Genomic DNA, 71,591 nt, shown 5'->3' with positions numbered 1-71,591 from the left:
TTTTTTTTTTTTTTAATTGTCAAATTGCTGGTTTTTTAATTGTCTTTTTTTTTTTTTTTCTCTCCATTATTTCAGTCTGGTAGGAGTGGCACTTAACCAGGTACCACATCCAGATACTTCACTCAGCAAAATTCCTTTCCCTGACATATTTTGTTCTATTTCAGTGGTAAAATCATCATAGTAAATATGCTAGTCTGTCTCTTAACATCCTTCCATGTAGCTAGAAAGATGATCTACTTTAAGAATAGCTTTTAACATGTTTTCCAAACTTTAAACAACAGCAGTTTCCTTACCTATTAGTAAGGAGAAACAGAATGCTATGAGGCACTGGGAGCTGATTCTCTGACCACTTAAGAGTGCTTGTGACCTTACGTGCATGAACAGAAATCATACTGAAACTAATCATGGGGCTATAATTTTATATACGGTATGTAGGCTGTAATGTCCCCAGGGTGCCTGTTAACTTTTTTTTTTTTGGTGGAAAACAAGTGTCTTGTGTATGTTTAGCAACTGCAAAACCAATAAATAGCTTAGTGCTGCAAATAGGCTGCCACTTAATTAAAGTGGATGGACAATGGGGTGTGTAACTCAGCTCTGCAGTTAGCATGGTAGTAGGGAGCTCACAGAATAGCAATGACTTCTCCTGGGCTATTCCATGCTTGGCTTGCATGTGTAATATTATGTGAAATAAATGTAAGAAACCATCTATATACTTACCTGGGTGTAAATGGCTTTTGTAGAAGTTCAGAAGTATCTTCATTCGCTACTGGGAAATGTAGATCAATCCATGCTCTCCTAGCCTTCAGTAAGAGCTTTCAGCACTTTTCAGGATTAGGCCCTCTGCCTGTAAACAGAAAAATTGCCTAATTAGGTCTCATTTTGAATAGACAAGGCCAGAAAGTGAAAACAAGTTAAAAGTAGGTGGAATGTGATATGTGTGTAATGAATAATCAGTTGTGTAATTGATTCAACAGACCACTCAGGAGAGATGACGACTTTCATTAAAAATACACCAGAAGGGTCCCTCCTTTTGATGGTGACCTACGATGATGGAAGCACCAGGTAACCAAGCTATTCATGACAGGCTGAGGAACAGAGCAATGAATAGCTTGAAAATCACTATTGCATAATGGTGTGAAGGAACGGTAAATTTCACTCTATAGTCAGGGTTGCTCCCTCATTTCCTGCCCAAAACGTTTTGATTCTATGTCCATTTGGTGCTTGCCCATATCATGTATGTCGATGCTTCCAAAGATGAACAGATAGTGTTATATCTATATATGAAGGCTGTGCTGCCGTTCAGCGAGACCTAGACAGGTTGGAGAGCTGGGCGGGGAGAAATTTAATGAAATACAACAAGGGCAAGTGTAGGGTCCTGCACCTGGGAAAGAACAGCCCCATGTACCAGTATAGGTCGGGGACTGAGCTGTTAGACAGTAGCGTAGGGGAAAGGGACCTGGGGGTCCTGGTGGACAGCAGGATGGCCATGAGCCAGCAAGGTGCCCTCGTGGCCAAGAAGGCCAGTGGCATCCTGAGATGTGTTAGAAGGGGTGTGGTCAGTAGGTCGAGAGGGGTTCTCCTCCCCCTCTGCCCTGGTGAGACCCCATCTGGAATATTGTGTCCAGTTCTGGGCCCCTCAGTTCAAGAAGGACAGGGAACTGCTGGAAAGAGTCCAGCGCAGAGCCACACAGATGATGAAGAGGATGAAACATCTCCCTTCTGATGAAAGGCTGAGGGAGCTGGGTCTCTTTAGCTTAGAGAAGAGGAGACTGAGGGGTGACCTCATTGGTGTTTATAAATACATAAAGGGCGAGTGTCAGGAGGATGGAGCCGGGCTCTTCTGGGTGATGTCCAGTGACAGGACAGGGGGCAACGGGTGCAAGCTGGAGCACAGGAGGTTCCACATTAACATAAGGAAGAACTTTTTCACTGTGAGGGTGACAGAGCACTGAAACAGGCTGCCCAGAGCGGTTGTGGAGACATTCAAAACCCACCTGGACGCGTTCCTGTGTGACCTACTCTAGGTGGTCCTGCTGTAGCAGGGGGGTTGGACTAGATGATCTTTCGAGGTCCCTTCCAACCCGTAACATTCTGTGTGATTCTGTGATATTTGTTGAAAAAGCGCCAGATGTCCTCATAAAGGGCACTGCTGTTACCTCTGGGTCACAACCTTTTATTAAAAAGGTATCCACACCTCCAATTCTAACATATGTAGTTTGCATTCCTTCTTATATCTTAGCCTGATTCTTCCAGTGCTTTTGAATCTTAGGCGTTTTTTTAGTTGAATTCATGATGCTGTAATTATACAGGGAAAGATTTAATCATTTGGTTGATAAACATTTGGTGCCCTTTTCCTTATTTAAGAAGGATTGAAACATCAAATAGTATTTGAGATACCTTTTTCTTTCTGCTATGCTTTTACAAACAGGTTGTGTTAACATCAGGAATGTAGAAAGGAGGAAGAAAAGAATTTTGCTCCTTCAGTTTAATGGCATGCTACTAAGACAGCTCTCAGGCTTTTTTAAACTTACTGGTTTTGCTTCTGGTGACTTACTAATGTAAAGCATGAAGCAGCTGTGTCCTTTTTCAGCATTTTTCAAGTCCTGAATTTTTAACACTTTTTTTCACTATATTTTTCTAGGTTGAAAAATGACACCAAAAAACTAGTAGAAGAGCTGGGAAGTAAAGAAATATGGAATATGAAGTTCAGGTCAAGCTGGGCTTTTATAGCTGCCAAAGGCTTCAAGCTGCCGGATAATATCCAAAAAGAAAAGGTGAGGTTAATTTTATTTTCACTTTATATTTATCTGTATATCAGACATCACCTTCAGGTGCAGCTTTCATGTGTTAGCTATAATAACTGTAGTCTGCTCAGTAAGTCTCAGTCGCACAAAGCAAGTTCTCTAATTTGTTATCATTCTTTGCTTTGGATCTGGGCCGTGTACAGCACTGACTTCTACCGCACCAGCACTAAATCATCTGTAGACAAATTTCAGAAGTGACCAGTGATTCTAGAGAGTCTCACTTTTGAAATGTCCAACCTGACATGCTGTACAGAGACTTACATTTTCCTCTGGAAGGACAAATTCCAAGGACTTCCTAAAAATAAAGACTGTTTTCATATGAAAATTGGGCTGTCTCAAATTGGCCGTGCAAATGCAGCAAGGCTTGCATCACAAAACTTCTCTGAGTAACTTGCCCTCAGGCTTCAGGGGGACTAGAGGTACCATTTTATATCAGATTTCTGTTTGTATCTGTGACCTTGTTGTATTCGCTTTCTATAAGCCCGATAGTTTCCATCTATATGACAGAGGCAGACAGAAATAGGAAAACCCAACACAGCAGTCCATTCCCTTGATGATACTGACTCCTTCCAAAGGCATGTGAAACTTCCATAGGGTTTGGGGGTTTTTGCCCAGAATATTGTTGCAATCTTAATTACAGAGCTTCTGCAGGAAAAAAAAGGTATTCAATTTAGTGTAGATTATGACAGCCATCTGGGAAATAAATAAAGCGCTTTGTGTAAGAGAGAAACTGGTGGAATCTTCACCCATTTTGTCAAGCAAAATGTGCAATGTGCTACTTAGTTTCCCGGTCCTACCCCTTACCCCCTTCTGTTGTATGAGGTTTGTCAAACTAGTTTGTAAATGGAGAACCAAATATTGAGGGGTTTTTAATTCTTTTTTGTTTTTTAACAGATAAATCACTCTGATAAGAAGAAGAACAAATACGGTGGTTGGCCAGCTGAAATCCGAATAGAAGGCTGTATCCCAAGAAACCTGATCTGAACAAATACATACCTCGTTAATAAAGATAATTCTATATTTTTACATCTGTGACTCTACTGAGTTGCCTCCAGAACCCAATCAGCATCTGAACAGTAATTGTAAAATAAGTCATATGCACAGTTTTTAACCTTTCTTTCCTCTGTGAGGTTTTACTCTAATCTGAAAACAAATAGGTATTTTGATGACAAGTGGGAGTAAAGTGATCTGGTTTGAAATTACAATGTTCAGAAAGTCGGTCATGAAATACCAGTATTTTTCGAAGTGAGTGTACGTTGTCATTGGTAATTTTAGGTTCTGGGATTTTTTTGTTCGTTTGGTTTTAGTATGTGTTCTCTTTTGGTTCCCTTTAAAGACTAATACGCAAATAGAACTTAGTCTAAATTGTAATATAAAATCTCTAGCAATAAAGCAAATTATTTTGATGTTAGATTATTAGTAACGTTGCTTTTATTTAGAAAAAGTATATGGAAATAGCAGATACCTTTCTTGAGCTGGTTTTAGTGACATTGGCAACATGGAATAGCAATGTTAACATGTAAAGATGAAGCTACTTGAGTTATTTTACCAAATTGAAGCTGCAAATCTACATGGGTTTTTTTAATTATTTTTTTCTTCCTGTAAATTTAACTTACTTAAAAAAATGTAGTGACTTCATGTAGGCTTAAGTGTTATTCATGCTAATTGTAGAATCAAACACATGATTGTAAGGAAGCTGTAGAAGCCATTTATTCAGTTTCCCTTTTTCTGAAGCACATCAAGTGTGTCTGAAACTTTCTTAATTGGTGTTTGTCCCCCTGTTGTTCAGAAGCCTCCCATATGGCAGATTCCACAGCTTAAGTTGCTTCCTGTGGCATTTCCCTGTTATTCTAATTATTCCCCAAACATACTGAATTAGCCTAAAAGGACCAAGCCAATTACACAGACAGTAACTGATCACCGTTCTTGCCTACCTGGTATATTTTAATCTTTTTTTACATTTTTTTCACCATTAAAATGTTCATTTAGCAGCAACTGTCTTAACACGCTGTGCTTCAAATGGGTCTTAGCACTCCATGCAGCTACTTAGGAGTGTCCCACGCTCCAGTCTTTGACCAGGAGAAAGTGGCGATCTGAGAGGGTGGCTGCCGACAGCCAAATTCAGTCTGCTCTTGCTCTCCGTGTGCCTGGTTGAAGCCCTGTCAGCAGCGCTTCAAATCTCTACCCTTGTCGCAGCTGCCACTACCTACTTGCAGTCACTGCTGTGATCCCAGCAGCTTTCTGGTATCACATCCCAGACCAGTCCCTAAAGCTACATTTCCTGCTACCAGTTTGTGAACTGCTCCATAGACCTGGGGCGCTGCCAAAGGACACAGTTAAATTAGTTTTTACCCAGTTTGACTTCAGCAGCCTCAATGGTTGCTCCTTATCACCTTGCTACTGATGAGGTGCTTACAAATTGAGTACTTAAATAGCTGTTTCAATATTTTTCCACATGTAAGTCATTCTTCTTCTGTTCTTTTTGCCTGTTCGTCCTACAAGTTGAGTAGGTCAGGGGCCTCGTTTTGGTATTTTACACATCTAGCCGTAAACACATATGACCTGTTATAAGACATGCTGAACTTGGCCTTGTTCTTGAAACTAGGGATTTGGATGGGAGACCCAAGGTTTGCAGCAGTTGCAGGCTGTTTCACAGTTAAGAATGCTGCTGTTCCTTACACGTGTTTTTGCAAGAGAGAGGAGCTATCGTAGGCACCTGTCTCCTGTGTGAGCCTGCGGTGGGCCAGAGCTCCTCTGAAGATACTTCAGTGCTTATTCCTTGGAAGGTTTGAAGCAGTGGGTTCCAGGTGCCTTGTATGTGCTTCCTAGGGTTGTTATATCATTGCAGCACAATCAAACCTCTCATAAGCTTTGGATAGTGACCTAACTAATTGTACTTTAACGTTCCTGTCATCCGGATCAATGCCAAGACGTATGGCTTGGGTATGTTCATTGTCTTAAGTGTACAGCTTCATGTCACCGATAATTTATTCAGGCAGTGTTCATGTTACTGGCAGAACATTTATTCCTTTACATTGTAATCACCCTTTGTTACATGTCTGAATTATAAAAATAACATAATTACAGTACTAATGGTCAGCAGTCCTCAGAGTGCCAAGCTCTGACACAGCCCCCAAACTCTATGTGTCCGATGGTCATTGCCTTCTGTTCCAGGCCACAATTAACCTTACATCAATTACAAATAAATTTTACATCAATTTCTGGTTAGTGGTTACCATGAAGTGTGCAAGTACTCCATGTGCTCCATTCTCTGCACGTTCTCCATTCTTTACATTCTTTACATTTGCTCTGTTCTTCACACTCTGTATGAGTATTCTGTTCTTTACAAATGGTCAACAGGAAAAGGTGCATACCCATAATCTGAATCAAATGTCAAACCACCCGAGAACCTTTCGCAGCACAAGTCTCTGCAAAATGTTCTTTAACTCCATCGTGTTTTCACTTTTGCAGTTGAGTCATCTAGACAAAAGTGCTACTAATCTGCAGTGCTGAATACCTGTCATCAGCTTCGTTTTTCTTCATTCATGCCCACAGTGTTTAAATAGGGTAGGCAGAGAAGCCTTGAGTATTATGATAACTCTGATCTCAAGAAGTCATGGAAAAGTGGTCACTTGAGCAAAAAGGTGCCACTTTTTTAATCACCTTTCAGATTAGAACCAATATTACAGGGAGCTGGTTTGAAAGTGGGATTTTGACTTTGCACACACAACTTTTAAATGAGCTGCCTTCTAAGGAGGAGTGAAAAGCTTTTTCATGGAACTGTAATTCTGAAAAAATAACCTGGGAAAATGTTTAATAGCTTTGGATTTAAAAATAATCAAAAGATCATGAAGTTAAACATTTCATTTTATTTGGGGGTGAGGCCAGAGGGTGTAGGATCCATAATGGTGATCTCCTTCCTTACCTTCTGGATCATCTCTACAACTACCTGAGAGGACATTGTAGGGAGCTAGGTGCTGGTCTCTTCTCACAGGTAATTAATGATAGAACAAGAGGGAATGGACTCAAGCTGCACCAGGGTATGTTTAGGCTAGACAGTAGGGAAAATTTTTTCACTTAAAGGGTTGTCAGACATTGGAATAAGTTGCCCAGGGAGCTGGTTGAGTCACCGTCCCGTAATGTGTTTAAAGGTCGTTTAGATGTGGTGCTTGGACATATGGTTTAGGGGTGTACTTGGTAGAGTGGGGTTGGTGGTTGGACTCTATGAACTCAAAGGTTTTTTCCAACCTGAACAATTCTATGTGCTCTAGAACACAGGCAGACTCCAGCGGTGGAGGTCAGTGCTGTCGATGCCAGGTGACACTGCCAGCCACAAGCAGTGGGTAGGAAGAAATTTGCTGTGCTCTCCTGGGCTGAGTAGGTGCTGTGGTCTTCACCACATCTTGTGAAATAATTCTGGGTGTTTAGTACGGCATGCGGGTTCACCACCACGAAATAAAGTGAAAACCTGCAAAGCAATTAATCTTTTTCTTGCCCTAGTAGGCAAGCCCAATGGGAAAACATGGGCTTTAAGCAGTAGCATTACCCAGGGCTTCGGTTTGTGTATCTAAAAGCAAAATGGCACAGCAGGTGGCAGCAGTGTCTTTCCAGATCCTCCGCATGTGTCGGTAGAAGAACCCGACCTCCCTGTGGTTACGTGTCCTGGACAGACACTGGAAGCCCCAGACACGGGCTGGAGGTCGCCCTGCCTTTTGCTTGCGGCTGGGAGGGAAGCCATCAGCTTTGCCTCTAACGCGCCAGACCTTCCTTTCCTGAGCTGTGCCAGTGGCAGGCTCCCATTTCAAATATCCAGCCCCGCCAGCACCAGCCTGCTGTTCAGCATTCCTCACAAGAAGGTCCCTCATAGCCCCTGACCATTTAGGTAGGCATTTTTGATAGAAGCGGTTAGAAAAAGTAGCTATAGTTCCCGTTTTTCCCTCCACTGTGAACATGACAACCAATCCCACAAAGAACGAAGTACCTGGACAGAGGCCCTTTTTCATCTCTCCACTTAAGAGAATGAGAAGCTTTTCAGGGTCTTGACATATCTCTTAAAAATCCCTGGATCCCTGACAGTCCAATTTGGTGGCAGTGGTAGGAAATATTGATCAAATAATAGGTAACATTTTCAGTTTCTCAGTGGTAACTGTTTCTTTAGGTTCTTTGTGTAACGTTATCTACCTCAAAGTGGGAAGTTTCCACTATATTTAAAAGAAAAATACAAGAAAGGAAAAGTTCTTCAGTGAAAGATGCCCTTTCGCAGGCAGGCTGTGCTTAAAGCAAAACTCCCACTGACTGCAGTCCGCTCAGAAGAGCAAAGAGAAGCTGATGCTTTTACTTACGCATGGTGCCTGGTGGGAAGTAATGTGAGTGTCCTATCTCTGATCTCTTCTCAGCTGCAGGTGAAATGCTGAATGATGACTGGAATTCAGGGGATTAAGATGGGCGTTTTTAATAATGTTTGAGAAACAGCAATTCCTCATTTCCTGGGACTCTGAAGTTTTGATTTTGCTTCTCTGCTGGGTTTTTTAAGTTGTTTTTTTTTTTTTTCTTTCCAGGGGAGATTTTCAGCAGCATAGGAAATGTAGATTCTCCCCCTTCAAATACAAACTTTACACTAGCAAGTCTAACATGACTTTTTCCTTCTTCTGAAGATGAGAGCATACAGATAGATGCTTTAGCCTGTCTCAGTCTCCATTGCAGGTCTCATTAAAAATAAAAAAAATACTTTTTAATAGTTATGTTTCAGCCAAAATCAATGCACATTTCAAACCTTGTACTTCTCATATAAATCTTACGTGGTTAGGCTTTATATAGCTGCCTTCTATCTCCTGGGCATTCCCTACCAGTGTTCTTGGTAATGAGACTGCACTTCCACCAGGGCTAGAAGGTCTGTGACAACCTGGGCTTGGACAAGAAGAGTGAAGTTTTGAAGTGAGACTTTCCAAAGTGTTATTAGTGCTTTGAGGTCACATCTGACAATAAATTCTGGGTTTGCTCCCATCCTGGTTTACTGAATAGCATTGTGCTATCTGATCAGATTTTATTGCCTGCAAGGACTGGAAGTGGAGGAGTTAGATCTTGAGTATCTCTCAATTTTGCAGCCAGAACAGAAAGCGCAAGTTTCTGATTTTTCCTTCTGATAACTTACAGGATAGACTTGGAGCCCAGTAGCAAAGCTCTGCTTTCTGTAAGACTTGTGTCCATCACAGTGATCCACATCTCGGAATGTTTAGTTAATTGCTGAACTCTCTACTTGCTACATTTCCACTCACCAGCTAAGCAGGCATTCCTTATGGCAGATAAGCAGGAGCTCACCAGTCCCAAATCAGCAGTCTTTTGACTGGTGATTGTCAAAAATGCCCATTGTAACAAAAATGGGAAAGAAAGAACACTCCTCCTCCATCCTCACCTCCTCCACATTCATGAGGGAGATTTTTGTGCAACGATATGAGGTATTCCTGCCTGCTACAGGCACAAGGTGGCTTGAATGGATTTGGTCCTTCCACAAGAAACCTTCAACCCTAAAGATAAGTCCCTTCTGAAGTAAACTATTGCCTGCTCTGCTGGAGCATCAGTAATTTCCTTGAGAAGGAGATCTAGAAACACAATCAATGATTTTCAAGTAGAAGGAAAGGGACATATAAGAAAAAGGATTCTACAATTCACAAACTAATTTCCACTTTAAAACTTTTCAAGCCATATTGGACATATAAAAGCATAGTGAATGAAAATTAACTACTGCTATCCATTTGTTTTTAGCACTAAGCTAGCTGATTTGGGTAGGTCGCAGAAACTAGCTGTAGCAATATGGAGCTCGACAGACTAATGTAAGCAATGCCGCACTTCACGCCGCTCCAGTTCAACTGCTGCCAAAGTTGTTTTCAAGTGAGGCCCTGAACTTGCTCATCTGCTAGTGGCTTTCTGGCATTGCAGCACAGAAATGCTCCCAGCAATAGCACTTACCACAGCACCATGCAATTAGCTTTGCATTTGACTGAAGAACTTGAGCCTTAATCAGTCCAGGAGAAGTATGGTTCTTGAAAACATAAAAAATAACAGGCTTTTCTCGCATTTGCTTTACTAGTTCTTGGTAAGCATTGCCCTAGCAGTAGATAATCTCTTCTAGTTTGAATTGGTCATTGGTCATCATTTTAGTCCTTTCTTTTTGTTTTCTTTTTATGCCTAAAATTATGCTTTGTAATTTGAAAAAAAAAAAAAAAAAAAAAAAAAGGAAAAATTGGAAATACACCAGCCCTAATATTACTCCATCTGGAAAAACATTTAAGCATAGAGAAGCACTGCTGCCCCAGCTGATACATGTGTTAGCCCTGATTATCATCTGCTCCAGGAAATGGTATAGTGATATAAATGGTAAGATTTATCCAGATCCTCTGAGGTCTGAATTGTGCTATTTACTAAAGGCTATAACATTTTATTATATGTCTTCAGCTTTCCCATTTCTTCCTATAGCTCTCCACATGTTTCACTGTGCTGTGATTAACATAGTAACTATTTTTTTCTGGGTTACTCACAAGCAGTCAAGGTTTTAACAAAAAGTGCTAAGAAACTCGCTATTTACAACCACTGCCACCACCAGCTGTACCCTCTGCTGAGCATGCCTGGCTCCATAGCAAAGGTGGCAAACAGGAACTTGTTCCCCAGCCAACTCACTAATGGTCAGTTAAAACACACAAACAAAGAAAAAAAAAAACCCAAGCTGCAGACATGGAGCTGGACAGAACTGGTTTTAGGGGGAGCAAAGAGAGCAAGGAAATAATATCTTAAGTGTAAATGGCACTGTATATTGTAAATTCAGCTGTAACCTGGAGCTGCAGACCGATGAAGAAAGAGAAAAGTGTAAATATGTGTTAGCAAACATACATGTGTGACCCTAAGTTGGAGGCGGAAGATGGGGGGGGTGGGGGTGCGAAGAAAAGAAAGAAGAGAGGAATTAAAAAAACACCGACATGAACATCATATTCCTTCCTGTGAAGGATTCCAGGTACTTACAACTCACTGTAATATCCCACCACCAACACCACCAGCATGAAACCACTGACCTTAGGATCCAGAGAAGTGGTGGAAGAGTGAACTAAGATGCTTGTGTTACAATTTTAATTGTGTTATTGCTATTATTGTGACTTTTTCTGTATATAAGCACACTACCTGCATTACTGGTCTTTGTTCCTCTGTAATAATTAGATTATGTAATAATGATTCTTGAGGTAGTCTGTTAAGATTTCCATTATACTAACAATTAGTAATGGCTTTATATATAAATATATACATATAAGGTCTGCTTCTTTTTTGCCTGTAAACAACAGTTGGAAGGTAAGAGTGCTCAGCCTCTGCCTGCAGTGCACTTTCTCCCTGGTGACCCAGCAGGAATGGAAATTTGTGCATCTTCTGCTACCAGCTGAGAGCTGCAAGAGACAACTTCTCAGACCCTTTTATCGTGTCTCGCTTTCCACTTCCCAATTGAGGTATTCCCCCTGCTCTTTCAGCGAAGCAAGCATCTAGCCTACAACAAAATCTTGCCTGTTCTGCAGGTAAGCTATAGGAGCAGAACATGAGGATGTATAAACGGGCCATATAGGTATTTGCCTTCCTTCAAAGCTGGAGCTGTAGAAACTGATTTTTTAGAGACTCGGAACCACTCTATTTTATATAGGGTGTCTCTGTCTGTATAAAAATATTACTCTCAGGATCATGGTGTATATATACATGCCCTGAGTATGCATCTTCTGCATGTTCAGATGGGGACATTAGCCACTGATTTATTTAGAGATATGGCTTGGCAAGTGCCATTGAGAGTCTGTTTGGGAATCCCTTCACTCCTCTCTCCCCTCACAACCCTCTCCTTTCCTGGAGAAAATAATGATGATGAGGCCACAAGCATAATTTTGGCAGCCCAGATGCCATCGTTTTCAATTTCCTATCTATCAGTCTAGACCCTTCCTCACTCCTCCCCCAAATATATAATATGGAGGGATAGTCTGTGATCCTCTTTGCCCAAGCTGTTTTGTTCTACACAGATAGACAGCAATGCCAGGGGATTTCCAACATTTTCCAATGTGTGAATCATTTAGGAATAGAAAATAGGCTTACCGGGTCTTATATACTAAGCCTCACAGATCTATCCCGTATTTGCACAAAGAATGAGCTAATTGCCCTAGGGTTTTTCTAAGCAGCAATGTGGAAGCAATGTTGAGGAAAATGAACTCCATTGAGCAGGAGACAGAGAAGAGAGAGCAAACTGCTGCTGAAATGGGCAGGCCTTGTGACTTGGCCCATGTTTGCCCAGAGCTCATCTTCGTTGTAAACTGCCACTTGCTCTGTTGCACGTGTGCATGTGAATTCAGGACCCTCTCAGTGATCAGAGGCTTTCACCTGGTGATGGCAGGATCCCTGGGATACTATAAGCAAGAAAGCAATCTCTCCCACTCCATCTTTCGACAGTAAGGGAGGGAAAGGGAATGAGAAAAGTTTGAGAGGTTAAATGGCGCTGAGAAAGAAAAAGCACAGAGCGAGCCCTAAAATAGGAGCCTCCTGGGGCTACAAAACCCAAGCCTGTGTTCAGAAGAAAATCCTTTCACACAATCCTAATCAAAGTCTCCTTGTTCCCAGAATAACAGCCCTGTCTACAGAATTAAGTTGTTTCCCTACACTCCAGAGATGACGGCATACAGCGATCTTTCTCTGTGCTAACCTCACAGCCCTCATTTGCTCGCTCTTCTCTGTTCTCCAGGGAACAAATTGTGGCTCTGCAGGGACTGCCCCCAGTGCACAGAAAATCTATTAGAAGACCAGGATGCTTTAGCTTTTACTCTTATGAATACACCAGCTTCCCAGCTGGAGCCCTTTTCAGCTCTCTCTGGGTTCAGCACCTCGCGGCTGATCTCCCACAGCTGATCTCACAGTCCCTAGCATCTGGGAGGCAGGGGACCATGTTTTGGTTGCTATTGATGCTTGGCTAAATACACTTTCCACTAGCAGCCATTAAATCTTCATCTAAAGACAGGAGACCAAATACTCAGTGTGTCTACAGGGGTATTTACTCAGATGAGCTAGAAAAATAAATCAGATGGGAAAATAACCTCTTGCTCACTTTGACACTGTAGCTGAAGTATTCAAAGCAAAATGAAAACAACCCCCTCCTGCAGAAAGAATGAAAAACAAATGTTTGCCTCCCCTTTGGAGGCTACTGCTGTGTTGCTCCTCATGAGTCTGTCTCATAACCAAAGACACTACCTGTAATTGCTCTACAGTAGTAAAGGTTAAGGAATCTGACATTTATTGTAGTAAGTGCTTTCTCCTGACATGGAGGATTTTCTGATCAAGCTTTTAATCCCCTTCACTTAAAAAGTACAGTGCTCTTTGCCATCGTATATGTGCATGTGCAAGTACATTATGGTTAGACTGGTTTTATGAACTGGTAGCTCGGTTTACAGACAGGGTTTGGCAGGGCAAAGCTACCCATGGGCTGGAGCAGCTGAGAACCCCACACAAGTTCACCTGTCCCTGGGATTGCAGATACTGCCCCAGTTTCCCCTACAGCTTGCTCAGGCCCTGTCTGGGTCCCTCAGCATGCACCAATGGGAGCAAGTCTGTGAGGCAAAATACCTCCTGCCAAGGCCCCCATGGCCTCACAGTACACAGCTTCTGGGAGAGGAGGAGGTTGCTTTGGACAGCCTTTTATTTGCTCTCAGGTACTGTACACCTGCGAGCGACCGAGGTGCATGAGGTGCACTCCTGCAGAACATCTGCTGGCTTGCTGTCATCCAAAAGCAATCTTGTTTGGATGCGCCGTCTCCACTGTGGCATGAGACAAAATGCTGTAGCTGGAGACAATCCCCAGATTTGCTTTAAGAGAGAGTCAAAAGTCATGGAGCTGAAGCAAAATGCACCTTTGGACAAAGCAGTGCTGCCTCTGCATGCCGCGGTACTGCGGGAGACTTGGGATGGAAAGCTGATAAAGTGAACCCTTAATGCAGTCTCTAGGAAAACCAATACAGACAGGGCTTTTAGGATTGAGCTTTCACCCAGCAACCATCTCTGGTCTGTGCAACTGCTGGCAAGGCCAAGCCCTCTGCTACTCTGAGGGCTCTCAAGCTGTTGACCATTTCAATGCAGGGCCAGGTCTTTTCCTCTCATTCACCACCCAAGGTAACTTGTGCTTTCTGAAATTAAAAAGAAAAATAACCCTCTATTGGGAAAAACAGGAGCTTAACTGCTGCTTTCGGTAGCTATGTGCAGGACTACCACCACAGTACACAGTGTTGGCTGAGGAGGAGTTGTTTGGCAAACAGCTATTACAGCCCAATACAACATTTGTAATTCTGTACCAGTAGAGCATCACATGCATTGACACTTGCTCTCAGGGACACTCTAGTATATCACATCAGAGAAGATCAGAATATTCGATGTGCAGCGCAAAGAGGTGGTGGCTCAGACATGTGGAAGCAGCAGATGCCTCCAGCTGGGGCAGAAAAACGTTAGACAAATGTGCACAGATTTTTCTGAGGGGCACTTTTCTGGGCACTGTGCATGTTTGATCTAAAATTAGGGCTAATCTATTGATCTTTCAAGCGTGTTGAAAGACTCACTGTCCCAGGAGAAGAAAGACTTCTTGCAGGGGTCATACCTATGCTGAATGAGGAGTTCCTCCTGAGTGGTTGTTGTTAGATACTCTTTGAGGTAGATTTTTATATCAAGTACGCAAGCTATACTGTTCTCTAGTCATCACAAGAGGGTTGCAAAGGCTCAGTCAGGTATGCATGGTGATTTCATCGGGTAAAATATGTTTCCATATGCTTGATATGAATTCCAAACACTTTGAACGTACATCATCCAGTCATTGCTCACATCACTCTGTGGGAAATGGTGGAATTTTGTACTCCAGGCTGGCATTGCTCTGAATAAGGATGCATTGAACACTAAACCCCATAATCACACCCTTCTCCCTTGACAGCCCACTCTCATGCTGTGCTAATGTTGCTTTTACTGTGGATGTACAGCCAACTCATCTGCAATTACCAGAATTATGCTCTTGCAGTAGCAGGACTACAGGCAGCTACACAATTTTACAGGAACTACTGAGCAGGCTTGTGGGATGAAAGTGCTCACTTTCCCACTAGCTGTGTCTTACACTGAAATGACGCCCCAGTCAACTTCTCTTTTCCGTATAAAAACACTATTACTACTTGCTCCATCCTGATTCTGTGTGGTTGGAGCTCAAGAGACAGTGGAAGAGGAGAGACTTGGAGCGCCTTTCCCTTGCCAGTTTATGTTATGTTTATTAAGTCAAGCAATTTTTAAGCAGCTAAAGGGTTTGGTTTTCCTTTTCATTTTACACCAGTTTGTACATTTTTCTTTGTTTTTTTCCTCATTCCCTTTATTTTTTGGTAGCTTCTATTTGTTGGAGTTATTTCATTTATTTTGGCAGAATGTTTTGTTGTGTGGGGGTTCTTTTGGGTTCTTTTCCCTAGTAGTCGGTCATAGGATTTGTTTCTTTATTGCTGGTTTTGGTTTTGTTCTGGCTCATTTGTGGGACCTTTATTTATTTATTTAGGCAGGGTTTGCTTTTGTAGGGTTTTTTTGGCTTGTTTTTTTGGCAGTGTTTTTCTTAACAGTTACCTGAGGATGTTAGTTTATTTGTTTTGAGTTTTTTTTAAGTCCTTGTCCGCTCAGCAAGGACAGATGCAAAATCCTGCTGCCGGGACAGAATAAACTCGTGCAGTGCCATGAACTGGGGACTGGCTGGCTGGAAAGCACCTCTGCTGGAAAGGACCCTGAAGGTCGTGGTGGACATTAGGCTAAAGGTGAGCCATCGGCATGTCCTGGCAGCGCCCTGCACAGTGTGGACAGGAGCGGGTGGGAGATGGAGGGATGTGACTATCCCCCTCTACTCAGCACTTGTTAGACCTCATCTGGATACAGCCTCCAGTTCAGAGGCCCCAGTGTGGAAAAGACGTGGACAGGATGGCAGGTTTGAGGGAGGGCAGGGCAGGAGCAGTGGCCCTTTGGCCACTTGCTCAGCCCGGGGAAAGGGTGACTGTGGAGATGGGTTTGCAGCAGCCCCCCAGCACCTATGTCTGAGAAGATGGCGCTGGGCTCTTTGCAGAGATGCATGGTGGGAGAATGAGAGACAGGGGGCGTAAATTGAAACAGGGGGTCTATATCTGGCTGGGTATGAAGAAGAAAAATAAATCACTCTAAGGCTATTTAATCATTCGAATGAAATTCACATTGAGGCTGTGGTGTCTCCATCCTTGGCAGCTTTCAAGGCTCAATGCAACAAAGCCCTAGACAACATGTTCTGAACCACTTTGAGTTATAAGCTTTGACTAGATGATATCTGGAGTCCCTTCCTACCTGAATAATTTTATGATTAAGGATTTTGCCTAATGGTTTATGTCATGTAATGATCCTGTCAAGTAGTGCATTTACATTACATTTTAATATTCCTTTTTAAAAGTATAATCTGAATTTGCTTTGACGAATGCTTGGTGTTTTATCTTTTGCTTCATGACCCATTTTTCTGTTAATTAAAATTATTTCAAAACATCCTCTACACTTTTGAGATTTGAATGAAATTCTGCTTAATCTGTTTTTAAACATCCTTTATTGTGTTGCCTTAATCTGTAGAACTGTATTCCAGTGAAACATGCTGTTATAAATCAGTATATAAACATGAAAACTGTTTTCAATGCATTACACTAGAACATTTCCCAGTAACAAGGTAAAGATTTTATTTTGCTGATTCAGGAGAAACTAGGAGAACCAAAATCTTGACATTTGGAGAAAGGAGAACCCCAATTTCTCCCTTCGCAGCAAGGTGATACTGCCCAGAGCTCCTCTTTTGCTTTGAAACATAGTTCTGTGATTAAACAAAGCCCCATAACCAAATCAATCATGTAACAAAGGCACTGCTGAAAATTAATAAGCTGATTAGTGGTATGACTTAGAAGCCCATTCCCACTCAGGTAGCTCTCCCACACACCTGAGTGCAAGAAGAGGGATGGTGGAGGAGGCCGGGAGAGCTTGCAGTTATAACCCCTGCTGTGGCCCATGCCCAGTGGCAGTGCTGCCCGTGTGGCACTGGCTCTGTGTCACTCCCTGCCACACTCCCGCAAAACTAGTCCTCTGAGTCACTGCTAGACAAGGAAGTAGGAGGGAGGTCTGGCTCTAATGAGCATTGTGACTGCTGTTTGGTCAGACCAATGGACTAGAGTAAGGCGGTTTGAAGCCCATAAAACCCACCAGGAACTGAGAGCAGCTGATCAAGACAGCAGTCAAAACCAGAAATAAGGGTTGATCCTGCATCAGACTCGCAATGCCCCTGACTGGACAAAGCAACCTGATTTTGCTTAATAGCTTAGAGCCTATAAAAACACAAAAAATGAGGGCAGGAGAGAAAAGACAGCAGAAGAGGGAGCATACTGACCCAGTAATCTCGAGGAAACAGAGCAAGGACCTGACAAACAGCTCAAAACATCAGCTGCCCTGAAGCAGTGCATAACAGTGATAAGTCACACTGTGTGCCACTTCACTTTCTTGTCATCCATGTTCAGCAACTTCAGCTGTACCCTAAAGCCTCCAACAGCAAAGGTGAAGCCTGGGTGAGCGGTGACATGTCTTGCCACCCTGGCTGGGCTGGAAAGCCTCGCTGGGAGGTGGAAGAAATACTCCCTCTCCTGTGGAGGGGGCCCTCACCCACTTGCATTTTGCATGAAGGGTTGAGGAGGCTGAAAGAGTCCCCCGGATGGCACTGGGCCAGCATCCCTGGTAGGCAGCCTCAATGGGAGCAGGGCACAGCCCGGTCTCCACTCGACCCAGCTGGTTTTGCCCCATGTGCGAGTGTGCTGACTCAGTGAGCTGACTTTTGGGGAGAGGAAAGGGGGCAATATTTCCAAGTACATCTGCCATTTGCCCCTGTCACCCCACCATTCAGTAAAGCCAAGCAAGGAGGCAGCCAGCTGTGCTCGTGAGGAGTTTCATGTCTGTCATCCACTAAACAAGAGAAGTTGGCTGGCATATGAGGAAATGAAAGGAAAAAACCAACACACTGCATTATTATTTCCAGAGCTACCATGAGCAAGCTTCTTTTCATGTCAGAATCGGTTTCATTTCATCTTCTTTTCGTGTCAGAATTGGTTTCATTTCTCCTGATTCTTGTCACAGTGTATAGGTGGAGCCTGTAAATAAAAAAAGCACCAGAAGAAGTTGAAAAGTTACTGCTTCTCCTCACTACAGGACACTACACAGGTAGAAGTTTCTCTTTTCCTTTTTCTAAAAATAATCATGCAACATTTGACTGTTATCCTCATTCCTTTTAATAGTCGCTTAAGTATCTAAAGCAAATGTGGACAAACAAGGATGCCAGGAGGAGGGTTTGTTGTTTTCTGGGGTAGGGAAAAATAGAAGACTTTAGTATTAATTCTTCTTTAAAGGGAGATGACTGAGAGATGGCATTTAAATTGGAACACATTTTTTAATGTATGTACTGTGGGGAGGCAGCATTCAGCAACACAGTCTAGCCGGCAGTGTTCATATGCAGCATCATAAGCTTTGCATTGGTTCAGTTTTATTCTGAGAAGACAGCTAGAATTAATAAACATACAGTCAGGAGACAGTGTAGTTTAGCCAAATATCCTGAAGTCACAGGGTATGTCAGGCAGAAGTCCGTGTGCTCCTCTGGCTGGACACAGAGTGAATAAATGCAAGAGCTGTGCAGGTTCAGCACCAAAGCTTTGCACTTTGGGTTTGATAGCAGATTTTGTGGTTATCCCTGAGATGCAAAGCTAGGATCATTAGAGAAAAACGAGGCGACTCCTTTTCAGGATCATCAGCAGGTGAGTGCTTCATGCAGATGTGGTTGTGTAGCACAGTGCTTTGTGTTGTGCCAGGGGAGGTTATCCAACACACAGGCAGGCAAATGTCCAAAGGTAGGTTCAAGGAAACCAATATTGTCCTGATGATGGAGGCAAGGGCAGCTCTGGTGAGGGGGGTGTTATCAGACTTTCAGTATCAGCACATCATCCAGATGTCACATTTCACATATGGATTCTGGTCAGTTTCAGAAAGGCGCTTAAAAATTGCAGCTTTTTTTTTCTCTCCTTCTTTCTTTCTTTCATCCAGTGTTGTCAAGGCTCAGTACAGAAAGAAATCACTATGCCCGCATGGCACGGTGAAGGGTTGCACTGACCTATCTAACCCTTTTCAGGTCCAGGTGGAGAACAGCCGAGTGGCCCCAGAAATCCACGTGTGCTGATTTACTCTGCTGCTCACTGTAGGTATCTTTGTCAGCCTGTGTATCTGTGTGTGCACGCTGTGGTCTGCACTGGACCCAGCTAAAGAACCTTTTAGGTATGTGGTAAGATACAGCCCTTGCACTAAAATATTTCAAAGTTGTCACTTCTTTTGTCAGACTGTTTACATCTCAGTTTCCCAGATGCCATATGTTTATTGTGCAAGGTCTTTCTTTTTCTTTTTGTTTTGTTTTTCCTGGTGACCTTACTACACTATTTTTGCATTTCATCCTATTTATTATAAGGATGGCTAAAGCTTGCTATATATCTTCTTTCTGAAGAAAACATATCCATGTTTAGGAGGCCATATGCTAAAACCAGCACATGAATAACTCTGAACACAGCCCAAATAATATAAATAATAATGTAAAAAAAGGATGGAAAATTGTTCCTGGGTAATATTTACGTTAAATTAAAAATGTATAGGACATGTTCATTCCACTAAATTGAAAGGCATGTAGAGAATGGGAGAGGCAATAAAAGGGATTACTGTTAGAAACATTATTATCAGTAAATTATTTCCTGTAGCAATAGAAAATCACAAAATAATCTGGTGGCCAGTGAATGAGAGATGTATGTTTGTTGCAGATAAAGCACTGAGTCTTCATTCAAGGAAGAAAAATCATATCATTCATCAATAGAAAAAGGAAAAAGTTCATACTGAAATATCAAAAAAAGGGGGACATGTAGAGAAAGATGAAGGAACTGTAAAATTAATACCTATAAAGAAATTAAAGTACTTCAGTCATCTTTTGTGCTGGTCAAAAATGAGGAGTTTCCCCATAGTCATTTATTTTTTATTTTGGTGAAAGAAGACAGTAGTATCCACTAAAAAAAATGTATTGCTTTATCAAAAAGAAAGACTGCATAGCAAGAGTGGAATTAATCTGTGTTTTTCTAAACTTGTTTTACACATCGAAAGTATAACTTATGTTGTGTCTGATCATCCTGTTTTGATATCTGCTCAAACGAGAAAACCTGTAAACTTCATTCAACCAAAAAATTAACAGGAAGTTATTTCAAGCAAAAATGTGTTTCTCCTGATTCATTTTCCCACGTGTTGGAGTTAAATAGATCTTGTTTTTGGCAAGGGGAGGTTAAAACAATCTAGTTTTGAAAAAATATTGTTGGGGTTTTTTTCTTTAAATCATTCTCTCTGGAAATCACTTCCCCTGGAAAACGTCACATCAAAAGCCTCCCGTTTCTTCAGTCACCTATAGAAAACACCTCAACAAAACTTTTACATAAAGAAATGCTGAACAAGAAAATAAAAAGCCTCCTAGTTCTGCCTTCTCTGATACCAATGTCAAGCAAAGTCTGCTTTTTAGAGAGGGTTTTAAGCTATAGGGAAGAGGGAACCAAGATACTGAGCTTCTAAAATAGGTGTAAGACTTGCCTCTGACAAGTGTTTCTACTGCAAGAGAGGCAAGCTGGTCGCATAGTAGGCTATGGCTTTGTGTGTCCTACTCTCATTGCCAGTGGCCCACCCACGTAAACCCTCCTTGTGCAGCCACACAGCCTTGTAGTTCTGACCCCATGTGACTTAAGCTAAGCATTTGCATGCTTTCTCCAACCATGCCCAGCAGCTGCCATACTGACTGAGCTTCTCAAAACACCTTTCAGCAGAATATTTCATCAAGGAAAACTGGGTTTTTGCAGAAACTGGTGTAGCTTCTCCCCCGCCCCCCAAAAAAAAAAATATTCTTTGTTACTCTGTGGCAACTTCTGTCTTTGAAAACATAAACTAAACACAAGAGAGGTAGGGAGAAGTGTTTCAAGTCTATCCTCTGGGGAGCAATTTTAGTGATTTGAAAAGAGCTGTGGCACTTGATATCTGCTGAGGGTTTGACTCAGTAAATAAAGTTGGGGTTTGATTTTCCCTCCTATGATCACTGTTGCAAGCTGGAATCACTCAGTGTCCTATGTTTGATTTCAGAAGCTGTACGAAAGAGCAGTTGGACCAGACAGTGATCACTACTTAGCGAAGCACTTGTAGACAACCTACGTGGTAGGCCAAAAAACCAGCAGGCCATGGATAATAAGGGTGTAGCATCCGAACAACTTTCTGAAAAAAACAAAGATGTCTTTGCATCACCTTCCTTACAACAATCTTTGGAAACTTTTGATGTACCTCTCCCACCAGAACCAGAGAATAAAGATCATGTGATGTCAGAGAATATGATTGAGAGAAAGCCTAAATATAAGCAGGAGTTGAAGAAACAGGACAAGGTAAGACAGAGACCAGAAGCAGGCAGAGATCCTCCCCACTCTTACTCCTGTGTTTCACTTTGTGGCTCAAAATAAATTCCCTTGTCTCTTTGGGCAATATGCACTTGATAAATCTAAGCAGAGGAGTACTTTTGGAATCAGGGCCAAGCAGTCATTTCTGTAACTAGCAAGATAGACACCTGCAATTAATCTGCTGGCATAAAAAATGGAGGTGTAAAAAATAGGATGGCAGCAGCCTAGCAGCCAATTTAATGTACAACATGTATCTGTTTCACTGGTAACAATTAGCAAATGTTGAACAGAAAACCTCAAATCTGAGATACTTTTCACTTGAGGCTCTGCTACCTTTAACAGAAATACAAAGAAAAGTGATAATAACCTGTGATGAATATTTGACACTGAAAACAGACTGTTTTAAAGTCTGTGTCATAGTTACTGGAGTTCCTTGAGAACAGTTAGGATTTACTAGCTAGTAAACATCGTAAGGAAGATAGTGGGGAGGGGTCACCAATAAGGTTTTAAACTACCTGCCTCCAGTAAAGTGCTGCCTTTCACATCTGGAAAGAAGAATTTGCTCTATTTGATTACATATTTTCAGAGGTGGCTTTCTTAGACAAAGGTGATGGTGGGAAATTTCAGTTTTTCTTTTAAAAAAATCACATACGAATATGCCTAGCCCATTAGAGTCTGTAAAATATTGGTGTTCTCAAAATTACGTTTCTAAATGCAGCAGTCAGCCTGGAGCGTGGAGAGAGGAGCAGGGAGAAGAGACTAAGCTGATATTTATACACTTTAGCTGGGCATATTTAACAGCAGGTGGACCAGTTTTGTAAAGGGCTGAAAACTCTTTGATTGGTTTGCATGAAAATGAAGAACCTGTGTTAATATTTGGCATGTATCAAAACCAAAACCTGACAATAAAACATGTAAACCAAACCACTCATTTTCATCCCTTACCCTAGCCTAAAATGAGGCAAAGAAAAAGAGCTGTGGTAATCTAAAAGGTTTTAGCTATAGGACGCTACAGCAGAACACTTCTGGTGTCTGTGCACAAACTAAATCTTCAGACTTCGAAAAAAAGATTTAATAAGTTATTCTGTAGTGAATTCTCTTATTACTGAGACTAGTCTACATTCACATACACGTACATGGGTACATCTGTAAATGAGTGGAAGAAAATGGCAGTTATTACAAAAAAAATAACAGAGTACACTTAGTAATGAGGTCTCCTTTTACTCTTTACCATCTTAGGAGAGCTTACAAAATTCAGTGTTGTACTAGGGACGGTCATTGAGCCAACCTTAACTGATTTTGTCAGATACTTGTTTATAACATAGAGGTGCAAGGATGCACAGTGATATGAAGTACAGCTTGATGCCAGTACATAAGGTTTACTAGAGAATTATGAGCTGGAAAAGATGTCTAAAAGGGTTGGGTTTTTTTTGTGGAAATAATTGCTTTTAAAATTATGGAAAATTCATTTAAGTTTAACTTCAGCAGGCATCAGAACATGCCTTGTACAACAAATATGAGGAAAAGGTCCGACCCTGCATTGATCTCATCGACAGCCTGAGAGCTCTCGGAATAGAAAAAGACCTGGCTTTGCCTGCGATCGCAGTGATCGGAGACCAGAGCTCTGGGAAAAGCTCTGTCCTAGAAGCCCTGTCTGGTATTGCTCTTCCTAGAGGCAATGGTAAGTATTGACCTTCTCAGGTTTTCACCTGAATTTCACTTTAATGAGGCAGAAGGGATTTTTTAGGGGGTGGGGGTCTAGGATTGGATAACGCCATGACTGAGACTATATCTAAATTGTGACACTCCAGGGGCTTTCTCAGCTCTGGTTTCCAGTAGAAGAAATGGATGTGTAGGTGGGGCACTGCATGTTCTTGGTGGTCAAGAGACCAGGAGCAAGAAGAGTATAGTTTAGTGTACTTGCCCCAAACTGTGGACAGACTGAAAGGTAACATCAGGGGACTCTGTGCATTTCCCAGCAAAGAGTAGTGCAGCAGAGTATCAGTTTCACATGGAAGACTAGTTTTGAAATTTGCGTTTGGATTTTTTTAACAAGATTTTCTTACAGATACCTTTTTTTGACAAAAAATATACAAAGATCTTTACTTACAAACATATGCCTTGGATGTTATTTAAGTCAGAAAAGATTGTTGGAAGACTTTGCAGCTCAAGAAGATTCACTTTCCAGCTCTGTATGGGTGTGTATACACACACATGTAAGTTCTGTATGATTTGACAATACCATTTAGTCTTTTGGGCTGGACTTGAGAAAAAGGTTTTCATAGGATGGAGGTGCAACACTGAAAAAGGTCACCCAGAGAGGTGCAAATCTCCATCCTTGGAGGTTTGCAAGACAGGATGTGGCTGGACAAAGCCATGGCTGACCTCATCTAGTGCTGCTGACAGCCCTACTCTGAGCAGAAAGTCAGACGAGAGCCCTTTGGCAATGTCTCTTGGAATATTTCTGTGTCTCTGTGCGAAGTATTAGGCAACCCTGTGTACACCACACAGTCCATGGCTGTGTATCATGCATAACAACTGCTGAGAGAGTTACCTCTGTCTTTGGAACTGCTGTAGGTATTGTTACACGATGTCCCTTGGAACTTAAACTGAAAAGAACACCTGTCACCCAGGCATGGAAAGGGAAAATTTGTTTCCAAAACATCAACATAGAGCTCCATAATGCCTCTGATGTGGAGACTGCAATAAGAGAAGGTGAGTTATAACGTATTCCCCTCTGATTTGGCTTAACTATTCTCCTCTGAAAATTTTCTCCCCTTTTCTTGGGCTGAGCATCTGTCCCCAGACTAACACAGTAGCTGTAGCCACAAGCAACACCAAGAGCTGAATTCAGAGCAGAAGAAGGTGGAGTAGCATAATATAACTCTCTCAAGAGAGTTGTACTACTTTGGTGGTGATGATCAATGGTGTCCAATAAAAGCTCAGGCTGTGTCCTCAGAGGGATGCTGTCTGCCTGCTTTGGGGAGGTTGTCTGTCAACTTATAAACATGCGAAGCCCTAAATTGATCCTGACATCAGTTCAAAAGCTCAGAGAATGCTTGGGGGGGTCTGTGGATGGAAATATTATTATTTGGGAGAAAATTGCAAGAAAGGAGAGTGGAGGGTATATAGAGCTTCTGCCAGCTAGTGTGACCACAGCCTCAATCATTGCCCTTCCCATGTCGCAGCTTTGCTTTTATGGTATTTCATGCTGTGTAAGGAAACATTTTTCTTACCCAACGGGCAGTAAGCACTTGCTCTAAGTGTGAAAGTTGGATTGCCCATATTTCCTTGACTAGCACAGCATTGCAACATCGTTATTTGTCCCAGTGTTTTTATTAGCTTTTCAATATATTATTTGGATATTTTCACTATATCCTTTCAATATATCCTATGTTATCCTCTCCTATCCTCTCCTATCCTACTCTATCCTTTCAATATATCCACAGGCAAGTGGAAGGATATAGTGAAAATATCCAAATAATACATTGGGAGGATATGTTGGAAGGATATATTGCCTGTTCAAGGCAAGTGGTATGAATTGGTTAAGCTAATTACAGAGCTGAAATCTCTCATGAGAATGACTACAGGGTTTTCTTGCTTCTCTGTGCTGTTCACAGTTCAAGCATCATTGCCTTATAAGATCTGGGACAAATTACTTGATCTCTCAACCTCTCTATCGAAACATGAAGAATATAAAATAACATCTATTTACCTTTCAAGGCAGCTAAGAATTAATTAATGCTTACAAAGTGTCTTGATGTTGAGGAAGCATTTCTACAACTGACCAGTATTTTATCCAATCAGTTTTGTTATGGTTTATTTACATATATTTTTTCTGCATATATGAGAGTTCATAAGTATATGCTCTGTAAAATACTACACTTCACAGTCCAAAAGGACTCCACATATCGCATAATAATTTCCTTAGATTATTGCATAAATGGATCTATGTGCATGGCTGGATCTGAAAAAAAACAAGCCTAAAAGAACCTTAGATGGTAGTAGGTGCTTTTCAAAGTTGTGTTCAGCTTTGCTTTGATGCATTGTTTGAAGCCTGTATTCATTGCCTTGCTCTTTTCTTCTTGCAGCCCAGAATATTGTGGCTGGTACTAGAGGTGCCATTAGTGGAGAACTAATTTCCCTAGAAATTTGGTCCCCTGATGTCCCAGATCTGACACTAATTGATCTTCCTGGAATTGCCAGAGTGGCCGTGGGGGATCAGCCAAAAGACATTGGGGAACAGGTAAAACTCAGTCTCGTATGTCAACCTGTGCACAGGGTCACTTCTGTAACCTACCTCATAGGCGAACCTTTGCTGTAGGACACTAGAGTTATTATGCTGGGCTTCTGAAACAGCAATAGAGCTACACTAACAATCAGGCCTATTTTTCAGGCAAGGAATTACCGATAGGAACAGTGAGGTCCAGGATCTCCTGTCTGCCATGTTGTGCAGGAGGGAGGTGCCCCCACTAGTCACGAAGGAGCCATCTCAGATGCCTTGACGCAGCATGGGATAACCCAGTCCTATGGACCCTGAACACGGTGCTGCCCCCGTGTCCCTTGGCTAGGCCACAGTCTGGTAGATAGATACATCTCAAAATGAGCTCTGTGGATGTATTTGGCAAAGATATGAGTTCTGAGTTCTTGCAAGCTCTTCTGGAGCAAGGCAGCAAGTTGGCCCTCTTACGGGTTTGTTGCTCTGTCATCCCTTACTTACAGAGCACATCAGAATCAGATCCGTCCTGGGTTTTCTCATCCCTTAAGGGATCCCAGCAGACCGTTTTTCAAGTAAAAAGAGTATGTGTTAAAGTGGAGGGCATCTCTACTCTTCCTCTGGCTGCTTTAGAAGAAATGCCAGGGAATGCAAATAAAAATCTAGTTGGACAAGGTCAACTGTGAGGGTGATGTGCAGGAGCTGGATGTATTGTTTCTCCTAAAATATCTTTAAATAGGAACTTGAAATAATAGAAGCCTAAACTAAACTAGACATATCAACAAAAATGAGACAAGATTGGATTGTCTGGGCTTTATTCTCTGGGAGAAGAGTAATTTCATTTCACAGTTGAATAGTAATCTTTCTGTTGTATTTGGGAGAAAGCAGCAGATGTGACATAAACCACACATTTCCATTGTCCACAGCTGCCTGCATCCTTCAAAGACGAAGGCTGTAGTGTTGTAGCATGTCAGAAACTGAGATGGACAGGAAGCAGAAAAGAGAGGCATCTTTAACAAAACTCAGGGAAAAGAGATTTAACTTTGGTATGAGCACAACAGAGCTGTGTAAACTTTTTGCAGTACAACACAAACTATGAGAAACTCATTTAGTTTGTCTTTGAAACATAGAAACAACACCAACTAGATGTCATATGCGACTTGGTGTTTTGGTTTGGTTTTGGTTTTGTTTTTTTTTTTTTTTTCACAAATACTCCACTGAAACATAAGCCAAAGACATTTGTTCTCCTTTCAGAGACACAAATTTGAGATTAACCAGAATAATCTAGCTTGCTTTCTTTCTGTAAGTGTGTACCCAGACATCAGAACTTGTTTTTCTTACATGTGATTATTTATGAAATATCTTTACTATTTCCATAAAGAAAGATTAAATGCATGAGAAGTTAAACTTTACATAGCTTTAAGGACAGGCATAACAACAGCCTTGTCTCAGTCATGCTAGATGTTTGGATTAATCTTGACACAGGAAAAGAAACTGCATTCTTCTGTTAACCCATTTCCATGCTATCCTTTAGCATGCAATACTATCCTCAGTATATGTGACATTTAGTGTCAGACAGTGGCTCATATTGCTAGAAATGGTCACATCCTACATGCAAGCACCTGATTTCACTGAACTTCATTACTGCTGTATTGCTTCGCAGATCAAAATGCTACTTAAAAAAATTATTGGCTGCAAAGAGACACTCAATTTGGTAGTGGTGCCATGTAATGTGGATATTGCAACAACAGAAGCACTGAAAATGGCTCAAGAGGTGGACCCCAGCGGAGAAAGGACGCTAGGTGAGGCAATTTTTAAGCTACAAGTTGAAGAGAATCATAGAATCATATAATGATTAGGTTGGAATAGACCTCTAAGATCATCAGTCCAACCACTGACCTAATACCCTCCTGCCCACTAAACCACGTCTGAACATGTAAACACACTAAACATGTAAAAGTGCAAAACTTTTTTTGAAGGTCTGATGTTTCATATTCCACGCCAGATGTGTGAAATTACCTACTAGAAGAATGGAGAAAAAAAAAGAAAACAGTCTAAATAAGCTGTTTCAAAGCTTGAGATGAGCCAGTAGCTCTAAGAATTCCTCAATTTTGAGTCTTGCTGGCATTTATGCTATGAATAATTGGAAATTGGAAATCTCAGAGCTAATGGCAGGAAAGCTTTGCTGCCGCCTATTAAAAAAGGTTTGCAAGGCAAAAGGGGGGAGGCCAGCTGTAGAGCAAGTTTTACAGTGCAAACCCAGGAGCTGAGAGCTTTCTAGGAGAGTGAAAACAAGATGAAGAGAAGTTGCTTTATAAAACATAGTACAGAGCGTTCCCACTTCGGTGGCAGGATGACCTACTGCACTGCTCCCACCTTTAAGTTCTGCGCTCGACTAACTTTCTCTTTGGGTACTTCATAGGGGTCCTCACAAAACCTGACCTGGTGGACAGAGGAACTGAAGAGTCTGTCATTAACATAATACGAAACCTGGTCATTCCCCTCAAAAAAGGTTACATGATTGTGAAGTGTCGAGGGCAGCAGGACATCCACAACAAACTGGCCTTGGCCACTGCAATCCAGCAGGAGAGAAAATTCTTCGAGACTCACAAACATTTCAGGTACTTCTCTCTGAAAGGACCTAGTTGAAAACATATTAAAGTCACTTCAAACCTCCTGTTGACTGGCTTAGTTTTAAATTAGGGTTCCAAACGGGTATTAATTATACTCACACTTTCTCATTCCCATGTAGTGCTGCATTCCAGTAAGCCAGAAGAATTTTACATGTCAAATAAGCTTTTTTAATGTATTTTGGATGCAAGTTAGATATATATCTGAGAGAAGTGCAATGAACTTCAGAAGTTCAGAATAGTCCCAAAGAATTCAGGTTAAGCATCTGAGCAAGTCAGGGACTGAAGTAATTCTATTCACTGGAAAACATGGTAAAACTCCGCATGAGAAAGGATACTGCCTGTGCTGAGGGCACAGATTTCCCCAGAAGATGACTCAGCAGCAAATCAATCATAGTATAGAGAATGGCAGGTGAAAAGGGTTTTGAATCACTGTACTTCACACATGCAGAAATAATACAGCAGCACATTAATTTGCCATTAGAATTTGATATTTTTCAGATTATTCTCTGTTTCCCTTTGCTTAGCCAGTAGCAGTAGCTGTCCAAAAACACTTGCGTAAAAGCTATGGTGTCCAGAGTCCTGTGCTGCTGCCACATCTGTACTAGCACTCCCCAGAGGGCCCTTTCTTTACTGAATTTGTGAGGCAGAACTAGTGAAAATTTAGCAGAGCATCAGTGCTGCTACTTGCCCTGTGCACACAGTCTATCCAAAACAACCTTTTCATCTTTTTTGCAGCATTCTTATGGAAGAAGGAAGGGCTACTATCCCTCATCTGGCAGAGAAACTCACAAACGAACTTGTGAGACATATTACTGTAAGTAACAGAAGTGCCATACTAAGCTGTTTTTATTAGTTACTGTCTAAAAATAAGTTCAGCCCTTCAACCTTGGACTGCAATTTATTGCAATTGGATTGCATCTTTATATGCATAGATAGTACTTAATTATCCTTCAATCCTGCAACCTGAGAACAAACTGAACTGAGAGTTAGAGGTAAAGAAACCCATGCTCTGTCCTCAGATTTGCCTCAAGCTGAAGATTGATAATTTTTGACAAATCATTTCATATAGTTGTGACTCATAACTCCTGCCTTTTCAGTGGCAGCCGTGATATTTCTTTTTCTTTGTGAAGTGTTGATTGGCTGGGTGCCAAGTTACTGCTATTAAAAACTGAGCTTATTAAAACACAATAATTTCTATTTAACTGAAAGTATCTTCAAAATCTCAAGAAAGATCTAATTGTTTTATTATATTACCATACTAATATAAGCATATTTGGTTTTTAATTTTATGTACATGTATCTGTAAGTAATATATCTTATTCCATTAAGGGAAAATGCTAAAATACAGGGAACCTCTAAATTCAGTCCTGAAGGAGAAAAAAAAATGCATTTATGTAACCTTATATAAAATAGCAACTAAACAGCTATATTCAATCAGGTGTTTATCAGGAATGGAGGGGTCAGTACATCACCACCTCCTGACGCAACCTGGTTTTGGCTCACTGTATGTGAAACATTGCTCTAGACTGCAGCTGTTCTGCCTGTCTCACAGTGAGGTCCAGACCGATTTCTCAGGGAGATCCTAGCCCCCTGCCTTCTCTCAGTGAAGGTCGTATATTGCACTTCCATGCTATCCCACTGTCACAAGTGGGATGCAAGAACAGTGACCTCTTGGGGTCCGAGGAGCAGCAAAGATCATGTGCAGGTGTAGGTCACCCTTAGAAGGATTTTTGTTTTCCTTCCAAAACCAGATATGTTCAACCTACCTAAATGTCCTTCTTTACTGTCTACCCCTCAGAAAACTTTGCCAACACTAGAGAACCAAACACGTGAGGCACTCCAAAAAACGTTACACGATCTACAAAAGTATAGAAGAGGCACACCCACCACAGAGTCTGAGAAGCTGATTTTCCTCACAGATGTAAGTGTCAATATTGGTTTAGTTACAGAGTATAGCAAGGACGTAAATGTGGGAGAAAAAGGAACCACCTAAAGTTAGTGAACTATCAGTGTGGACCACCAGGAAGCTTGTGGTATCTGTCACTGAACAGTTTTGAGAGTAACATAGACAAACCTCCGGCAGGAATACATCATACATGCAAAAATAGTGGACCACAGGAGCTCATGGCCCCTTCTAGCAATTTTTTTCCTGTGATTATGTTACAAGAGAACTGAACAACAACTCTGTTGATTGGTCAAAATCAAGCATCTCAGAGAGGTAAAACTTACATTCCTGCCTGCCTGACATTTTGAAGGGTTTCCATTGTTTATAGCTCTCATAAGATCAAATGCATTCCTGACACCAAAATATGGTTTGCAAGTCCATCTAAGTGTCTGATCTTTGGGAGCTAATTCTTCGCAGTAAGCTTTCAGCAGGCCAGCAGAGGTGCTTGTGAAGGTTTGTCAGCCTTCAAAGACCTCGTACAAGTCTGGTCAATTAGAATTTAATAAGTGGTTCTGATAGACCATGGGGGGGGGGGGGGGGGGAGGGGGGGGAACAAAACAAACAAAAAACCAAAACAAAAAACAAGAAAAAGTATCAAGTTTGCTCTCCTCTAGCTGTGGTTTTGAAAAAAAACCAAACAAACAAACAAAAAGGATGTAAGAAAGGGATGTTTTCAATGAGCCATGCATGTCCCTGCTTTAACATCAAATGAGTGCAGATTTACTTAACATATGCAAGTGAGTCTGAAGAAATGAAACTTTACTACATTGCTTGCTTGTTCTTAAATTTACTCCAGTTGATCAAACTCTTCAATCAAGACATCTCTCAGACAATGCATGGAGAGGAACGGTTGTTTGGAAATGAAATCAGACTGTTTACAAAAATCCGCAGAGAGTTTCAAACATGGGAAGTGACTCTCCTGGAGTTTGCTGCAAACGGTAAGTGCAGAAAACCATCACTTGCAGCTAACCTGAGATTCTATTCCCTTGCTTTTAAATCAAGACAAAGCAACATCAACGGGTTGTTTTCAAGAAAGTGAAAAACAAGAAACTAGGAGCATTTATCTGTTGTAGTGTTAAGCAACTTATGCTTTGGATTTTGGGGACAAAGACCCAGCTTGCATTAAAAGTTGTCATTACAGAGAGATCAGTGGATGTCTCTCTTCTCCCAGCAAAGCAATAAAATCAATGCTGTGGACCCTGGCACAGAATTGGTTGGTGATTATCTGAACCATTCTTCTAAATCACAGCAACAAAACCAACACTAACACTAGTAAATAATAACAACAATACTATATTTACACTATATAATAATTTTTAATAATTCTTCCGTTGTTGTTGTTATAAATGTTTTGAAATTTTTATCTTTTTTGTTCTACTTTAGCCCTGGTTTAAAGTGTGGAGAAAGCAATTCTGAGTCTGAAATAACCACAACCTTGTAAAGAGTATCCCTTTCTGTGCATCACTCACCTTGCTAATTGTTTAACCGAACTCAGTTCTAAACTGAGGCATAAGGTGATACATGCAGACTGAACTCTGCTGTACGCTCAACGTCTTTTGCAGCATCTTTTTCACATCTTTCAGACGTCGTCATTTTACTTAGAGCTGAAATAGCATCAGCTGCCAGCCCAGCAGTAGCTGTTGAAACAGGTTCTTTTAGCCTTCGATGCACATCTATGTCAACATCACTAGTGACTCTAAAATAATAGGTACAAATAGGCTGCAAAGGTGACATCAGCCGCAGGCAAATATATGTATATATATGCATATGTGTGAAGAGAGACAGACATTTGTGTATGTCAATGTCTCTTATGTCTCATCCATGAAGTACTAAGCCAATCAACATGATTTTATGGAGAGGAATAAAAGAGTAAGACAATGAAGGCATGAAGAAATAGATGTAAAAACAGCAGAAAGCACTAGCAGAAGGATGCACCTTCTTCAGAGGACAAAGAGCAACTGAGTTGCAGAGGAAACACAAGGCACCGCATGGCAGCTGAACCACGGTGGGGAATCCTCTGGGCACTTTCAGGTTATTGCCATTGATTTAAACTAATACACCTGACTTCACAGTAGGATTAGGGTAGCAGCACACAGCGCTCTTAAACAGTACAGCTGTTGCTGACAATATGCTACCCCAAAATCATGTGTACACACGCTCAGGTGAAGTATTTACATGTACAGCACAGTAAGTTCACTTGAAAACTAGAGGTAGCTTTAGTGAGTCCTTCCTCAACAAAAAGCACTGTTACCACCCACCACTAGGATTTCTAAAGGTACATCATTGCACATCAGATGATCCTGTTTAACTTCAGCTTTCTTATGGTGAATTAAAGTATTGAAAATAGCAGATACTTTGGATAATTGAAGCCTTGAACTTTCTGTTGCAAAGCTGATAGGTGCTCTTGTGGCCATGCTGCAGCTTTGTACTACCTTAAGTGTACAGGTATGTTTTCAGACTTTGAACCAGACACTTCACATCTACTTCTGTCTTTTCTTTTTGTTCTTTTTTTGTTGTTGTTGTTATTATCCAACCATGGACTCATATACCTGAGTGTTAGAACTGAATGCATTCACAGCTTGACTTCTACTTCCACATGTGTACTTGATCCACCATTCACAAATTTGACCCTAAAACAGGGCAGTATCAAAAATCTTTCAAAACAGTTAGAAACACACCTTTGCCTGAGTATGTAAACTAATTCAAAGGGATATACCTCATTTAAGATGGCAAATTCATGTAATGTCAACAAAGAAATATTGACTGTGATATCTTCAATAAAAATAGCTAGTCAACAGTAGACTCCCTGGAATAAGACTGTTGAGTGAGTTTGGGCTTTTGTTTTATTCTGGGTTTGTTTGAGCTGTTCACTGGTAACAGCCACTTCTGTGAGGGTGGCAATTCCAAGAAGAACCAGTATTTTTGAGCCCCATCATAATTTCTGGATTGCTTTCTGTCAGTTAGATGCTTGATCCAGTGTGTGAGATGGCTCATTTGCTGAGCAAATGTGTGTTAACTCAGTCCTGTAGTAACAGTATTGCCTGAAAGATCATCTCAGTAGTTGTTCTTCTCAAGAGCATTTTGAAGAGGAAAAATAGCCTTTCTTCTTAAATCTGAAATTTATAATTGAGTGATTTAGTAGTAAACAGATATAATTTTAATATTACAGTTAAAAAAAATGTACCCAGTAAAGTGTGGAAATATGAAGACCACTATCGTGGACGGGAGCTCCCAGCCTTTGCAAATTACAGGACATTTGAGGACATTATAAAAGAGCAAATCATAGAACTGGAGGAGCCTGCTGTTGTGATACTGAACAACGTGATTGGTATGTCTCGCAGGCCACATGAGGCTGTCACGTGGGAGACACTGCTGTACCTGATTTTTTTTTCTTTCAGGTTAAGCCGACTTTCTCGCTGCTGGAGCAAGAGCTCCAGCCAGGATACTTCAGAGTGGGGAAGTGAATCTGATTCAACCTGAGGGCTTGCTTTTTCTCTAAAGCCGCCAATCTCCACACATGGTCTCCAGCATTTGTTAATGCTTTCCCCAGTGGCTGGTGGGAGTTAAAAAGTAACTAAAATAAATAAGACAATAAAGAAATAGTATAGTAGAAGAACCTGGTGCCAGCCAAGCCACTTGGTATTCCCAAGCCTGGGGATGACATTCACAAACCTGAACCCAGCTGCTTTGCCAATTCTTTGCATGATGTTGTATATATTATACAGTGACTGGTGAGGCTGGGGGAAAGGGTACATAGTTCATCCAGTAAAAAGCACCCAAGGAAAAAGTGTGTCATGATCCTGTCCCTCCTATGTTCGCCTTAGAAGGCAGCTATGGGATCTGTGCCAGACTCAGTGCTGTGTATGGTATGCGCTAGCCCCTCTTCCTGGGGAGGCCACTCAAGGGGCAAGACGCAGACGTGCTTATATGGCCAAGTGATGGCACATCTGGTCAGACACAGCTGCAAGCACAGAAATTTCTTCATCAAAGAAATCTCAGAGATGTTCAGTCTCTCAGGTGTTAAGTAGTTACAGGACATCTTTAATGGCTTACAGTCTTGGGCCTAGAAATCTAAATTCCTACTTGTTTGTATTGGTCACAAAGGCATAGTGCATCAGTGCAGCTGCTCAGCTATTTCTGGATGAATACAGAAAATGAATAGGTTTCCTAAGTCTCATATTAATAATAACCTAAAAACCTCACTTGCTTACCCGACTTTATTTTTTCTGTCTGTTCTTCCCTTAGGACAGGTTGAAAAGAAATTTATGGAACTCACTAAAAGGCATTTTGCTAATTTTCACAATCTAAACAGAGCTGCTAAGGTAAGACACTACCTATAACTTGAGATAAGACAAGAGCAAGACAGGATGGTGTCTGTAAGTACAGCCATGCTTACAGTACCTATCCCATTGCATTACCTTTATGCAAGCGTGAAATTTCTTGCAGGCTTACAGTTTTTGTAAAATAAGGAAGAGCTTGAAAATGATAGCATGTTTATAATGGCACTAATGAAAGCACATTTTGCCTTTCAATACAACTTTGACAAGATCTAAAACATACATTCCTCATTTATCCTGGTCACACTCTTGATGAATACAACACAATGTAAAGAAAACCTGGTATGGCTGCCTTGAAGAGTTTATTATTAATTTGAAATTTAAGTCCTGCAATGATTTGTAAACACGTGGGTAGCCTCAAAATGTGAAACAGTGTTTTTCCCTCTCTGAAAGGCAAGCCAGGGTGTTAGCCAGTGCAGGAATCTCATCTTTGATAAAAGGTAGCAGTGGCAGACAAGCTAAAAATCATTCAACTAGGAGAGAGTTAGAAGATGACTGTTCCTAACTTGCAGGATTGCATGTTTTGGGGTGCAGTTAAATGATATGGATGTCATTGAAGGCCTTTTCTCAGAAAGAGCTTTGAGAAGCAATGCTGGACAGCCAGGAAGCAGAGTCCACTCACAGGGTACTGCTTGAAAAGAAAACTCAAAGGCAAATGTGAAATAGATGGCTTGCTATTTGACTTGCATGGCCAAACCCTACTGAGTTCCCAGGCCAACCAGACAGCAAGCAAATAAGCTACTTCAGCCAAACACAGAGGTGTTTAGTGAGGGGTTTTAGGCATAACATGGTGAGAGGAACGAAGAGGGAGGAAGTTCTGGTAGACACTGAAGGTGAGAAAAAAGACGGGATGCTTCCTTAGGGATGCGAGGGAAGCATTTTAAGTGACTTTGAGGATGGCTGAGGGAACTTTGCTGCCCCCACAGACTTTCAGGTGGAAGTATCAAAAAGGCCAGACAGCATCAGATTACTGCAACAAAAGCACCAGACAGACAGAGAGGGGTTAGACAGGGTTGGTTTGCTGACAACACAGAGGAGAGTGTGGTTTTTGAGAAGAGCAGGAGGGGCAATGGAGTTCACATCAGTGTTCGCTGTCATTGTCTACTGGAAGAGAGAGATGCAAACAAAATGCATGCAAAAACCAAGGACGGGCTGCAGGCTGTACTCATGGCTGGCCATTGCTGCTTGTTCCCATCAACCTTGTATTTTCCTTCGGGGTCCAAGCACCAGGTTTCGACTGATTCCACTCACGTTTAAGGAGGGGACAAACCCACCATGTTTTAGTGCTCTTTCACAACAGAGGAACAGAATCTAAAGCATTACTTCATGTTCCCAAGAGCCAGTCTGGGATTAGACAGTGCTGCAACAAGGACTGTTGAACACTGCCCACCTTGCCATTCCCTGGGGACACTGCTAAGCACCGGCAACTTTGCAAAAGAACCAAATGTCTGAGAACTTCTTGTTCTTTTCTTTCCTAGACCAGAATTGAAGACATTAGAGAAAAACAAGCAGCGGAGGCTGAAAGACAGATCCGGACCCAGTTTAAAATGGAAAGAATTGTATACTGCCAGGACGACCTTTACACCAACGATTTAAACTCTGTTAAGGCAAAAAACACTACCAAAGTTGGCAATGGGAAGGAGTTGCAGTTTGGATGTGTTTCGAATCAAGAGCCTTCCTTTGTCCAGGAAATGATTTGTCACACGAAGGCCTATTTCAATGTGAGTTTACAGACTACGATACAGCAGTTCTTCTGCATCCTGAATGCTGTAGCATATAACTCCCATCCAGACTTCACTATAGTCAATGAGTCTTTCAAGCAATGCTGCTACTATGCAGGGACTAGCCAGAGGGTGTGTCTCATCCTCGTACACATGGAGCTTCTGTACAAATTAATTGGAGCTTCTGACCTGTGATGAAAGTGCCAGGACAAAGCTGGTCTGACGGGCTGTGTCAGCACAGTCTCTGGGGAGAAGTAGTTGCAGACTGCAGGATGTGGTGCTTAGAAAAGCCTGCAGGTTGTTAAAAATGACAGCTGGCTCCTAAACCACTTGTTAGCTACACCCCAGCCTGGCATGGCTCCTTGCTGCAGCTGTCCTTTTCTCAGGGAATACACCATTGGGAAGTAAGTCCCCTTCTCGCCCTCCTCCAGCCTTTCATGGAGAAGGGGGTGACTCCCTGCTGTCTGCACAGTCCCAGGCCAGTACAGTGCTCTCTTGCTGGCTTTCCTATGGGGACGAGTGTCAGGGGGAGGAAAGACAGTCACTTACCAGCACAGTGGAGAGAATAGGATGGGGAAGAGCCCTCGGCCCTGTAATTTGAAGTTACTGATCTTCAGTTGTTGCCAAGCCCCCCTCTCCAGCAAAGCAAGCAACAGTCCTAGGATTGCTTTCCCCACTGCAAGGTCATATCACAGTTTTCAAATAACTACTTTCCACAAGCTTGACATTGTGTACAGCACTTCAGCATTTGGCACAGCATCTGAGAGCTCAGGTCAGCCTCAAGCCACTCTACATATTCCTCCTGCCAGCAGAAAGTGGTGTCAGTGGCTTGCAGTCAGATGCTAAACTAATGTGGCAGGAGGAGTGATAATAAAACATTAAGTTAAAATGGGTTCAGCTATCTGTAGAGATCAGAGCACGTATGCTGTATATCAGATAGTTCCATACAAGTTAAGTCTCTGAAGACAAATGGGATGTTTTAACAAAGGATCATGTTAAAGAAAGGCAGCAAAGAGAACACGCAGTACCAGGATTTGCTTTTGATCTTTGTTTCATAAAGCTCCCTCAGAAAGCAACAAGTTCAATATTAATAATGTAGTAAGGTAGGTGGCAGCTCACTTTGAATTTCAATAGCAAGGTTTTGACAAATTCCTGAATTAAATGTTTAGGCTGCTTAGGCTGATGGAGAGAAAACCACTGGCTTTCAGAGAACAAGAGACAATGGCAGAACAGCATAAGCTCTTCCCTCCCACCTCGCTATACTCTCTGCTATAACACGAATGTCTTAGATGCTAGTTATACATTTTTGTAAATGCCCTAAGTGCCATTTTCAACAGTAACAAATGCCAGGGCATCATATCTCCATGGGATTTACACAAGGCCAAATACACTTTGAATGAGATGGAAGCTCTTAAGTGCACATGGCCTTTGAAAATGGCATGCATGAATCTGTGTCACCCATGGCAGGACTGTGAAGGTTCTGGGTAGAGTTTGGCTCCAGAAGAACACCCATATTTAAAGCACCTAGGTTCCGTCCCACCAGTCAGTAGTGCCTAGAGAACACGTCAGCTCAGTAAGTGCTTTAGCTCACTCAGGTGAATTGCTTGCTATGACTAGATCTCTGCAATCTAGAAAGAAAAACTAAACATCTAGTCTTAGGTATTTTTCAGCTTGACCTTAACCCCATCCTTGTACATAAACCATTTGCAGCCACTGAGCTCCAGAGGTATCTAAAGCCAGAAACACCTTAGACTTCTCTGGAAATGGGCTGCCTAAACCCTGTAGCACCTACAAATCAAACGTGCCTCTACCTGGTCTTCCCACTGCCATTTTCAAGTCAGGTGCTGCAAAAAGAAAGGAAGACAGCACCGCTCAATTGCAGACAGTCACTCAGGCATAAGTGCTTATCTGGCACCGGAAGGGCTCGAGGCAGCTCCCTCCCAGCGCTGGAGACATTTTGAACCTCCCATCACCCAATAGCACAAGCTAAGCCCCCAAGCCCTGCAGACAACTCTGGGGAAAGCGCCCCACAAGCTCTTCTAGGTCAATCTGTTTCAACTTGCATAAATAACTAGACCAGACAGTTTGACAGGTTAAGCAGAAAATTATCTCATTGAGATATCAATAGATGTAAAGTATGTACAGTCTAGTCTCACTATTGCTGAAGACATTTTCCCTTAAGGCAAAAGCTTACTCCAAAGCTGTCTTACACTTAAAAGGACAACCACGCCAGAAATACCATCTAAATACAGGAACTTAGCACCTGTGGGCAAATTCAGTGTTTGATTTTCTGTACCATAACAGATTGGTAGCGTTCAGAGAAGACAGGTTTGATACTAGAAACTGTTCAACAGTACTATTTGTCAGGTATGTCCTCATATAACTCTCACTAATGATAGCTGGCAGAGCTAAGCAGGGAAGAGCCTGCCTTGGGTTTAGTTCACTCAGGGAAAAAAGCAACAGCTGACATTCCCATAATTCTTAATTTTTAGATCTTTAGGCACAAAAGAGACTAATGGCAACATTTTTTAGTTCCTAGAAGCACTCACTTCTTGAACAGTGACTCAAAACAACATTTTAAAGACGTACTGTCACTTCTTAGAAGATTAACTGTAGCCTCTTCCTTTTTTAGTTCTTTTTGTGAAACAAGTCTTCTGCCTTTTTTTCTCCCTTCTTGCAGGGAGCAAGAAAACGCCTCTCCAATCAGATACCTCTCATCATCCTGTCTTCTGCCCTTCATGACTTCGGGGATGCCTTACAGACCACAATGTTGCATCTTTTGCAAGAAAAGGACAAGTTAAGCCATCTCCTTCAGGAAGACAGTGAAGCTGCTAAACATAGGAACTACCTCAGTCAACAAGTTAATCGTCTCACCAAAGCCTGCCAATACCTGAGAGACTTCAGCTCACTATAGATTCCTTCATTTTTCAGTATTGTTCTACTCTTGTTTTCTAGCATTATTGACAAACTTCCTAAATCCACTAAAAATGTAATGACAGCAGAGAACATTAACACTCATTTCACTCATAGGGAGAGTTGTAATTAAATAAATCTTATCCCATGTTTAAACATTTGCTTTATGAACTCTGTACAATCATTGAAATAATCAATAAAAAGCTAGCGCTCTGAGGATTGTGTTTTTGGTTTGTTTTAAATGAGGTTGAGGGCTTTACTTTCCTAGTTGAGCCTTACTGCATAACCCTAGTGATCCCCTGCTTCCCTTTGCGCTTTTGGCTCACTGTGGTTGTTGTCTTTCCTGCCATTGCCTGAAAGATGACTGTGAAAGATGTCGACACTGTTAAGTCCCAGCCCAGTAGGTAGAGAGGGTGCACACAGTAGGCATGAAACAGTTCCAGCCTAGACAGAAAAGAAAGTTAACTTCAGCTGATCAATACATTCACAGGATGCCTTGGCTCTGTTTCTCCTTTTTCAGTTCTTTGACTTGTAAAGAAAGGCTAAAAGGGTCTTTCTTTTAGATGCCTGAAATCACCTGAAGTTTTGGGGCTGACAGGCAATTCAATAGTGGACAGGATTTGGATGCCCAAAAGGGATTAAACCACCCAGCATGTTAAACATTAGAAGGGTGTCTCAGCATGTGGGTTGCTTCCTTTCTCCTTCCCCTCCCCAGGGCACGGAGAACCTTTCCAAAAGCTCTTTCATTTCACGGAAGCCAGTGCAAAATATAATACTGCATGCTGTATTAATGACATCTTTCATATGGAGGATTTACTTTAACAGGCAAAGCTGTGCTTTGTGTAGCAAGAGTAATGTCTGCATTCAGCTAAATAAAAATCTGCTTGTACCAGTGCGCCATGTAGTAATTTCCAAGACACTTACAAGAGAAGCCTTCTCTTCAGGACAGAAATGATAGTGTTTGACCCTCTGACATGAAACTGCAGTAGCAGATGGCTGACTTCTGTGGCACAGCATTCACCCCCATACAGCACACGGCTTTCTTAACCCTGTTTAGCCACTTTTCCACATTTCAGCACAGTTTTGTTACTATTGACTTGCAGCGCTGTAGGTCAGAAGCCATAAAAAAGCCTGATATCATAACAACTTAATTTATTTAGTTTCTATTTTGAAAGTACTTTAAAGTTGTTGATTACTTCATGGTATCCCCCAAGGTGCACTTGATGCTCATGTGCTATTGAAAACGCCCTGTCTCACACCTAGAGAAGACAGGCAGGTACACATTGCCTCAGGCAACATGAGATAGATGTGATAACAAAATAGGGTGCGACTTCCTCAACCCACTGTCTTTAGGCTAAACTTCCCTACCTAATTCAATTTCACAAGTCAGAGTGATTTCATCAGACCCATCCAACATTCCTGGACATCCAGCTCTCTTTCCCTGGGTTTGTTCAAGCACCTGAAATATTGGAATTAAAACAATCTCTTGGATAACCCCCTTGTGTTGTTTTTCTTTTCTTTTGCCCTTTTTTTTTTTTTTAATCAGATTCTCAAAGCACTTCAGACACTGAATCCAGCAACTGCTTCCAAAAAAATCCAATCAAACAGATCTAACACACTACTAAGAAAAACTGGGGGTTTTTTTAAAAAAAATATTTATTTGGTGCAGTGTTTACATGCAAGACTATTGCATTTCAGTACCAAAAGAGAGAACAAGGCTAGTTGAGTCATTTCATTCATAAGATTATCCTTCTTAACAACAGTAAGTTGGTATGGCTTTTTGATCCTCTGTACTATGATTATAAATTATTTTCAAAACCCTAGTTGAGGTGGCACTCTGATATTAATTACATTTTGCTAAAAACATACATGTAGATACATAAAGGAAAGCCCTAAGGAATTAGAAGCCAGATTCAATAAATGAGGTAGTTCATCTTGTTACGCAGAAACGCAATTTGTGTTTCTTTGTATAAAACATGAAGCCTCTGTACGTGTGTCTGCAATCAGAGGTCTATCACTTGCAACACAGCCTCACTGAAAACCTTTGCCCTTTGCCTTTCACAGCAGGGAGAGTTCAAGAGTCAACCTCGATATGCATAGCCAGGGACATTGTCATTGGGACACTTAACTCACCGCTTCCTGCTACAGCTTGGGAGCATCCCCCCCTGTAGCCTACACCCAGAGTGACAGCAGGTCTTGCCCTTTTTGGGTTCAAAGCAGCTTAAGGCAGAACAGCACTTTTAATTACTGAGACGGACTGGTCTCACTTCGAAGAATCTGACTTGGATGACTGCTGTGTTGAGATCCTGAGGATTTTTAACTACCTGAATATACAGTATTTTCTGTGCCTCTACTGTAGTGCATGAAAACTTCCCTTCATATATACCAAAACTCATTAATTTCTTTTTAAATTGCTAACCAGCAGCTCAGAGATTCAATGTTCACATTACTTAACATTTAATTTAAAATGCTACTAAACCAACTGTCTCAGCATCCTGCTACAAAAATCTTAAATTAAACTGTGATTAAAATTGCCTTTATAAGCCTGTACCTGATTATCAAGTGAAAGTTACTCAACTAAAGAGAAACGTTGCAGCAAGCAGTTGACAGAATGACTTTCTGCCAGGCACCACAACAAGAAGAAAGGTGCTCATTGTGATAATCCTTCACTGATTAAGATCAGTCACTGTAGCCAGCACAGAACCGAGTGTGCAATCCTTCATGTTATTTGAAAAAGAAAATTCAAAGAAAAAAAAAAAAATCATCTGCAAAGTGAATAAATATCCCAGGCACCTATGGCTTGATTTATTCTTGTTCTCAGAAACGTCGATCAGCGAGGAGGACAGACAGTGTTGTCATCTGTTCGCCTGTTTAAAAAACAGAAACAAAACAAAAACCAAAGGTTCAAGTTCTGCTGACAGGCTATCTTGTCAATTACTTGGGTGCGTCTCAACCGAATAGCTTCATTAGCAGACATTTTTGTAAATAAAATCAAGTTTCAGGATTTGGGACATTTAAAATTCTGAAAAAACACCCAAATATTTTACCTGCATATTTTTATAAATCCAATCTGTAAACACAGTCATATTCCCATACACGCCAGGTCTGTTGGGACTAGCACAGCCAGTTCCCCAGCTGGTATCACCAACCAGCCACCACACAGAGTTTTCATTAGTTACTAGCGGACCTCCACTGTCACCCTGCACAAAATACAAGCATGTTATTAGTCACCCGGCCACCAGGAAAGACACAATCCATTTCACTTCAGGAATAAAGGTTGAGCTTCAAAAAAAAGCTAACCACTACTTTAAGGCAGTCACTAAAACAAAATGCGATGGCAATTACAGCATTATACGATGACTGCTTGCAACAGGGATGAAAATTGTTTGCCCAAAGCCCTAACAGCGATAGGCATTACTGACTTTCCTGTTCACGAGCATAACACTAGGGTAGAGCATTCGTTCACTTTCAAGTACCAGATAACAAAACATCCTTGAAGCATTAGAAAAACATCCTTGAAGCACTAGAAAGGATTGCCTCACCCTCTTCGGATATTTAGCGAGAACTCGGTACTGGCAGCCATTCAGAAGAGGAAACAAAAGCTCTCCCTTTTAAAGGGATGCACCACAAAGGGAAGTAGAAGCCCAACCAAAATGTTACTTAATTGTTTTTTTTTTCATAGGATCTGTTTGTTATTAATAGAGGATTAAAAAAGCCTATTAGTAAGACAATAAAAATAATCAGATAATTATTAGGTGTTAATCAGGAATAATTACCTGACAAGAATCAAATCCTCCTCCTAGATATCCAGCACAGATCATTGTAGGCAAAATCATGCCATTATAGATATAGACAGAATTACACCTAGAACGTTCTATTAAGGGCACTGTAACATAATTCAAATTATTTGATGTTTTACCTAAAATTGGAACACACAAAGACAAAATTAGAACAAGCTTCATATTACATTGCTATTACAAATCCCAGCAGCTAGCACTGCTCAAGATGAGACAAATTTACTAGAAACATTGGGATGGACACTTAAGATGTATGGTCCACCGCACAGAGACAACTGTGACATGAAAACTCCCTTCCAAGAGGTCAGTGAGCTACACTGCTTTGCTGTCAGTGCACTGTAAAGCAAATGAACACGGCACCTACCTGCCTAGTCCAGCCCCAAATCAATTATGTTATCCACAGGGTTATTAAAAGCACGTGAAGCCTGCGAGAGGCAAAGAGGGCCTCCCCACAGTTTCATGGTCCAGCACAACCTGCCAGCGATCTCCATATTCAGGGTCCAGCTTCCTCAACGTCCCCCTCCCCGCCCAGTAGTTTCTCATACTGAAAGAAACCTTTCCTCCCTTTCCTTGTCACTTCTTACAAATTTACTTGCACCATGCTATTGTAGCTTGAGGTGGTGGAAAGGACAGCTTCCTGCCCTCACCATGTCCACACAGGACTGGCTTGGCATAGTTACCCTTGTTACACAGAGAGGTGGCCCTGCTAGCAGGGGCACAGAATTGTTTCCTGTGTGAATATTTCTGGCCCCAGGTACAGATTTGAGGCTCCTTTGCAGTCTGATGAATGCAATACATCCAACTTGCTTTGAGACAGAATGTCCAGTGTAAATATTAGGGGCTGTAAAATGGGTGAAAAAAATAGCATATCAACAGATCTGTCTCAAACTGCTCAATCAGCCCATGCAACAGTTATTCGTACACTGAAGAGGACTGGTTTATGCAGAAGATCAAAATATTCCAGATCCGCTCTTTACCTCCTTGGTACTCTGCTCCCCACCCAGATATCCAGCACTGCTGATTAGGCTGGAACATCATTCCTGGATTAGGCAGACAAACTGGCCGTACAGTATCTACAAAACAAAAACATCTGTAACCCCAGATGCCCAGGCATAATTCAAAATAAATGCATATGAAATATCTCCGTGTTACCACCAAAACATACACACCATGCATTTTCTCTGTACTTTACCTTCGTTGCAGATAAGCAATATTGTGCAATGCAGGCAGCAGCAGAAAGTTTACCAGCTGCCCTTTCCCAGAATGACCTAACTTTCACCTCAAAGTGAGGAACAAGAACAGTTAATGGTTCTAACTCATCAGGCTAACTAGAACAATTACCACCAGCTCTTCTGATTAGTAGAGGACAAAGAAGAAGCAAAACTTCTGACAACTACTTCTCTACTTTCTTTTTGCAAAATCCTACTGAAAATAACAAGCAGGATTCAATGCCTATATATAAGAAGTATGAAACACAAAAATCTGATAAATAGACAACCTCCCTGCTCTCAGCAGCAGAAGAGCCCCTCCAGATTATTTCTAGTAGTTTTAAACTGGTGCACTGAAATATAAAGGACCTGTACACAAAAAGCTCTTAAAGTTTAAAAAACGGTTTGTCCTCTATTTTTTACTGCTTGCTTACAAGCAACCTACATCTACTTTTAAGAACAGAACTTCTTGTAATGTTTGGTTTTGGGGTTGGGTGTTTTTTTTTTCCAATTGTGATTTGGCATAATTTGGTTTAGTCGGTTGTTCCACCACATCCTCACTCTGCACATATGGGAGTGGCAATACTTAAGCACTGTAAAGCATTCTGGGGTAAAAGTACATTACTGAGATGAGCCCAAACTCCCTTACCATGTACTAGATTTAAATAAATCCTACTTAGAAACTCAGAGGATGTGCCCTCTGTCTCTACCTCTACCCTGTCTCTGTCTCTAATGTGTCTCTACCTACATTTTGTGCTCTTCCTGTAATCTACAAGGATTTCTTGACGAACTTCAGAAGTTTTAAAAGACTTGCTCATTGACATTGGATTTTTGCCTTAAATAGAACAGAATGCATACCAGTAAAACTCAGCGGTGTCTCTAACTTCATAAGGGCAACATCATTGTCTTTAGTCTCTGTATCATAATCCGGATGGGAAATTATCTGTTGCACTTTGTATCCATTTCTTGGGACCATCTCATCCTGATTCAGAATCCCAGCATAAACCCTCCAGTTGTATGGGTCAGCAAATCGTCTACAGAAAAAAGAAAGGTTAGAAGGTTTGCTTCTCTGGTAACAAGTCACAGATTATGACCTTCAAAAATTTGTCTTCAGAAACAGTAGTTGAACGCATGTGTGATCAAGAATGCACGTGCATTTGACTACCGCTTCTGAAGAAAAAGGTAAACAAATTTCAAAACATTTAACTTTGGGAAAGCTTGACTCTAATTTCATAAATACATCCAAAAAAAAAAAAAAAAAAAAATCTTTGAAATGGGTTAAGTATCACTGTCTATCCCCTTAGTCACTCAGCACAGCAAATTACTGTCTGAGACTGCAACACTGAAGTCTATTGATTTCCATGGCTAAAGGATCAAGCACTTACTTCTGAGGTCTCACATGACAGTGGTATCACTCACATGTGCTATCCAAAGCACGCAAGAAGCCAGAATTAATAGCAAACATCATCAGTGAAGGAATTTCACTATCCTGAAAACACCAGGGTATTTTTTGTCTGGTTTTGTTTTTGTTTTGTGGGTGGTTTTTGTGTGGGTTTTTTTTGTTTCGGTTTTGGGTGGGTTTTTGTGGGGGTTTTTTTTTGGTGGTTTTTTTTTGTTTTTGTGGGTTGGGTTTTTTTTTTTGTTATGTTATGTGTGCTTACTAGATCTAATTTAAGTAGTCTCTTGTGGTCCAGTACAGTTTACAAATGCTCAACAGAATTATATCATACTCCCTCAAACCCACCAAACTACATGCTTACAATGGTGGAAGCAACCACCAGATGGCTGGAAACACATCCCGTGCCCCATGCCCATTTCCAGAACACTATTCTGGGCCTTGAAAAGCAAACCTTGTGGCAACACAGCCCTCTGGAAGGAACTGAGTCGGATAATTTCAAAGAACATCTTACACATAACTGGGCCAAAGAACATGGCATCAAGTGGGTATATCATATCCCCCATCATGCACCAGCCTCCAGAAAAATTGAGCAATACAATGGACTGTTAAAGACTACCCTGAAAGCAACTGGTGGTGGAGCCTTTAAGAACTGGGACAAGCACTTAGCACAAGCCATGTGGTTAGTTAACACAGGGGATCCATCAGTCAAGCCAGTCCTGCTCAGTCAGACTTTTTACATACGACAGAAGGGGATAAAGGTCCTGTGGTGTGTGAAAGGAATGTGTTGGGGAAAACTGTACAGGTTTTTCCTGCTTTGACAATGGCAAACCCATTCGTGGGATTGCTTTCACTCAAGCACTTGATGGGTAATCACAGAATCATCATAGCATCACAGAATGGTTTGGGCTAGAGACCTCAAAGACCATCTCATTCCAACCCCCTGCCATGATCAGGGACACCTTCCACCTGACCAGGTTGCTCAAAGCCCCATCCAACTTGGCCTTGAATACTGCCAGGGAGGGGGCAGCCACAGCTTCTCTGGGCAACCTGTGCCAGTGCCTCACCACCCTCACAGGAAAGAATTTCTTCCCAATATCTAATCCAAATCTCCCCTCTTCCAGTTTGAAACCGTTACCCCTCGTCCTATCACCACACTCCCTGACCAAGAGTCCCTCCCCACCTTTCCTGCAGGCCCCCTTTAAGCACAGGAAGGCCACTGTAAGGTCTTCCCAGAGCCTTCCCTTCTCCAGGCTGAACAGCCCCAACTCTCTCAGCCTGTCCTCACAGGGGAGCTGCTCCAGCCCCCTGGTCATCTTTGTAGCCCTCCTCTGGACCTGCTCGAGCAAGTCCATGTCTGGATACAGCACTGCAGGTGGGGTCTCACAAGTGTGGAGTAGAGGAGGAAAATCACCTCCCTCGACCTGCTGGCCACGCTTCTCTTGATGCAGCCCAGGATGCGATTGGCTTTGTGGGCTGCGACTATACATCGCTGGCTCATACTCAGTTTTTCATGCACCAACACCCTCAAGCCCTTCTCCTTTTCTCCCTTTTTGATGGCAACTAATCTTCACCTCAAAGTGAGGAACAAGCACAGTTAATGATTAATAGAAAACTTCCCACAAGTGTTAAAACTCCCTCCATGAGAACTGCCAAGGCAGTAGTGCTTGCAAGACATCTCCCCTCCAAATAAATAAATAAATCAATCAAACAGAACAACAACAACAACAAAAAAAAAAAGATCGAGACTGAAAACCAGTTTTGTGCCAGCCACAGCTTGGTTGCTGTTCCCAAAGTTTTTGCATACTGGAGAGCTCAAATCAGAAAACAGAGGGATAAGATCATCACATAAAAATAAAAACTTGTATTCCTTTCTCAAGGTTAAGGACAAAGTTATTTTTTCCTTCACTTTAAACTGTGATCCAGCCAACAAACCACTAAAATGTTTTTGCTTAGTGCGTTTTCCCTCCAACAGAAGTGGCCTTTTAAACATATTCTGGCACTATATACAAGGTACCACAACACCCTCAACTCCCCTTTATAGGCTAAAAATGTATAAAGCACCAGTTATTTTTCTTGTGGATGCCCGTGTAAAGTGCTCCTTGGATAGGGATAAATCTACACTTAATACTGACTTGGGCTTTACTACCCTGTGGCATGAAGATACAAGGAAATAGACGGTACAGGCACCTTTAAACTGATCATATATACAGTCGTGCGACACTTGAGGGTTTGAGGTTTGTGGGGTCTGTTTTGTTTTTTTTTTCCCCTTTTGTTTTTCCTCACAGTGTAATTCAACATCTTCATGAAAACACTGTACTGTCTGGCATTAAGTTTGGTGTCTTGAGTTTACCTCTTAAGTTGGGGGGGTATCTGTGCCCAACACCACCATCCAATTTAATTTCCACCTTTAACAAGTAAAATAAGATTTTCTTCCTGTAGAAAGCAGACAGATGATCTGCAGCCAGCCTCCTCCAGAACAAATTTTCCCTTAATGCTTGAAACCATACTGCTACACAGACAAAACACTATACCTAGCACCTGCATTCAAGGCAGGGGAAAGGGGAGGAACAGTGCTTAATTCATTTTTAAAGCAGGAAGCTGGGAGATTTAAGTAAATCTGTGCATTTCAGCCTGAGGCAAGAAAAATCACCATTCAAGAGATGAAAGAGCAAGCTGGTTGCTCCAGCGCCCACTCGGGCAAGACTCACCCTTCCACGCAGTGTGCCGCCGTCACTATCCACTGGCGGGTGATGATGGAGCCCCCGCAGAGGTGGGTGTCCTGTGCGTGGAGGCTGACCTGCCACGGCCACTGCCCCAGCACCGCCCCGCTGCCACCCACAATTCTGTTCATAATGTTCACGCTTTTGGTGGCCAGGCCGCACTCTAAGGAGTCAGTTATACAACACAGGCGTTAAAGAGCGAGCTGGTCTGGAAGATGGCTTCTGCAGCTCAGGCTTTGCTAGCAGAGGGGAGCACAGACCATGTTTGACCCCTGCACTGCTGGTATTCAATACGCCACAGCTCAGGCCCCTGCCCTGGACACCAAGATCCCAAGTCTCCCATAGCCTAGGCTGTGGAAGGATATCTACGAACTAAGGGACATGTGAAAAATCCAGCCTTTCCAGAGAACCTGAACTGGGACGTGCTGGAACTGCAGAGAGCATAAACAATTCCTAGATGCAGGACAAGATACAGCCGCCATTAATGACACGGTTTTTATTTCTTGAAGAGATGGGTGCGGACATTTGTGAACGTGACTTGCAGTATAGCCAGTCATGTTGAAGCGTGGTCTGTTGCTTGCGATGTGACCAATCAGAGCTTACCGTGTGTGGCTGGAGGCTATAAATCACACCGAGTACGCGGAAATAAAGGTTCACTTGTTAGATCACATCGATCGTGTTAGTGGCCTCTTTCATCTCCCACACTAGCCCCTCTTCATATTGCAAAAGTCAAGGTATTGGGTAGCTGTTGCCCTCGGTTCACCACAAACCAGTGGTTCATGACCCTTTGAGTATGTTATTCAAGCATCTCTGGCGAGCCACACAGATAGACATTTTTGTGATGTGCAACAAAACACAACAGACAGAAGTCACCTCATGACAGCCATCACTGTCAAGAACACGCTGCCCACCTGACGGTAGTGTGTTGGAGAGCAGATGTGCCACAGACGTCCCACCACAGCTGCCAGGTGAGGGCTACAGAGCTTCACCACAGGCAAGTAATTTAAAGGAACCGGTGGCAGCAGAGACAAAAGCAACTGGGGCTCCAACATCCTCCATGTCTCCTCTCCCACCCTGCTCTTAAACTGTACCATTAGAAATTTGGGAATCAGAGTTAAATCATCTGCCCGCCAAAAGAAGGCAATTATTTATACAGATTCAAAAGGATTTCCCAGCCAGAGCATTTCAAAGCACAAACAAGCATAAGTTGGAGAAACACAGTCACTTACCTATGCAGCGCAGAGAAACCACATTTCCTGATGCACAGGAATCGCTGCAATAGAAATAAGAAAACAAACAGCATTTTAGGCACACAGCGAAGCAAACGGTGGGCAAAGTTCACCCTCCAGTTGCTTCCTACCCTTTCCAGCTATGTGCCCTGCCTTCACCCTCATCTTCCTGCTGAGGGTTCCCTCCTTTCTTCACTCTCTCCAGCTACCCTACCAGCAACCATCTGGCCTCCACCATTTCTTGCATTCACCAAAACTGTCATGTGGAAGACTGCAGTCACCAGTACAAAAGGTCTGTGAGCCTATTGAGGAGCAAGATGAAGAACAGCACAAGAAAAAGTTGAGCTGATTTATGAAGTAGTTGTAGAAGAATCTAAACAAAGGAGCCACAGGAACTTTGCAGGCACAGTGGTCTTCAGGTTTAGAAACTAGATACTTCAGAGGTGTTTAATGAGAATAAAAGTAACACTTTCCACAGTGAAAAATCCATTTTGCATGCTGCGTGTTCATGTGACTGAAAAAAAAAAAAAGCTGTACCAGCTGCTGTGAATGTGTTACAGCTGGTAACTACTGTCATCACACAAAAACTACTGTGATGGTCAGAGAGCCTTAGAAAAATGTCTTTAACACATAACCTTCTAGACAGCATGGAGGGAACAGGATGAGACATCTTTTTATAAAAGAGGAGAGGAAGGATGGGAAAATGACAGCTGTGGTTTTAAATAGAAGAGAGAGCAGTTGCTGCAATCAGATTTAAAAACAAAAGTCGCTTTCCCTCTAACAATCCCCATTGAAAGATGTGCTTGCATTATGCTACAGGCAGAAGCTACACCTCTTACAACAGCTAAAGAGACCCCCGATAAAAGGAAAGAAGTTTGTATTAAGCAAAAATACCTGGTATACAGCTTTTTGTACAAGTCTATATTCCCAGCACTTGTGTTCAGCTTCACGTAGCTTTTAAAGCTGACTTCAGTTGTTACTCCTCGACTATAGTAGTATGTATCTCTGCAAAACAGAAAGTCCATTATGAAACCCAGTAGTTTCAGTTTTTAAACAAGTAACAATAAACTGTGCCAAGCCAGAGCTTCTGACATGAACACTAAAAATATGATTTTTTTTTTTTTGGTTAAATACAGAACCCCAGTGGTGTAGTACAGTCCCAGAGATTCAGATTCTTTAAACATTTGTCAAGTTCCATTGCCTATCAAACAGTTACAATATTATAATAATATGTTTATCTAATATGTATACAGGATAGGAATCTTCAGCCTCATTAAACAGGGCAAGATGAAGAGATGCCTTTGTTGGTACATTTGCACAGCATAACAAAGTTCAGGTCCAATAAGTCGTGACAGCCACGTTTCTGCAGGACAATGAGAGGGGTAGCAAGTGCTGGTGTTTTGCCAGGCTTTCTAGCTGAGGACCAGCTCTGTGTAGTTGCTGCTGAGCTGTCTTATTGGAGTTGGAACTAGTGGGGTCAGAACCAGCAACGGCTGGTTCAGAGACCTGAATGCAGAGAGCCACAATGCAGCATGGGCACGCACAAGTTCTGCCTGCCTGGGCAATAAATTCACTTCATCACTCCACGCACAACCAAAGACAGTATTTGCCAACTGTATCAAAGAGAGGCAACATCAAGTATTTCAACCACAGAGCAATTTAGGCTCCTGCATTATGTGGGGAGGACATGGGCAGCACTCAGGACCAGGAATGTTTATGGCAATCTTCCATACTTGTGTCCTCAGAAGATCAAGGCTTTCCATGTAACACTGGTGATGATAGGTTAAGTCAGACTGGATGTTATTGAGCAATCATAATGATCTGAAGTGAGCTCTGGAGGAAGACAGTAGTAAGTGAATGTATTGGATACAAGTGACCCCACTGGTTAACTACTGCATCCATGCCAGACTCCGTTACTTGTCGGAGCAGCGTTTTGTTTTGATTCTGTAACAGCTACCATCGTTAAAATCAGCCCCACCTGGGTTCACAAGAACTAGACTGCCAACAGCTTTGTGTTTCAGATACACATTCTTAAAAACAGCAAGAGGCAAATTTTAGCCTTTCTATGTATGTGCAAAGGCTGACGGAGGTTAGACTTACACAGTGTAGCCCATATCTTTACATGCAATCTTCCCATAATCATCATTCCAGTCATCTTGACAAACAGGATACCAGGATTTGCTGACAGGTGAATAAACTTCCAGGATAAAGTTTGGTCCAAAAAGTCTAACTGCCGGAAAAGGAAGAAGGAAAACAAAGAAAAGAAAGCAAAACCACCATACGCTATATTACTGCTCTTTCTCTACTTAAAAGTATTGTTACCCATATTTCCTTGTACGTATGAACTGTTTTTCATTTAATGCTGCCTTCTACTCAAATTCTGAGTAAATATCAAGCAGACAGAAATATCACAGTGACTTAATTCTTTTGTGTAAGGCAATTTAAAAGAACTACCAGTTTAAAAATGCATGCGTACAAGGTAGCGTTCATCTTTTTGTATCAGCTTTTATGCTCAATATTCTCTTTCACATTCTAACACTGAGAAAGATTGCAATAGCCAATCTTTTCTTATCTTATATCTATGCAACTATATATTTCTTAATATATCACATATTGTGTATAAGTAAAATATAATCTATTTTAATATATTTTATATCTTAATACACCAAATTTCTTCAGAGAAGCACTTGTAGAGCAAGAATGTAACAAGTAATTAGCTCTGACATTCCATGCCCCATTATGTATTTATTTGCAGAAGAATTTAATACTAAAAAATACTTCAAGCAAAAGAATAGATTGAACAAGCTTCTCCAAAAACCCATTATTCAACCAAATGGAGAGGAACAGCTCTAGACCATATGCTAGTAAATGCTAAACCTGCATGAGGCACATGCAGGATAAAAGTTCCCAGAGAAAGAATGAAAGCACAGGCAGGGTTTTCCAGGGTGGCACTGGCACAACGCAGGTGTTAGAAACAAGATGCCACACCTTTGGAACGGACAAATTAATGATGTTTCCACCTTCAGCTCTTCACTAAAGCTTCTCTTGGCATCTTTTCAGTTGGAAACACTGATCAGACCAGGCTTTCTTACACAAAGGAGTTATGAAGTCATTGAAGCATTACTGGGAGAATGAGGAATGCAAACTATGTGGAAAAAGACAAGCCTGACTGAAGACCACCAGATTTATGTTAACACCTTCAGTTCTACCAAGAAGTCAATGGATGACTCTTCCTTCCAGAGACAATGTTAGATTCAGTTTTGCACAAACCCCATTCAAATTAAAAGGTAATATTTTTAAAACTGATTCAAAGTTAAACCAGCTCAAACCCCTGAGTCAGTCATTTTGTTTCAGCTTTTCAATTAGACTGCAAATAAACTGAATATCTAGATATAGCCTTCAAAGTGTTCAAACATCCTAAACCATTTTAGAGATGTAACTTGGGCTAAAATAGCCCCTTTGTAACTTTGGCAAGCTTTGGACAAGGCTATTTCCCCAAAGCCTCTTGCAGTTGGCTGAAGGTCCCCCCCCTTTGAGTGCTGGCACTCACCACACCGGGTTTCATCCTCCCCGTTGGGGCAGTGGCTCACTCCATCACACCACAGCGAGGGTGACAGGCACACTCCTGAAGACCCACACTCTATTAAGGAGCTGAGACAACGATTCTCTGCTTCTGGGAGAAAGAAACACAGCTGTTAGGCTGAACATCAGCTTTGCCTTAGGCAACTACTGCCAAGTCTCATCTTAAGGAGTATTCCACTTTGATAGAACAAACCATCAGAAGGAGCTCTTACACTCAGAGATGGGAGGAGACCTAGCCTGACACAACAGAATATGTATTGCTCTGTCCTGTACGTTGCTTGTAAGATTAAGTCACTGATGCAGCTGATTGGATTTTGTCTACTGCCTCCCCTGAATAAGCAAGCACCATCAAGTTGCTTAAAAGCAGACAGCTTTACACTGACAAAGCATAACACTTATAAACAGAAAGAGAGGAAGAAAGTGATTACTCCAATTACATCCTTTTGCTTTCACTGCCATTTAAAACAAGATCACATTCATCCTGTATAAATCAAAGTGAGTAAGAGAACCCTAAGAACACAAAACGTCATCCTAATAGTTTTAAATGAACTCCCTTCTCTCTTCCTCCCTTTTCCCCCACAAACAGAAAGGAGAGGCTCCTAAAAACATAGCAAATTGTTTTTTAGTTTCCTTTGAAAAGAGGCTTTCATTGAAAGGGAAATTAAAATAGCAAAAGACAAACTTCACCTAAGCCAAACAGAATTGCTCTAGCCCAGCTTCAGAGCTCAGTCACCCCAGTTGCAGATGACTTCCAAGGTGAACGTATCATCTGTGGTGAGGCAGGGTGGGCCCACACAATGTTAACACACTTTCAAAGCAAAAGCTTCACAGAAACAAATAAATGGACGTGAATTACTTCTGCTCCAAAAGAGATCCCATTTTACCAAAATAAAACGTACCTTGACCATTTACACTCTTGCAGTCAAGGTATACAAATATACTTCAGTCTCCTTCCTTCACTTGAAGTTCAAATTTGGAACAGAGTTCCATTTCAGAGAGGATGTACAGCCGCGACTTTTCTAATGACATGCACTGCAGAATGCGTTGGCCAGTCACAGTCACGTGCCAGCTATCCCCCAGTGCAAAAACCCCTTGCAAGACATCAGACTACTCTCTACTAACAGCTACTGCACTGTACAGTTATACCGCACCAGCTTTTGCCAGATAGATTGAAGCTTTCCAGAGAAACCACTTGAATAAGCTGCTCAAGAAGAGTCAAAAAGCTGATGACATCACTTAACATCAAAAACTTATTTACTTGATGAAGGGAAAGGAAAGTGACTGCAGCATTATTCATTAAAAAGAAAGAAACAAAAACCACACAAACAAAATTGAGGCATTAGGAAGCAATTAGTTCATCTCTTGGGAGACAGGTAACGAAGACTTTCCTGTCCTTAATTCAGCATAAAATGGAAGATAGGAAGGTATATTTCTAACTTTCAAAGTTTCATACATCTTTTCTTCCAGAAAAAAAACAAAACAAACCAACAAATTCTTACCAAAATACCAGATGAAGAAAGCAGCAATTGCACAACAAACGACTACTAAAATGGATAATACAACAATTATGATTTTCTTTACACCTGAAATGAAAGCAAGGAGAAAAAGACAAATTAGGTTCACAAATTAGGTGATTTCCAGCCACCATCACTATCCATTTCCTTGACATTAAAACCAGTCATTTTTTTCCAGACAGACCTTTCTCCATTCCACCACCCTTCCTCCAAATCACCCAGTTTCCTGTCCAGTTACGCTGGCATCCCAGCCAGCTATTACTTCTTCATCCATGGGGAGATGCCTCCTTCAATACAGGAGTTGCAAGGGAAGATTCCTTTTATTTTCTATCTTACTTTGGAAGACTTTGAGTCTAAAATTGGAAGAAATCCTGAAAAAAAACTTACTTGATGCACATGTTCTCCCTGATGAATGTACTACTGGACTAGTCGACTGATGCGTAGCAACCCTTGGGACATAGCTTGGCACTGACGGAGCATTTATTGAGAAGTACTGCGGATATGGGTTAGCACCTACTGGCTGCCTGGCAGAATAGACGTTTTCTGTCTGAAAGCCATGATTTTCATAGTATGGCGGTGGACCCTAAATGACAATGTTTTGAAGGAAAGGAAACAGGAGAAAATGAAAACAAGAGGCAAGACTATGATTGAGACAAAGTAAGTTTCAGTTGTCATTTACATACAGAACACTAGTAAATAATTCTGCCAATGCAGAAATACACCATGCATGCAGACACATACTAGCGACTCCAGTTACACAGAGAAAGAGATTTACAGTACATGCCGAACACCTCGCACTTTGAATAATAAAAATAACAGAGCATGAGGCTGGAAGGCATATGAAGAGATCAGTTTCCTGATCCAAAGTAACTCAACCTAAGAAGGATTATTGAGCCCAGCCCTCCAGCTGGCCACACAAACCACTGCACTGGAACATCTGACAGGGCAGAAATAAGCAGCAAGGACAGTTTTAGGCAGTACCATGCTGACAGGTAACAGCCTTTGTCTGTGCAGTTGTCCAGGTCTATGATAAATGCTTATTGCCCCATTTTGTCTTGCGAGAACACCAGGTAAACCTAAACTATTTCTGAAACTCGCTGGCCTGCAACAGGTTATGGAATATTTATCCTGGAAGAGCTTTAAGAACTAGTTAGAAGCCATTCCAATCTATCCCTCCAAAATAAGCTTCAAGAGCATAAATCTCTCCCAAGAGTATCTGAGCATTTGAAATGCTAGTTAATTCAAGCCTCTTACACCTACCTCACAGTATATTTTTCCCTTTTTGCAGAAAAAAAAAAAGGCAACAAATTTTAAAAGACTTGTTAACCAAGACATCACTCAATAGGCTGTTACTTTTAAAGAAATAAAACCTCATTAAAAAAATACATATATTTTGACTATTTTGTTTACTTACTACAGTAGAGGTCATTTTTCCTTTGTCAGAAGTACCAAAAAAAATTCAAGTGTTTGAAAGTAAAGCATGAACCTATATTAAAAAAAAAAAAAAAAACACAACAGAATACAATCACAACCAGAACCTTTGTCCACCTTTCTTGTTGGTTTTTCCTTTGGAAAAATGCCAAATCTGGGGGAAAAGAAAATACAGAAGTATTTCAAGAGAGGGTACAAATTAAGGTGCAGGATGAAATCGGATCTCAATAGCCTCTCAATACAACCTTGAGGATTATACAGTGGCAACTATTCATTAACACGAGCACCACACAAAACAAGAAGATTAAGTTAGTGCTCACTCTTGCTGACAGAACGAGAGTTAAAAGAATATCCTGGCAACAACCCATATGGTGTCAGTACCAAGTTCAGATCCTCCTGCCTCTATCAACACTTACTCATGTATCGTTCTGAGGTTTATGACACAGAAACAAGAACCTGAACAAAACATCGGGAAATACAAATTCGACTAACTCATTTGAAAACGCCACGGCGAGCAGCCCCACAAGCCACATCTTTTTCACTCTTCCACGTTGCAAACAGGCTGTTTTCTTGGTTGAGTGTTGTAGCCACCACATCAAAAACAGGGAGAGAAGTATGGCAGGGAAACAGTATGCCACACCAATGTTACAGTTTTTCAAATAGAGTAAAAGAGAGGAGCTACATCCAATGTTTCAAGCATACAGCAGTTTATTTTAAAGTTAAATATTAACATTAAGTAAAACCACAGATTAGCAAAGGCGTAAGAAACACAAAACGTTTGCTGCTGCTGTTCTAAAACATGCAGTTATACACCTCCACAAGCAATCATTTTAATAAATAATTTAATCTCTTGAGTGATCTCATAATGTTACTCTACATGGAAAAAAGCCTAGGAAGTGCCTCGGTCATGCACTAAGAAATATCTTTCTCCAGCTTGCAGAGCAGAGCCCTGCACACAGGCACACTGCCATGACCTCTGTTGAAAGCCACGACTATAAAGAGCAGTTCCACTAAGACACAGCATAATTTAGCCTGAAGTATAAAGTTAAGTTTTAGAACCTGTGCCAAGGTGTCATCTCACCCAAAACTGAACTGCAAACATCTTCGAAGCAGATTTCAACAGCAGCTTGGCACCTTGAGCATGCCAATACTTTGTGATAGTTTAGGAACCCAGATTCTGATATTTGCTTACTAGTGCTAGCAAAAAAATGTAAATAATAATGCACTGTTGAGTTCTCATTTGCATGGCAGACAGGTGAAAAACAAGTCTTGACTCCTACTTACAGTAAGTCCATCAGATTGGTGACTAAGGCTTCAAGACTTCTGCTTTATGTCGCATCCATTCTTATGCAGCTCTTCACAGCAGTCGGGAAGTGTAGCTCTGCCCAGACTTAAAGGTCAAGTAACAAGTTGCAGGAAGATATTTTTATTCCTTGTTCTCTGAAAAAAAGAGGGGGGAAAAAAAGGATTAGGAAGTTTAGTGATAGCAGAGGGAAGAATACTAGGTGGTGATTCTGAGGTCAGACAACAGGTACTATGACCAAAGAAAAACCAAAATATTTTTTACATACAATTTGAAAGGCTTCACAAATGGGCAGATGACAATCTTCCTCACTCTGTTTTTCGTTGTTGTTTGTTTGCTTTGGTTTTTAAATGAACCGAGGAAAAAATATCTCTCTTACTTAAGTAGCTTTCAACCATCACTCCCAATTTAGTTCTTGTTAATCTGTATTCCATCCAGCTGTCTGTTATCACACCACAAAACACAGGGATGTTATAGGAACATACACATTTCCATGGTATTACACATACACATTTGCCAGTGTATTTAAAACAGATTAAACCAAAACCACTGGGGTCCTGTTAGTTTCAAAACGTTTAAGGCAAAAATCAACGTGTAGCATCCAACAATGCTATAATCTACTTTTCTTGAACACGGATCACTGACACACTTCAAAATGTTTTACAAATACATCAAGGGTACTGCAACAGATTCACAGATAAGGAAGATGGGTCATGGAGAAACAAACTGACCTGTCAAACACTCCACATCCCAACAACTATAGAGCTAGAAGAGACTGGTCCATCTTATCTCAGTCCAATACTTTGGCCTCTAACCTCACACATCAGACAGATTTAAATAGATCCCACATAAAAGTATCTTAAACCCACCCTAGTGCAGAAGAGTTTATTGGGAACACACAACTATCCTTCCCTCCCACTGCCAGTCATTCCCCCTGACATCTGCGGAGCTTTACTGGCTCTTTACTGGGTACATCTGTAGAAACAAACATCGAGACCTTTAAAGTGAGCTGGTGGGGTTAAAGCATACAGACACTCCCAGGCAAGGAAACAGGGATGAGCTCACACACCCACACACCCCCCACACCACGCCACCCCCTCACACCCCTGGTCGCACAGCAGCCTTGAAAGTAAAAGAGGTAGGGCTCAGGGAGTCAGAGCCTTACAGGTCAGCTTGCTAAGATGTTTTGGTAGCTTTGGAAAAAGCATACCCAAATAATGAAAGGGATCCATCACTCATATGCAATCAAGCCCTTGAATTTAAAAAAACTGCAGTTTACTCCAGCATGGGTGGAGCAGAACCAGCATTTGGACCTCCAGCAACACAGAAGGTCCAAAATCGAGTGTTCTTTTGTTTCATAACTCTGAAAATTAAGAAATAACCCTACTGTTTCTAATAACAGGCAATACGAGTATAAAACGTATAGCCATCACTGTCACAGTATACTGACGAACACAATGAAATGTACGGCCTCACAGCCTGCAGCTATTACTCGAAATATCTCAGCTGCTTCTCACACGTGCCTTAGGAACGTTACAATTAAAGTTCTGTTATGGGTCATTAAGATTAAAAAAATACATCATTTTTTGTAATAAAATTTGTCCGAATAATTAAAAAAAACTAATAAAAATAATTTAAAAATGTTAGATTAATTCAAAAAAAATTTAATCCAGTAGGTTTTTTAGTTTTTCTATGGATTTCTGCAAATCAGTTCTTTATATTTAAGCAAAAGTTGCAGCAGAGTTGGTCTGTACCTCATTTATAAGGATAACATACTACTTAAATGAATATAGACTTCCTAGACTATTAGCCCTCCAAAGGTTTGTCCTCCTCCCTACCACAGTGACAGCCACTCTGTTCCCTGGACAGGAAAAGCACCGAGCACAGAGTCATGCTGCTCAGCTGTAAGTGGTCCCCACTGCCACATTCTCCTAAGCCTCTCACCTCGCAACCGCTGTGCGAAGGCGAGCCTCCACTTTCGCCGCCTCACAGCAACATCAGGTCATGACTCCTTTATACCGTACCTGTCCTCGCTAGTCAGGAGCCAACACCCCAAAAAGACAACAGAAAGAATGAAAGGCAAAGAAACCCTAAAGATTTAACCACGGGTTTGTTAATGAAACCAGACTCGAGTTCTCCATACAAGAAATAATAACGTTACTTCCTTAGTACACACTGTGTTGTAATTGTTAATTAATAGCAGTACCATGCTTTGGAGGCATAGAGTTCCCAGACGCCCAAGTCAATAGGATGGAATAATTAGCCTTCAGATATCCCAGTAAAACATTGTGAATTCAACTTGGCCAATGAAGCCAGAGTTATTTTGGCAGCAGTATACTTCCCGCATTTACATATTACTTCAATACATATTTTGTGCTATTTCCTGAAATACAAACATCATTAGCTGTTTGCTAAGCTCTATGATAGGTATCAACAACAGAAAAAACAACCACCAAAAAAAAAAAACTAGTAGACCTACGTAAAAGCAACGACATGCAAACAAGGAAAAAGGGAGAGAACGGAACAATTAAGTCAAATGCATGAGGTCAAGCTCAGCTTCTAAAAGGAGGAAGCATAAAAGCATCCAAACACTCTACACGAACACTAACACTGTGTTGCATCCAAAAAAATTAGCCGTTCCCTTTATCCAGATAAAGAAATACAGCACATGCAAATGAACAAACTGGCAAAACTCATCAAGATCACAAAGGAGTAATTTCAGTGCAAAGCTCAACCTTACAAAAGGGCAAGCCTACAAATTATGGCTTTTGCTGATGACGCCAGAAAGGAAGTACGCTTTCATTTTTTTTATTCCAAATCACTTTATGACCACCTAGAAGTTTCGGTAGCATGACCTTAAACACAATATAACCATGATACAAAGGTGGGGAGGAAAGGGAGGAGGGGCAACTAAAAAAAAAAAAAAAAAGAAAGAGAGGGAAAGAGAGAGAGAAAACAAGCAAAGGAGGTGATTCCAGATTCATTTACACGGTCTCTTCACACACCAAGCAATTCCTGCCTTTGCTACCTGGACAAGAGAAAAGAAACGTGGTTAAGATTCCTGTTTAACCAGCAGTATTAAAAACTATCATGACCTGCAAATGAAATATAGGAAGGTCAAAAAAAAAAAAATCCGGTTGTGCATGAAAAAGAAAATGAACTAAATAACAATTTTCATCTTATTTCAGTGAGATTTCCTTGATACTTCTTCAGGAAGTAGTACTGAATACTTTTATTGCCATGATTAAAGAGGGTGAATGTAATTTACTCCACAGGGTAAAATTTATCCTCTGGAAGGAGTCAAAGACAAATCGACAAGCAACTGAATGTCTCAAAGTCATCAAAATCAAGTTCTTCCAACATCCTGGCCTTTCAGCTAATCTTCTCAATAGAGGTAAGCTCTACTCAGCGTGCCTGTGCACTAACATTACACATCTTACAGACCACTATATGAAACTAAGTAAATAGTTATATGAAAGGTTGCCACAAATAGAGCCTCAGCATTCTTAGATCTCCTAAGAAATATTCTAGATTAGCTCCTAAAATATCATTAAACCATAGAACTGCTTATCAACTGGTGTCAAAAAATAGTGCCTCTTGATAAGCACTACCAGCAGCTCAAATAAAGTCCACAACAGTATTCCCAAGGCCAGTAAACCAAGATTAATACCACTTCCACACACACAAAAAAGGCATTAAAAAGCTCTAAGCATAGCAGTCTTATTTTAAACAGTGATAGGCTGCTGTATTTGTACTACAAATAATCATCTATTTGTCTTCTCTGAAAACAAATGTTACCGTGAAACTCAGCCTATCAGAAGTACATCACATGCCTTTGTTAGGAACTGTGGGGTGGAAAAGGAGGCTGAAAAGCTGTTTCCTAGCCAAGTGAATGATGAGTGGCAGAAGATCCTACCAAAAAAAAAAAAACAACCCACACATTTCTGAAAGGACCAAGAGCCCAGAAGAATCAGATTTGCTGGCATAGTAGGAGATGGAACTGCTGGTCAGGCAACAACTGCAGAGGCAGCCATTGCCCACAGCACCCACCGCCTCACGCGCACAGATCGCAGTGTTGCTAGAGGGTGCCCAACAGCCAGCCTGGCATTTGGATGCTTTCATCCCCTACGCTACATCCCCGGTTCTGCCTCTGCCCTTCTCCTTCCACGGCAGAAGCAAATAACCTCACCTTCTGGCAGTAAAATTCATCTGTGTCTAAGGCACTGAAAGTCCCTAGCAAGGAAAAAAGCTCCCAAGAATACTTGTTTACTGTATTTGAGCTGCAAATGGATATTGTATGAATACAGTACCAGTAGGTACCCACTCCACAGAAAAAATTAAACTTGCAGTGTTAATGAATCAGACTTATTTAGATATTTGTCCAGGTCAGCTGTTTTCAGCCTGTGAACTACAGATCCTGAGGAGCTGTAAACCACTTTCAAGGGGTCCATGGCAGATAAGAAAGAATAGCAAGCCTGCTGGCAGGAGGTTTGCATTCACTCCACAGGGAGTCTTGCATTGCCAGAGACAGGTTTACGGATCCAAACATCAAAGGCATGGGAGAAGTATTGATATAGCAGCACAGACACAGCTAAGCTACCGTCACGGTACTAGAACTTCTCAGTGTGAACCAACCCTTGACTAACACAGGAGTAAGAGCCCTATCTCCAGGAGCTGCAACTCCGAGAGAAGTAGCATGACCAGCATACTAGAATACTGTTTTGCTTTGGTTTTCCATCAACATCCAGGAACACTGTTTCAACTTATGTCCATTTTCAGGCTAGACTACCATGATAGATTTGCTCTAGGCTGACTTTCCTATGTACCTGTATAACAGTTTAAGAATGAAAGGAAAAAGGAAGAAAAGACATGTTAAGTCCTACTTTTACATCAAATTTCATCTTAGTCCACCTCTCCTAGCTTTATGTGTACGTTGATACCTGTAGGTAACAGCCACAACTGCAATAATTTCCCAGTTTCATCGATCTATGCCACACACAACGTCCATCTCTTCCTCTGCCCAGCACTGCCTTAGTTGAGCCTAATCACCCTTCAGAGGCGAAGCTGCTTCCTTCGGCGCTTTCTAAAGCACTAAAGGCATTAGTGTCACTTTACTCTGGGCAAACAGGGACACTTAGGTCAAAAGCACGATGTGAGAATGGTCTCTTAAATTCACTGACACCCATCCACCCACCCAGAAACCTGACGCGAAATTCGAGGTGCAGGTAAGCTATGATCATCAGTAAAGCCACCTGGGTGGAGGTGCGGAGCTGGGTTGATTTCAGCATTCAAAGCTTTGGCCCAGAAGTTTCAACTATATGATTCCTGCGAGAAGACGCTCTACCAACGAAGTTACTCTTCCGAAATTCCTTGACAAGTTGTGACAACTGCAACCAGAAACTAGTCTTTTTGCAAGAAACCAAAGCGGTGGCGACCTTAACACACGATGAAGAGGCCCCAGAACTAGATGCTCCTCTAGTTCATTCTCCGCATGAGCGACTCCTCGCTCCGCGACCTTGAAAACGTCGCCCCGTCTCTCAGCGTCTCGCCTCCCTTCATCACGACGGCCCCAAACGGACAACCCCCACCCCGAGAAGTATGAGCTGGGGCAGGGCTGGTGGGCGTAGAGGGCTCCCCACCTTTGCTCCTGTACCTCCTCGGACCGCCTTATTCACGACACCCGCTCAACTCTGCTGGTCGGGCAAGGCGGGAGCAACTTTTTCGCCCCGCACCTATCAGCGGAGAAACCGGCTGCGGAAAGGGGGTAACGGGGCGAAGCAGGGGGGAACACCGCCGAAAGGGGCGAGCGGACGCCCCCGCTCGCTTTTATCAGCCGGTGCGTCCTTTGGTCGCTTTCGGGAGACGCCACTGCCCCCCGCCCCGGGAGCGCCCGCCGAGCACCGCGCCGACCCCCACCCCGCTACCCGCGCCGGGTGGCGGTTTTCAGATGCCTCCAGGGACCCCCTGCACCCCCGCCTAAAGCCAAGCCGAAATTCCTTCAATTAAAAGCCAAAACCCGCAGGCACAAGTCGGAGCGGCCGGGCCGGGTGACGGGGGGGGGGGGGGGGGGGGGGGGGGGGGGCGCCGCGCTTACCTGGGGCTGCCGGAGCGGGGCCGGGATGGGACGCGGCGCACCGAGGCGGTAGCAGCAGCAGCCGCCGCCGCGGGCGGGGAGGAGTCACCCGGCGCGGGGAGCGGCGGGGGGAAAGGGCAGGTGCCGCCAGGTGGATGCGTCGCCCGGCCCCTTCCTCCCGCCGCCGCCGGGGGGAGGAGGGCGCTGCCCGCCATCCGCCTCCCTCGCCCCGCGGCCTCAGGGAGACGCCGCGGGTCTGGCCTAGGGGGGGGGTGGGATGGTGCCCACCAGCCCTCCGGGGGGGGGTGGCTGTGCTATGCCGCCGCCGGTGAGGGGCACGGGCAAAGCTGCCTGCCCAGCGAGCGCCGGCAGCCGCCCGCAGCCAGACCGCACCGGCCCGGCGGGTGCCCTTTCTGGTTCCCCCAGCCCTCCTCCTCCTCCTCCCGCGGGCGTTTGCAAAACAAACAAGCCGGAGGGTAGCGAAGGGAGCCTCGGACAGGGCCCGCAGCCCCCAAGGGGCGCGGCGGTGGTGGTGTCTCCCCGTTTAAGGGCCCCCCGGGGCGGGGGGGCGCCGCGACTCCTCCGGGCGGCCTTGTCCCAAGTTTGGCTTTTGCCGCTTTAGCCTAAGCGCGCTGTGGTGAGGGGCCCGTGGTTTTAACTTGCACATCGGTCCTTATTCTCTGGGGTTTCAGGGTGTTGTAAGCAAACAAGAAGTCACAAAGCTTCCCTGAGCACGGCAGGGCAGGTCAGGAGGTGATAAAGATTGCTCACAAAACACACAGCCCGGGGAAATTACTTCCTTTTTCTTTTGCCTTTTAGGGCCATTTAATAAAGGGACACTCTGAAAAATTACTGCAATCTCCACTGTCACATTACTTATAACGCTCTGGTGACTGGTGGTAACTGTCCTGTAAAGCAGATCTACAGGTGAGTGAGGTTTTTCTCTGCCAAAGCTGAGCGCCACTGCAAAAAAAATTCCACTTTATCCTGAAACTTCAGATTATGACTGGAAAAGTGCATAGGTGTTTGAAGAAATTCCACTCACTTTTAACAACAGCTCCAAATTAGCTACAATATTGCTCCATGCTATGCTTAACATCTCTGTATGGAGACTACAGATAAGGCAAAATACACAAGTATGGCATGACAAGTGTTAGGGGTTTGTTTATGTTTCCAAACGCATATCAAGGAATTACATCAAGTGCACCAAGAAGCCAAGATCGTACTTTCACTATTTTTCCAGCTCTATGTGTTTATTCAAAGAGAACGACATATCTTCAGACTCTTTAGTACAAAAACACAAGGAGTATTAGCTGAAACATCTTTAAACTTTAGCTTATGCTTTTGAGCTGAACCTTTTTGTAGGGCTATTTCTGCTCATGCTCTCCCAAAAGGAATCAGTGAGATTCAGTAATTTTCCAGTATGGATTCAGTTGCAGGAATGGGACCTCAAATTTCACCTGAAGTAAAACCCAAGATCATCCCAAGTCACAACCAAAATGCACCGAATTGTCACCTTCTGTGGTTCTCCAACATGTCTGCCTGTGTGGCATGTCCTTGTCTTATCTACAGCAACTCTCTCAGCGGCCTTCAGAGCTTAGAGATATGTTTTAGGTTTGAAGCAGAGTATCTAGTCATCAGGTTTACATGTTAAATTTCCTTACCATGATGGAGGGAAATGCTCTGCAAATTGTCACTTGGCATCATGGCCACAAGGAGAGATGACCACATGATGATCAAGGAAAGATCCCTCAAGATCTATTCTGTTCTACAGGAGAACCTGAACATTTCTCTATTTTGGAAATTAACATCTTTTTTTTCTTTGAAAGTCATTCAGAGGCTAGGTGTTCCTGTACTGATGATGTCTGGTTCTTCTCTCAATACAAAGCTTACCTAGTTATTAGGATACCTAACAATTTCTTTTGAACTTAATATCCTGGATGTCACTTTGGATTTGTCCAAATGTCTTCCACAATGGCTACAGATAAGGAGAAAGGGAGATGTAAAATACGTAGGCTGGTTCCTCTGTAAGTTGGCGTTGTCTATATGTAGCCACTTCTAATGTATTACATCAATTCAGGTGTTATAAACAAAACTGGGCAGAAGTAACAGGTATCAAATACACTGTGCTCCTCTGCCAGAGAAGTTTTAAACTCTTTACGAGTACCCACGTTGCTTTGTGCAGTACCAGACAATACCAAACCTGCCGCGGGGGGGATTCAGTGCAGCTCCGTTAAACCAATTGGCGCTCTGCTTAGTTACAGACTTGAGGATCTGGGCGTAAGCCAGCAGCTCGCTGATTACCCCTGTTAACACCTTTTCTTCTCAGAGAGGGCTGAGCTGGGCAGCGAACAGTGCATTCCCACCCTCTTTCTCCCAGTTCTTCCCTCCCTTCCTTCAGGCTGGTATCTAGCCCACTAAAGGGTTGGCCTTTCACATCTCTAATGTGGTAAAAGCTTTCTTTTCTTTTCTTTTTTTTTTTTTTTTTTTTTTTTTTTTTTTTTTTTTTTTTTTTAACTGGGTTAATATTCCCCAAGGTTAACTCGGCTTGCTAGCAAAGGTCAAAGGAACAGGAGAGCTGGAGCAGCGGAGGCGGTGGAAGTGGGGAGGGGGACACTGCCTCCTCTTGGCAGCAGAAACTGCCAGGTCTGTTCAGCTTGCTTTTTCGAGCCGAGGACCGAGCTCGTGGCCCAAAATGGTTGTATGTATGACTGTGTTTTAATTATGCAAACTGGCTTTTGCAGAGCAGGATGCTGAGTATCCGTTTTATTAACACATTATAAGCAAACTTTAAAGGAGAGACCAGGGCAGGGTTTGGTTTTTCAGTGTGGATGTATGCTTGGGGAGGGGCAGGCGAGTCCTCTGCTGGACAGGGGCTTGCTTTTGCTGAGAGGAGCCCAGAGTTGACTACTCAGGATTCCAAGTGTCTGAGAGCTTCAACATGACCCAGCCTAATGCTGCTCATATCAGCACTTTACTCCAAACATCTTTCTCTCACTTAAATATTAACAGTTAAATATTCAGTGAACAACTTCCTCCTCCATATTTATGCACATGCGGGGCAGGGGAAGGATGTTTGGATGTTTTCTTTTGTTTTTTTTTACAGGCATACAAGCTAACGTCTCTACAGACTGGTGCTAAGCATCTGAATTTCAGCATGTAGAACAAACTGATCTTTTTAAGTGTCTGGCATCACCTACTATCATACACCCTACCACATGATACCTTTTCTTTCTGTGACACCTCCTTTAGTCTCTTTAAGGTAGCTCTGCCCACCCATTAATCATAACTCACTGTTTCTGTGGCACTTTGTCATCACAGTTCATTTCCTACTGTGTTAATACCCAATGTTATTTGCTCTGTTGTATTTCATTCTTCGAATTTTTGCCTGTGTTTCTAGTGTCTAATCAAAAACCCAGGGGAGCAGGAGATAAGGTCTCTCTAAAGCCAAACTGCAGAGCACTTACTCAAAAGCATGTCAGGATGAGTTTCCCCTTGCCACTTTGGGACTACAGCACAAGGTACCACCCCAATAGACGTATCTCCAGAGAAATTTGGTGCTAAAGCCCACAACTAGAAAAAAAAAAAAACAGCTGAGGAACTGGCTCACCCTACTCAACGCCTCCTTCATTTTCACAACCCGGTTTTAAGCACCAGGGATCTCGTTATGCCCAACTGCAGTGGAGTCCTCTATGCATTTTCTTCCGTCGATACCATGAGAGAGAACTCTGGTTGACACTTCACGACAGATGCTACAGTTATGCACTCACCCATAAAACTGCCATAAACCTGGAAACTTAATTAGTCATTTAGTAACTAAGCTTAAACTAAATGTGTGTTGACTTTGGAAGTACATTTGCATCTGCTGGCATTACCAAGAATACGCACGCATAAATTTACCTGCTGCAGGTATATTCAAAAATCAAAATAAATGGACAGAATACTTCAAAAATAATCTTTTTTTCTAACTGTTGAATGCCTGTGAAACAGGAGGTAGCCCTTTGTTAGTACGTTAACGAAATATGCTGGGAAAGCACTACTGCTTAAACCAATTACCTGTTATCTGGGAACTAGCAGAGGACCTCATGCACCTGCAGATTAGAAAGGTGTGTCCCCGACAACATTCTCACTTCTTTCCCAGCTTTTCAGAAACTTTTTTAAGAGTTTCAAGCCCTAAGCAGATGGAAAAATCAGAAAATTGCCCTGTCTCTTCTTAATTATCTTTTTTTTGTTACTCTTTTTCCTCCTGGTTTAGCTTTCTAGTATAGAGACAAAGAAAGTCTCAGAGTTAGGAAATACTTTGCTATCTCCCAGAGGGAAGAAACTGTCAGGAATAATAAGGGACCTTGACTTTCCCTTAGGTGCATGTTGTTTCAATGAGTTTCTTGTCTGTTACCATAAAGCGAGAGAGAATCAAATCTCAAATACTGCTTTTTGTTGGATTTTTCTGGGTGTACCATGTAAATTCAGCTGCATTTTCCTACATCAGAACAGAATTTGACTTACAAATTTGACCTGATGTCCACATTAAAATAATGCTACTCTTGTGGCACAGAAACTGAAATGACAACTTTAATTTATTGTATGATTTTTTTTCTTGATACTCAGGACTTTTTTCACTGATCTGGTGGTTAGCTTTGTCTTGCACTTGTAACACAAAACAGCCATAAATCCAAACTACTCAGCCGGTTAAAACAGGTTTGTAGTTACTCTTGTGCTGGCAAACAGGCCTGAAGCAACTACAATGCATCAGTGAATATGGGTCTCGATGCAGACTGATCCTGCTGTTCTCATAAATAGAAATCACACAAATATATTTTGACTTATATTTTAAAATATTTTATTTAATACGAATTTGCAGAAGGAAAATTACTCAATTCTTATGTAATTTGCTTTAATCGTTTAGTAACAGAACTTTGTTTCAGTAGAAATTACAATCAAATATATTTAGTTTTGCTGATGCATACAGAAAAATACCGATTGGGAAAAAAAAAAAAAAGCCACAATAAATCTTAAATTAAGATTAATTTTTTTTCCAACTAGAAATCAAAAGAGATGTTTTGCATCCAAATGTAGTCCTGGACAAAATTAATTAACACTAATTTAATAAAGCCAGATCTTCTCAAACTGATCATTTAATTATATTTTTTTTTAAAACACTGAATATTACTCATGACATCTTATATCAACAAATAACTTATTTTTTGTATATCCAGGAAGACCATTTCTTTGGTAATAATATTTCTTTGGTAATAATTCTATGCCATTGAAGTAGAAAAAAAAAAATACCAACCTCTTGAACAGCTGAATTTTCTGAATACCTGCATGAGATAACTACAGATAAATAGTATTTGAAAAGAATTGCCTTTTGTTCGTCTGAATAAGAAAGAGTTAAGGGTTTTTTCCCTTTCAATCCTAGTTCAGCTCCAGATTTGCTCTGTGGTTTTGGCAAACTTGTTTCCATCTGCCTCCATTTCTTGCTCTGTAAAAGAGAATTAATGGTATGCATTATCAGGAAGAGTATAGCTATTTTCACATTTAACCAAATATTTGTAAAAGTGCTTGGAGACTTGTTGATTAACTTATTATAAAAGGGTAACAATAAAGCGTCCCTCGTTTTTATATTTACCTACAGCAAGGCAAGCTTTTATGGTCTGTTCATGCATTAAGTATATGTACTTGATTTTTATCAACAATTGGTCATTGTTTTAATTCCATGATAAACTCTGCAGATGAAGTTAGAAAACTGTAAATCACCAACTGGTCACAAACAAAATACTGATCCAGTTCACTGGATCAGGCATGCTCTAAGCAAGTGAAAATGCAGTTCAGTTTCACCTGTTTGCATCCTTCAGCAAGCCAGCAATTAACTCAGGGAAAAAATCTATTTAATTGCAATTACGAGCAAATGCTGTTTGCATACGCAAATGCAAGATTTCAGTTTCTGCGATTGTACTTCTGAACAAATGCTCCTAATGAAGGGACTTCTGCAGTTCCTTGATATTCAGGAAGCCGTGCTTTCCATGGAAGCAGCTAGTTGCACTGCTCGTAACTTTTCACAAGATAGTTTACAGTTGTGCGTAAGGCAAGATTTTACAGTTTGATACCAATATATTCCAATACCAATTTTTTTAGATTTTAACTGAAGTGGCTCAGTGAAGCCCTGTTTGCAATATGAATATATTTTGGACTGGATGAAAAATGTTGATTTCTGAAATTATTTCTGAATCGCATTTACCACTATTCCACATCTCAGTATAAAAATTATTAAACTGTAGTAGAACATCACACAGCACTCTTACTGCTTGCTGAGTTTTCCTCATTAATGACTAAAATATGTTTACATTTCTTCATCTTATTTCATTGTTCTTAATTTAGGTCTGACTCTCTTAATTGGTTTATTCTGGTTCAGTGGCTGCATTAATTACTCAAGAAAGAGCTGTGTTTGCTTGCCTGCTGCCTACGTAAAGAAGTCTTGTGTTTGAAGGCGCGAATAAAACAAAGCCAAAATACTTATCTTCAGAGAAGGTGGCACAAGAAAACAGATCCTTTCTGGTGAATAATGGGAACTGTGGCATTATTATTTTCCTCTAAGAGGTCAAAGATTGATGCTTTAATTCTACCTTTACATAATTGCCAACACTTTGGCATTAAGCAAATAAATATTTGAAGAGGAAATTCCTATGCTGGTTTAACTGCCTGTTTTCCAAACTTTTTCTTACTAGTTCTATAAGTCCTTTGTGATCTCATCCCAACCACATTGAAACACATTGAAGCTTTATATGAATCTAAAAGAAGCTAGCTGGAAGTATTTGTTTTCTCTGGGTTTGATTGGACGTAGGTCATGAAACTCCTGTACAACCACCCGGTGAGTAATTTTCAGAAGGTAATTCAAACCCATCCCAAGAAAGGAGTACAAGCTGGCTAATACGAGTTTCTGCTGGTGATGGACCTTTTTTCCTAAATACTTCTGTGGTAACAACAGCAACAGTCCTTATAAAACAAGTATCAGCAACTGCTGGCGTCTTTACTGCTGTTTTGCTTAAAATTGTTCAAAAGTATAGGTACAACGAAAACTGCTTAGACAACATTGCATGTGCACTGTAGAAAATGGCCTTGGGAAATGAGTATTTCCATAAATATCCAAAGCTGACAACGCCTGTGCTTTAGATCTTAACACTGTACCACTCTTGCTAATTGGCCAAGTGGGGCTTATAGAGTTTCTTTGCAAAATACTGATTGTCTTGCTGTCTGTCTGCACAGGTTTTGAAGAAGAAAACAGAATAGAAAGCATAGGTGGAAGTTAGGTAACAGAAGTAGATCAACTGATTTTATGAACAAACTGTCTCTGTACTCAGGGTTTTTTTCCTAGTGTCATCAGAGACACATGGATGCTAGAACTGGTATAATAACATACAACAAAAATCGCAGTAGGTAGACCATATTATTTTGGAAAGCTATACAAGCTACAGGAAGTAGTAAATATTTGAGGTACTTGGAAATCTAACTTTCCTGCTCTGGTTGTTTTGTTTTGATTTTTTTTCTTTTTTTCTTTTTTTTAAGTATTAAGTCAGTATTGCTACAAGAATTTACTAATCAAAATTCAGGTTGCTTTGGAGTTGTTTGCACACAGCTATAGCTGTTTGAAACTTTGTTTCCCACCGATCCGTATTTTCCTGTAACGTTTTTTATTGAAAATTTTAAAAGCAGTTGTTTTGCTTTATAGTGACTCCTTATGTGGTTTTACTAAACAAGATTTCAGCCTGCATGTTCTTGTTATCCACAGAGAAGTTATGGAGGAAAAAGGCATGAAAAATTAGGTTACTCAGTCCATTTCCCATTAAAAAGTTCCTGTCTGGGACAATCTTCCATGTTCCCAGACTTTTTTCTACTGTTTTGCTTATGTGCCTGTTATGCTAGGCTAAATTCCCTTCCTTCCAATCTTTTTCTATCATTCAAAAGAGTATTTTCCACCTTTCTGTATTTCTAGGCAGATGCCATTTTCACATGGTTCTGTTCGATTAGTCCTACTGTATGCAAAGCGACCCCTCTCTAATAGTGCTAATGTATCGCTCCAGCCTCCATACAGCTTGCGTTGCTGCTGACTGCAGCAGAAATATAGGTACTGCGGTACCCAGGAACACATGGGATATTGCCAGAACATGTCTTTGAGGAGTGAAAAGGCTGTCAGACAAGATGCTCCTGTATCTGC

The 71,591-nt window shown here is 41.7% G+C and overlaps 3 protein-coding genes across 3 annotated transcripts in view; 2 read left to right on the top strand and 1 right to left on the bottom strand.

Moving 5' to 3' along the window:
* The window catches only part of FAM3B (FAM3 metabolism regulating signaling molecule B), a 15,781-nt gene extending 11,993 nt beyond the window's left edge, over positions 1–3,788 (top strand). Inside the window, exons 6-8 of the mRNA XM_086481559.1 lie at positions 975–1,062; positions 2,642–2,774; positions 3,699–3,788. Coding sequence (XP_086337685.1) covers positions 975–1,062; positions 2,642–2,774; positions 3,699–3,788 — 311 coding nt within the window. The remainder of the gene's footprint in view (positions 1–974; positions 1,063–2,641; positions 2,775–3,698) is intronic.
* Positions 3,789–21,096: 17,308 nt separating this feature from the next.
* On the top strand, positions 21,097–39,320 carry LOC104353234 (interferon-induced GTP-binding protein Mx). Its single transcript, XM_009959802.2, has 13 exons — positions 21,097–21,346; positions 22,847–23,039; positions 23,936–24,073; positions 25,450–25,604; positions 27,238–27,376; positions 27,997–28,195; positions 28,943–29,021; positions 30,006–30,128; positions 30,949–31,090; positions 33,322–33,480; positions 34,398–34,474; positions 35,968–36,210; positions 38,891–39,320. The coding sequence occupies exons 1-13, from the start codon at positions 21,149–21,151 to the stop codon at positions 39,122–39,124; spliced, it is 2,079 nt and encodes a 692-aa protein (XP_009958104.1). The 5' UTR covers positions 21,097–21,148; the 3' UTR covers positions 39,125–39,320.
* Positions 39,321–41,978: 2,658 nt separating this feature from the next.
* TMPRSS2 (transmembrane serine protease 2) lies at positions 41,979–56,001 on the bottom strand. Its single transcript, XM_009959692.2, has 13 exons — positions 55,987–56,001; positions 54,960–55,155; positions 54,558–54,641; positions 53,027–53,146; positions 51,577–51,706; positions 50,371–50,481; positions 49,477–49,520; positions 48,236–48,410; positions 44,987–45,162; positions 43,898–43,993; positions 42,900–43,042; positions 42,171–42,323; positions 41,979–41,990 (listed from the first exon to the last, which is right to left on the bottom strand). Exons 1-13 carry the CDS (start codon positions 55,999–56,001, stop codon positions 41,979–41,981), a joined length of 1,455 nt encoding a protein of 484 aa, XP_009957994.2.
* Between the last annotated feature and the right edge of the window lie 15,590 nt (positions 56,002–71,591).

The sequence above is a fragment of the Leptosomus discolor genome, chromosome 1 (genome assembly GCF_034619465.1).
Source record: "Leptosomus discolor isolate bLepDis1 chromosome 1, bLepDis1.hap2, whole genome shotgun sequence".
In the NCBI taxonomy this organism is placed as follows: domain Eukaryota; kingdom Metazoa; phylum Chordata; class Aves; order Leptosomiformes; family Leptosomidae; genus Leptosomus; species Leptosomus discolor.
The sequence above is the reverse complement of the archived record's forward strand: the minus strand, read 5'-3'. Positions and strand labels throughout refer to the sequence as shown.

Bases quoted from the DNA above. Each gene is read 5' to 3' on its own strand.
- LOC104353234 (XM_009959802.2), top strand. From the start codon at position 21,149: ATGGATAATAAGGGTGTAGCATCCGAACAACTTTCTGAAAAAAACAAA. The intron at 21,347-22,846 runs GTAAGACAGAGA...TAACTTCAGCAG, and splicing joins AGTTGAAGAAACAGGACAAG to GCATCAGAACATGCCTTGTA. The intron at 29,022-30,005 runs GTAAGTAACAGA...TCTACCCCTCAG, and splicing joins AACTTGTGAGACATATTACT to AAAACTTTGCCAACACTAGA.
- TMPRSS2 (XM_009959692.2), bottom strand. The intron at 45,163-48,235 runs GTGAGTCTTGCC...TTTTTTCTGTAG, and splicing joins GCGGCACACTGCGTGGAAGG to ACGATTTGCTGACCCATACA. The intron at 42,324-42,899 runs GTAATTATTCCT...TATTTTGTGCAG, and splicing joins GAGGATTTGATTCTTGTCAG to GGTGACAGTGGAGGTCCGCT.